This window comes from Suricata suricatta, chromosome 1, assembly GCF_006229205.1.
Source record: "Suricata suricatta isolate VVHF042 chromosome 1, meerkat_22Aug2017_6uvM2_HiC, whole genome shotgun sequence".
Lineage (NCBI taxonomy): Eukaryota > Metazoa > Chordata > Mammalia > Carnivora > Herpestidae > Suricata > Suricata suricatta.
In genome coordinates this window covers 41,380,636-41,441,583 of record NC_043700.1, presented here as the reverse complement: position 1 = coordinate 41,441,583, position 60,948 = coordinate 41,380,636, and the positions used below count along the sequence as shown (strand labels likewise).

General features: G+C 49.8%; 3 protein-coding genes and 1 long non-coding RNA gene across 5 annotated transcripts in view; 1 reads left to right on the top strand and 3 right to left on the bottom strand.

Moving 5' to 3' along the window:
- Positions 1-1,794: 1,794 nt before the first annotated feature.
- POLR3D (RNA polymerase III subunit D) lies at positions 1,795-7,050 on the bottom strand. The gene is made up of 9 exons (XM_029942410.1): positions 6,922-7,050; positions 6,546-6,715; positions 5,557-5,600; positions 4,788-4,939; positions 4,506-4,630; positions 4,152-4,320; positions 3,497-3,762; positions 2,688-2,840; positions 1,795-2,587 (listed from the first exon to the last, which is right to left on the bottom strand). The coding sequence occupies exons 2-9, from the start codon at positions 6,708-6,710 to the stop codon at positions 2,465-2,467; spliced, it is 1,197 nt and encodes a 398-aa protein (XP_029798270.1). The 5' UTR covers positions 6,711-6,715; positions 6,922-7,050; the 3' UTR covers positions 1,795-2,464.
- Positions 7,051-16,415: 9,365 nt separating this feature from the next.
- LOC115289812 lies at positions 16,416-21,362 on the bottom strand. 2 transcript variants are annotated; one of them, XR_003907817.1, is made up of 4 exons: positions 21,081-21,362; positions 20,486-20,540; positions 16,897-17,067; positions 16,416-16,571 (listed from the first exon to the last, which is right to left on the bottom strand). It is a non-coding gene; the product is annotated as an uncharacterized LOC115289812 (long non-coding RNA). The 2 variants fall into 2 exon arrangements; XR_003907815.1 differs by lacking the exons at positions 20,486-20,540; positions 21,081-21,362 and adding an exon at positions 17,214-17,366.
- PHYHIP (phytanoyl-CoA 2-hydroxylase interacting protein) lies at positions 17,500-28,565 on the top strand. Its single transcript, XM_029937341.1, has 5 exons — positions 17,500-17,583; positions 21,246-21,439; positions 22,646-22,820; positions 24,665-24,782; positions 26,427-28,565. Exons 2-5 carry the CDS (start codon positions 21,275-21,277, stop codon positions 26,959-26,961), a joined length of 993 nt encoding a protein of 330 aa, XP_029793201.1. The 5' UTR covers positions 17,500-17,583; positions 21,246-21,274; the 3' UTR covers positions 26,962-28,565.
- Positions 28,566-33,624: 5,059 nt separating this feature from the next.
- Positions 33,625-60,948, bottom strand: part of BMP1 (bone morphogenetic protein 1) — a gene marked incomplete at its 5' end in the record, with an annotated part of 44,387 nt that continues 17,063 nt past the window's right edge. The window contains 12 exons of the mRNA XM_029950332.1: positions 33,625-34,375; positions 36,306-36,556; positions 38,178-38,391; positions 38,789-38,916; positions 42,076-42,201; positions 46,153-46,333; positions 46,721-46,881; positions 47,553-47,678; positions 50,714-50,909; positions 51,009-51,154; positions 51,380-51,496; positions 54,870-54,972. Coding sequence (XP_029806192.1) covers positions 34,241-34,375; positions 36,306-36,556; positions 38,178-38,391; positions 38,789-38,916; positions 42,076-42,201; positions 46,153-46,333; positions 46,721-46,881; positions 47,553-47,678; positions 50,714-50,909; positions 51,009-51,154; positions 51,380-51,496; positions 54,870-54,972 — 1,884 coding nt within the window. The remainder of the gene's footprint in view (positions 34,376-36,305; positions 36,557-38,177; positions 38,392-38,788; positions 38,917-42,075; positions 42,202-46,152; positions 46,334-46,720; positions 46,882-47,552; positions 47,679-50,713; positions 50,910-51,008; positions 51,155-51,379; positions 51,497-54,869; positions 54,973-60,948) is intronic.

The following is a 60,948-nucleotide window of genomic DNA, read 5'->3' as shown; positions in this document are numbered from 1 at the left end:
CCACATTTTCACGGATGACCTCCAATCTGTGTATCAGGGATATAGAGACTGGTCACGGGAACTCTCCTGCAGGATCACAATATTCAATCCCCAAGATACTTGACATGGAGAATCTGAGAGTGGTACACGCTCTTCCTCAAGCTTTTCTAGAAGTCAAAGAGCTAAAGACTATAAGATACCAAACAGCTAAGGAGGCAGGGCCTTTGAGTTAGCCGAGAAAAGCAGAAGACTGTTTTTGAACCAAAGAACAGAATAGAAACAGAGGATTTCAATAGAGGCCCACTGGCAGTGCATTAGCTATCTAAAAGAAGGCAGCACTGAAGCCCAGAGAACAAAAACTGACCATTAGACAAAACAGAACTTCCATAGTACATACCTCCACAGGATACTTCTATCCCTTATAATGAGGAGAGACCAGAATAACACTACCAACAGAGCTCATGTGACTTCTTAGCTACAGAAGGGGAAATGTTCAATCACCCCTCATAGCTGCTGGCTAGGCAGTTTGAGGGGCTCAGTACAGGAAACCCCCAACTGTCATTAATAAAAAAGACTTGAGGGACAGAAAGGTGAGACCAAAGGAAGGCATATCCATCCAGCCTCTGGGGTCACATAAACATCAGGAGGACACACTCTATGAGCCTGTGTGGACCACTGCTGTTCCAGAGGTGGTTGGCTAAGCTCACAATCTGGGACCACAATGTCACCCAAAGGTAAGTGCACGGTGTTAGGAGGAGTCTCTGACTTTACCTCTGGTAGAACTGATAGCTAGCACCTCACCACAGTGAACAGGGAGCTGTGACATCAGCATCTAACAACCACAGACACTGCTGCCTTCCCTAACTCCAAAGATGTCTCCTACCACTGAACCAGGGAAAAAACCCAGCCCTGTTGACAATAGACAAGGGAAGAGAAGCAGCTCCTCCAAGAACTACACACTCGAATGATCAAGAATGTGATAACTGGGGTGCCTGGGTGGCTCAGTCGGTTAAGCCTCCGGCTTCGGCTCAGGTCAGATCTCACGTTTGTGGGTTCGAGCCCCGCATCAGGCTCTGTGCTGACAGCTAGCTCAGAGCCTGGAGCCTGCTTCTGGTTCTGTGTCTCCTTCTCTCTCTGCCCCTCCCCCTCTCATGCTCTGTCTCTCTCTATCAAAAATGAAAAAAAAAAAAAAGAATGTGATAACCTGGTAAAAGAACAAGATCACAGACCAAGGAACTTAAAGGCCATTGTGGCCAGCTGGGATTGAGATGCACACCTGGTGATGGTAAGACAGGAGGTAGAGGAGGGCCTCTCAAATTCAAAGCTTTGAAGTGGGAGGTCATCTGTCACATGTCAAAGATGCGGCTCTTCAATAAATCCCTAATTTCTGTCTTATCAGAAGTTTTTCAGCAGCATTTGAGTGTGGTTATAATTCTCTGAATGGTCACAGGATTCTGTTGGGAAATATTTAAATGGAAGTGGGAGTACTGCTACTTACTGGAGGAGTTGGGGGGAGACAGGGGAGGAGTCCCAGGATCACAATGTCACCCAAAGGCAAGCATAGGGTGCTGGGAAGAGTCTCTGACTTCACCTCTGGTGGAACTTACAGCTCACACCTCACCATAGCAAAAAGGCAGCATGTGACTAAGTATGCAGGAGAAAATGGGCAGAGAAGGTTTGGAACCTATACCTTCAGAGCATCACACCCAGGGGGACAGGAGGTGCAGCCAGAAGGCAGGACACAGTGGCTCTATTCACTGCTCTCAAGAGATTCCTGGAACCTCTATTTTGTTTGAAAACAGACTCAGGCAAAGGGAAGGGAAACTAACATTTATTGGATGCCTACTGTGTATATCTGGCCTTGTGCAAGGAATTTTCATCTACGACATTCCATTTAATCCTCACACCAACCCTGTGAGGTAGGTATTATCCTCATTTTTGTTCCATGAGGAATATGAGGCTCAGAAAGGTTAGGTAGTTTGTCCAATGTCACACAGCTAGTAACTGATGGAGTTGGGACTGAGCACTGAGTCCTAGACTCAAAAATTCCCTGCTCTCTCTCCAACACTGCTTCTTGGGAAGGAGGAGGGAGCAAAAGCAGCAGCAGTCTTTATGCTTCCTACCCTGAGAACAAGACAGTCAGCAAGAGAAGAAGCTTGGACTTTCCCACAGACCGTCTCCTCTCTACCTGGGGAGGGTACAGTCATTTGAAGATATAAAACATAAATATAAAAATAAATAGAAGAGACAACCCCCAGCAGCGAGGATGTGCAGGATCCATGCTGTGGGAAGGCCACTGTGCCATTCACAGCTGCTGTGGGAGGGAGCCACGTGGGCCCTGTGGGGAAAACTGGGACAATGGCCGCCAAAGGCTGGAGTGGGTGGGCTAAACAGGACCCTTCTGGGTCGCACAGATTTGAGAACAAAACGTCTGGAGCAGGCAGCAGCCGTGGGCACAGTCACCATCATCCTCCATATGCTCATTTTACCGGTGTTTGTGATCCAAGAGGGACTCAAAATCGGGGGAACATACAAGTTTGTGCTTTATGTGTCCCAGGACTGTCATCTCACCAGTCCTGCTGTCTCCAAGGCCCACAGACACCAGCTCCTGCCAACCAACAGAAACAGTGAGGAGAAACAAACCAAAAAGCTCATTACTCAGTGCTATGAGTCTCATGTGATAATCCCCAAACCCTACAGGTTCTCACCTGCAGAAAGGAGCAGGTGGTTCCCATCGTTACATCTAGCGTCACTTTGCCCAGGAGGAGCTGCACCTTCCCTGACTTGCGGATGAGCAGCTTACCAACCTGACCCTCCGTCAGGTCAGCCAGGGTACAAGCATTCTCTGCTAGCCGGGCTTCCTGTGGAGAGAATTGGGAGAAGGACACCGGGTAAGGAGCTGCCTCCTCCATTCTTCATGGATGAAACCTTTTCCAAGGGAAGGCAGCAACAGGGAAGGTTAGAATGAGTCCTCAAGAGGGCCTTTTCAGGGCACCTGGGTGGCTCAGCTGGTTAAGTGTCTGACCTTGGCTCAGGTCACGATCTCAATGTCCATGGGTCCGAGCCCCGCGTTGGGCTTTGTGCTGCCAGCTTAGAGCCTGGAGCCAGCTTCAGATTCTGTGTGTCTCTCTGCCCTTCCCCCGCTCACTCTGTGTCTCTCTCTCTCTCTCTCTCTCAAAATAAAGACATAAAAAAAAAGGCCTTTTCCCAAGGCTGCCTGCCATTGGCTGAACGATAAAACCCAAAGCAGATTAAAAAAATGGACAAAATATTAATAATTCTGACATTTTCTCATTTGTATATGTTTAAAATATTTCATTATAAAAAGTAAACACATGTTATTGGGGTTGAAGTAAAAAGCCCCAAGACCCTCATGGGTAGAAAGAACAAATGTGTATTATTTTGGCATTTCAGCTTAGGTGGCACACTTTTGCTTCCCCAACAGGTCACTGTTTCCCTTCTTGCCCCCCTGCCCCCCCCCACTCCACATTTTCACAGAACTCATTCCTGAGCATACCCGGTCTTTCTCCTGCTTTATCACCACCATCTGTCCATCCTCGCTCTGCACCTCGGTCTTGACAGGCTTGATGTCCTGAGTAGGCGGCTGGCCAGGGAGTGTGTCTGGCAGCTGAAGAAACAGCAACTCTTCATCCTGGGTGAGGCTCAGCTCCCTGAGCAGCTCTGCCACAGATACGTCCTTTGGAAGGCTCGGGGTCTTTCTGGCTGTTCTGGGGGGAGCCTTCATCTTGGCCTCCTCCTCTTCATCCCGGGGCTCCTCTTTCACTGCCCAAGATAACAAATGGAAGAGCTATCAAGTGGCCACCCTGTGTCATCTCTCTATACCCATCCCTTCATCCTTATCTGCTTCACTGTCACTCAGCTAGGAAGCTGGAGGGAATCACTGGTTATGAAGAAGGGTGCAGGAGCTGTATGACTTACCTCAAAAGGATTATCTGAGGCTGACCCACAGATCCATGGCAGCACGAACCCTCTGAGAGTGAGAACTTACAGTTTCTGTTCAGTTCATGTATCTTACAACTAGAATGTGGGGAAGGGGGCGCTGCTTATTAGTCTGGGAGATTGATTCCTAGGGAGAATTCAGGTAGGCAGGGCAGGGTTGGGGTGGGGTGGGGATCGCAGGAAAAGAGATGAGACGTAAATGGACAGAGTACCTTTCACAGCAGCTACATCCACCTCCATGTCCTCTTCCTTGGGGCCACCCAGCCAAGGTTTAACATCTGGTTCTTCATTCTCTTCCTTGAAAAGCCATCCTGAGTGAGCCAGCGGCAGCTGAACAGGCATGTTTCGAGTGTCATTCCTTAGCCCAGGGTCATCAATGAACTACCAGAGAAGACACAGGGGGTCACATGGTCTGGCTAGCATACACACAGGTGGACTGCAGCCCACCTCAGCCTTTTCTAACTGAAGATCACTGCTGCTCACAGGCTTCCAGGACATCACAGAGTTCTTCTGCCTCCAAGCCCGGCTCCCTGGAAGCCCATTCCTCCCAGCCTGCCGGTACCTACATCATCCTTCTCCAGCATGCGGAGGATCTGTTTCGTTTCTTCATCTGTCTCCCTCTTCTCTTTTTTGATGTTGATGATATGAGAGGGCCCCATGTCTGACACATCCACTGTCTTATCCCAGTTCCCTGTGGAAAACCACTCAGTTCACCAAGGGTATGGAAGAGCAAGAGCAAGGAAAACTAAACTGGGAGCAAGGGTATTTTACTGCCCTTGCCCTTCTCTCAGGAAGTCTGAACTGAAATCCATGGATTCCTTCCTCCCGGAACCCCAGTAGCTTGGTACCCTTTTTCTTCATCATTTCAGCTGGACCCTGCTCAAAGATGGAGTGGGACTGGATCACTTCTGGGCGGCCTCGTCCCCGTCCATGCCCATCTCGCTGCCGGTCTCTATCTCTGTCACGCTTTTCCTTCTTGATGGTTATTTCTTCCTTGGGCCTGGAAAAGAATATGGATTAATGAAAATCGTTCACTCACTCCGCCTCAAAGAACTAATCTTACTCTCCCACACTCTTCCACCTGAGTGGAGAAGTAATGAACCAATAACTATATCAGAAGCAGAACCCAATCCTAAGTCTGGCACCTTTTCTACTTTCTTGATGGGGCAGCAATCTTTCAGTTTGCTTTGCTTTGCCTTCTTGTTTGAGAAGAACCGTATTAGAACTGTAACTCAAAAGTTGAATTACAGAGATTGCCCCCAATGTGGACCTTTTTAGTATTGCCTAAAAGCAAAAGGTTCTGATACAAAAGAATATAAGTGAAAACCTGATATATCTTTGTCTAAACTAATGGTTCTCAACTCTGGCTATAAAAGATAATGACTGCTTCATTGCAAAAAAGTTAAATCACCATTTCTAGAGGCGGACTTCTGGGCATCAGTATTTTTTTTTAACCTGCACATTAGAAATACCTGGAAGCCAGCAATGAAAATCACCACTGAAAAAAATGAATACGCACATTTAGATGTCTGAGTCACATACTTAGTTACTTCCCAAAAGTCCAAAATTCAGAGCAAGTAAATAAGGGGAAAGTTTTTGAAAGGCCCAACTACTTACTCTTCCTTGATTTTCCGACTGATGATATTTGGGGTGAAGGTTTTCTGAAAGTAAAATATGGGAGTCACTGATTTGGTTAAGTTCTGATCCCAAAGTACAGAGAAAAAGAAAAATTCTCAAAGGGCATATTGTATGGACCAAGACTATCACTCTACATTCCATGCTGTTGCCAGTGACTTACAGAGACAGATGTGTGCTTTAAGAGGGAGGAACATCTTAAAGTGAGCTTACAGAGCAGAGTACCCAAAACCATTACGCTGGCAGCCTCCTCTTCTGCCCTCTGAAAAGAGAGCCTTCAGGATTTCTAAAACTTATTTATCTAATCTCACTTCTTGTCCTCAAACAGCGATAGAAACCACTGAGTATCACAGGAAAGAGGTCTCGAAGCAAGGCTCAAGTAGTTAGTACACCAGCACTCAGAAACAGATGATGAGTTAGACTGCCACCAGCATTTCCCAATGCAAACAAATCTTCAAAAACTGGCTGATTTATGCTTGTTATCTCCCCGGCAATTTCTGGGGTATCCCTATATCTACAGTCATAAACACAACAGAAAAGGTCACAGACCCTCTAATGCTGTGCCTAGGATTTACTCTTGATCAAAGTTCACCCATTTGGATCCACGGCAAACTCAGAACTCTAAAACTGCAGGGAAAATTTATGCCTGCTGGCTTTCATGGATTTCCTAAAGGTGTCTAAAACATAAAAAAAAAAAAAAGGTAAATAACCAATGCTCAAGTTGCTTGGGAACTAATTAGTATTCTCAGCCCTTCAGCCACCTCTGAGAACCACGTCAACATCTTGTACCCAGTATCTAGACTTAAAGGTAGGGCAGGCTCCCTAGAATTTGTTGGCCAAAGTCTGGGGACAAGGTTTGTTAGACCCAAAGCAATGCCTGGCACACGGTAGGCCCTACGTGAAGATCGGTCGAACCCCAGGTCCTGGAATTCAAGGTAGTTGGGTTTCTTTAGAAGCTTGCCTTCGGGTACCTTCTTAACTCCTCCGAGGGTGAGGTCCCTGGAGCGGATGGAAGGAAGACGACCAGGAGTAAGTGGAGGCGCCGGCCTCCGCCCGATAAGCCCCCGGGCCCCAGAGAGGAGGGGTCGGGGCCCACCCGGACCACTCGGCTCGCCCGCGGCGTTTCCTTGCGACATGTTGCCTGGGAGAAAAAGAGGAAAGGGGCAGCAAAGTCACTAGAGGCGGCGGACACGCGGACCCTGGGCGGAACCCCGCCCACGTGGTCTCCCGCTTCCTAGTCAGTGCGTCCCTCCCTTTCCACGTGGCAAGACTCCCCTGACCACCCACTTAAAACGCTTGGCTAGCCCTCTGCCCAGGACCCCGGTCAGGCACGAGGCAGAGACGCACCCCAGCGCCCCCGTGCTGTGGCTCCACACCAGGCGCGTCCCGACTTCACCTCCGACGCGGCCCGCAGCCGGCCCTCGGTCTCTCCGCCCGGCGGAAGTCTGCGTGGCAGGACCCGTGCACCGCCATCTTGCCGCGGGGCGGAAGTGAGGTCGATGGGCGGTGCCGCGCCACAGTATTTATCCGGCGGCGCCTCGCTCCCCTCCGCCTTCTCTTCCCGGTTCTTCCCGGAGTCGGGAAAAGCTGGGTTGAGAGGGCGAAAAAGGAAAAGGGGTCTAGGTTACCGTGCGGTGCAGCGCTCGGGGGGGGGGGGGGGGTCTTGGCTCGGGCGAGTGGGTAGAGGCGTCCAGCTAGGGGTTCGGGGGTCTTGGCACCGTCACGACCTGATATAGGGATTCGCCGTGGTGGAGCTTCTGGGAGTAGTGGGGTCGCGGCTCCAGACCGGGCAAGGGGCCAAGAGCGAGATCCGGACTCAGAGTAGGGGATCCCTGGGTCGGGGCGAGTTGCGGCTGCGGGCTCGATAATGACCTTGGAGTGGTCATTGTACTGTGGGCTGCGGCCTCGCCCTCGCTCGCGGGTCCCTTCTCTGGACACCTGGTGGGGTCCTGTGGTGGGGCTGTGGGCGCAGCCCTTGAGCAACTGTGGCGGACTCTTGTTCCAAGCCCAGAAACTGAAAAACGAAGTTTGATCGACTGGGAGGCAAGAATTTAAATAACTTTTATGACTCTGACATCTGTATTTTAACATTAAAAAATGCCTTTACTGTTCTCCCCACCCACAAACTATGTAAAAATCACTTAATATTGGGGAAAGTTTGATGGAAGGAAAACATTTCTGCTACAATTCCACATAGAATACTACTATTAAAACTTCTGTAAAATATTACAATCCTTTTCGTAGAGCTGTCATATTGTACTAAAATTTTGAATCCTCCCTTTTGAAATAACATTTCTTTGTTGCTATATCAAATAACATAATTTTCAATGGCTATGCCATGATTTGCCTATTTTCCTATTTGGACACTTAGTTTGTCACCCCCACCCTCATCCCCACCCCCGTTATAAATAATGCTGTAGTGAACATCTGGTGCATCTGTTTTTTTCTTCTCTTGGATTATATCCCTAGGACAACTTTTTTTTTTTAAATGATTATTTATTTATTTTGAGAGGAAGAGAGAGCAGGGGAGAGGGAGAGAGAGGGAATCCCAGCCAGGCCCTGTGCTGTCAGTGCAGAGCTGGAAGCAAACGGCTGGACCTCACTGACCCTGAGATCATGACCTGAGCTGAAATCAAGAGTCCTTTGCTTAACCAACTGAGCCATCCAGGTACCCTTCCCTAGGACAACTTTTCAGACTTGTAATAACTGGCCAAAAGAAGACATACTCTTTTTTTTTTTATTTTTAATTTTATTTTTGTAATGTTTAACTTTTAATCTTTATTTTTGAGAGAGAGGCAGACAGAGTGTGAGCAGGGGAGGAGCAGAGAGAAAGGGAGACACAGAATCTGAAGCAGGCTCCAGGCTCTGAGCTGTCAGCACAGAGCCCAATGTGGGGCTCAAACTCACAAATCATGAGATAATGACCTGAGCTAAAATCAGACACCTAACCGACTGAACCACCCAGTTATCCCTGTACTCTTTTTTTTTTAAGTAAATTTAGAAAATAGGTATACAGAGATCTCCCCCAATAGAAACATATCACAAAATTATTGTATAATATCACAACCAGAATATTGACATTGATAGATACAGTGGAAATGTAAAACATTTCCATCACTCCAAGGAGCCCTATTTATTGCATTTTTATAGCCACACCTCCCTTTTTCCGCTCACACTAATCTGTTCTTCACTTTTATACTTTTGTTATTTCAAAAGTGGAACTCATTCAAAAATGGAATCATATAGTATGTGACTTCTGGAGATGGCTTTTTTTCACTTATTCATTGTAGCATAATTCCCTGGAGATTACCCAAATTGTCACATGTATTAGTAGTTCGTTCCTTTCTATTGCTGAGCATACAGAGTTTGTTGGTTAATTTGCTCTTTTTTTAAATTTTATTTTTTATTTTTGAGAGAGAAAGAATGTGGATGGGGGAGGGGCAGAGAAAGAGGGAGCCAGAATGCATGAAGCAGTCTCCAGGCTCTGAGCCTGATGTGGGGCTTGAACCCACTAACCATAAGATCATGACCTGATCTGAAGTCAGATGCTTAACTGACTGAGTCACCCAGGCACCCTAACCATTTGCTCTTTAAAGATATCTGGTTGTTTCCAGTTTTTGGCTATTACAAATAAAGCTGCTATGAACACACATGTATAGGTTTTTGTATAAACGTACGTTAAAAAAAAAACCAACATTAAGGGGCACCTGGGTGGCTCAGCCAGTTGAGTGTCAGACTTCAGCCCAGGGCACGGCCTCACGGTTCATGGCTTCAAGCCCCACCTTGGGCTTACTGCTGTCAGTGCAGAGCCAACTTCAGATCCTCTGTCTCTGGCTCTCTCTGCCCCTTTCTGGGTGGCTCAGTCCGTTGAGTGTTTGGCTTCGGCTCAGGTCATGATCTCGTGGTTCATGGGTTCGAGCCCTGCATCAGGCTCTGTGCTGACAGCTAGCTCAGAGCCTTGAGCCTATTTCAGATTCTGTATCTCCTTCTCTCTCTGACCTTCCCCTGCACGTGCTGTCTCTCTCTGTCTCTCAAAAATAAATAAAAAACATTAAAAATTTTTAAAAATAATAAAGTTCTCATTTCTCTGAGATAAATGCCCATGAGTGCAAATGTTTCATTGAATGGTAATTGTATGCTTAGTTTTATAAGAAACTGCCAAACTATTTTCACAATGGCTATACCATTTTTAACATTGTACATTTTATAGTTCTTCATCTATGTTGCAAAATTGTTTTCAAAAAGGGTCATGCTAATATGCATCACCACTAGGGATATATGTAGTACATAAAATATATATATTGCCACATCATTTTTTAATGTTTTATTTATTTTTTTGAGAAAGAGAGCACAAACTGGTAGAGGCGGGGGTGGGGGGTGGGACAGAGGATCCAAAGCGGGCTCTGCTCTAACAGGCTGATTGATAGCAGTAAGCCCGATGCAGGGCTTGAATTCATGAACCTGAGCCTAAGTGGATGCTCAGTCAACTGATCCACCCAGGCGCCCGCATCATTTTGAGTATGGGCTCTTAAGATTTTAAACTTTTTTGCCAATTTTTCAATATATTAATATTTTTTATGTCAGTTTCTAACCAGACTTTTTTCAACTTCTTTTCTCCATATTGGCTTTATGATAACCAAACCCAACCAAAGTAAAACTCTCCCTGTCCCCTACAGAGCTATACACAGTAGCCCTTACCTTCTGACTGGAGCACTAGGTGAAACTGCTTTGATTTCTCTGGGCTCTGAGGTCAGAGACCTTTTGGTATCTCCTAGGTTTTTGTTTCTTGTTTTTTTTTTTACAAAGATATTTATTCATTGTGAAAATTTGTAAAATTTTAACAAGCACCCAGAAGAAAATGAAAGTCATCTGTTACATACTTGAAGTATTAAAACAAGTATTTATTACTTGTAGTAATAAAACAACGTGAAGTTGTTTTTCTATGCATGTGGATTTTAAAAAATGTTTTTATTATTATTTTATATTAGAGAGAAAGAAAACTTGTGGGGGGGGCAGAGAGAGAGGATCTGAAATGGGCACTTTGCTGAGAGCAGAGGGCCCAATGTGGGGCTTGAACGCACAAACCGTGAGATCATGACCTGAGCTGGTTGGACACCAAACTGACCCAGCCACCGAAGCACCTCTATGCATGTAGATTTTTAAAAATTGAGGTGTTTTACATTTGGTTCTAAAAGCTGATTTTTTCCATCTTAACAATATGCTATAAAGATGTTTTGAGTTATTGAATATTCTTCTAAATTATGATATTTTTTATTTTAGGGGGGGAGAGAGAGAGAGAGAGAGAGAGAGAGAGAGAGAGAGAGACTGACTCTCAAGTAGGCTCCACGTTCAGTGGAGAGCCCAACGTGGGGCTTGATCCCATGACCCTGGGATCATGACCTGAGCTGGAATCAAGAGTTGTACACTCAATGGACTGAACACCTAACGCCCCTAACTTATACTTTTTAATAGCTAAATAGTATTCCACATTGGTATTTGCACCATAATTTATTTAACCAGTTTCCTTCCTATAGTGCTGATTGGATTTCCACAGGACAAGAGAAGAAAGCCTTCTGTCTTTAATATTTTGGGGCTTGCTTCCTAACAACAGTTACTGTAATTTCCCATTAAGAATATTTTCCAGTGTTCCCTCTAATTAGATGAATATACTTTCAGCATCATTCTCCTTTTTTTATTTGCTCTAACACCTCCATCTCCATTTTCTTCTGAAGAGTGTACATTCTTTCATCTAGGCTCAAAAGAAACTTGTAAACCATTTCTAGCTGAACCTCATGCCATTGCATCTGTCACTCTAGCAGATCTTGTTATTAATAAGATTTTATGTTTACATATTTCATAGTAAAGGCAATAATCTCATTCTTGTCTGATAACTTAATGAAATTAATAATCAAACTCAAGGGGTGCCTGGGTGGCTCAGTCAGTTGAGCATCCAGCTTTGGCTCTGGTCATGATTTCACAGTTTGTGGGTTTGAGCCCCTCATCAAGCTCTGTGCTGACAGCTCAGAGCCTGGGTCCTGCTTCAGATTCTGTGTCTCCTTCTCTCTCTGACCCTCCCCTGCTCATGCTGTCTCTTTCTCTCTCAAAAATAAATAATAAAACATTTTTAAAAATAATCAAACAAAAGCAAATATAGCTTTTTTTTGGTCTCAGTGTAGAATTCATAAGGTATAAGCAGATTCTATCAGAACCTATTTCTGTGAACTCTTGCTGGGCATTGGAAATACTAAATGAATAAGGAACTGTTTTGGATATGTATCCATAGAATGAAAGGAGTGTGTGGTATGAAAATGCTATCCAAGTTCAAGCCATTGAATGTTTTCTATGAGTAATTTATCCTAATTCATTTGCATAATTTTGCAGACCATTATTTGCTGGTCCATCCTCATCATTTTGACCTCTATGACAGAGATGGAGAGAGAGAGAGAGGCAGAGGATCTGAAGCAGGTTCTACAGGAAAGTCCAATGCAGGGCTCAAACTCATGAGCGGTGAGATCATGACCTGAGCCAAAGTCAGACTGCTTAACCAACTAAGCTACACAGATGCACCTGTGGTGATCATTTTCATAGCTTCCTAACTGACCTCCCTGATTCCACCTGGGTCCCTTCTGTATAGTCTCAATGTAGCATAATTAACATATTTCACATCAGGCCACATCTCTGCTCTAAACTTCCCAGCCGGCTTCCCATATCAGAGTAAAAACTAAAGAATTTAGACGGGCCTACATAGCCCTACATAGGCTGTCCCTCCACTCACCATCTCTCTGTCCTTAACTCCTATCACACCCCCCTCACTCACTCTGCTCCAGTTGCACTGGTCCCCTTGCTGTATCTGAAACAATCTGGCATGCTTCCTCTTCGGGGCTTCTGCACCTGCTACCTAGAATGCTCTTTCCCCACATAATTCTGCATAGCTCCTCTCCTCTCTTCCTTCAGTCAGGTTTTTTTTTAATCCCAGGTTCACTTTTTCAAGGAAGCCTTCCTCTGATAGCATTATTAAATATTATAACCTCCCCCACAACATTCTCTTTCCCTATTTACTGACTTCTTCTTCTCTAATATATTTAATATATTTCTTCTAATGGACTATAGAGTTTGTCTGTCCATCTTCCCCCCCAACCAGAAAGTAAGCCCCATAAACACAGATATTTCCCCCCCACTACAGTATACTCATTGCCTGAAACAGTGTCTGACACAGACTAAGAACTCAATAAAAATTTTAAATATTTTATTTATTTTTGAGAGAGAGAGAGAGTGTGTCGGGGAGAGACAGAGAGAGAAGGAGACACAGAATCCATTAAGCCGGCTCCATGCTCTTAGCTGTCAGTCCAGAGCCTGATGTGGGGCTCAAACCCGGGAACCACAAGAAGTTGAGCCGAAGTTGGACACTTAACCAACTGAGCCACCCAGGCACCCCCAATAAATTTTGTTAAATGAATGAATGAATTTGTTTGTGTTGAGACCAAGTAAGAAATCTGGACATGCACTGGAGAAATAAAGGTGGATTGAATCAGTGATTTAACTTTAGCACCATTGATGTAAAAGCTTCCTTTGCATTGCATTTCTATGTCTTCTCTATAGGTTCTCTGTATGCAAGTCCCTTAATAGAATAAGTAGGTAAGCAGCAAATAGTGAGTGAAGAGAAGCCTCTTCAGCATTGCAGCAGTTTCTGTACCTACTATGTCTAAGACTTGTCCCTGGTATCTTGCCAGGAAGTGCCCAGTGGTATTCCATAGCTTCTGCATTATGCTCATCCCCTTGGGTGTAACTCAGTGACTATTCCAGGACCATGGATTCATCATATTAGTCTTTCCACTTCTTATTTGGGCTGTGATTCGTTCTTCATTGTTCTTGGTCTTTGTCCCTTGAAGTTCCTTTTGCCCCTCTTAAATTTAATTAGTGTCTCTTTTATAGCTTTTTAGTGTCCTTAAATATAATTCAGCATTTTCCCCAATCTTAAAATTGTTAAGTATTTAAGTAAAAACCAGTTAAAGGACAGTAGTGAGGGTTGTAAGAGGTCTAAACATAATTTCAAAACAATAAAGTAAATAAGCACTGAGAAATCCACACAGATCTTATAAATAGTCACTGCCCACTCCTGTCATTGCCAACACATGTCGTGAACAAAGTGGTTTTTATGAGCTATCTGGATGTATTTGCATTCATTGGCCCTTGAGATCTCCACACTTAGTTCAACCGTGGGGAAATACATGTAAACATTTACAGTCTTTAAAAGGCACAAATAATATTCAGACTGGAGATCTTTTTTTCCCTAAAGCCTCTATCTATTGCCTCAGACTCTGTTTGCTCTGTGAAGAAACCAGCCTTTGTACTCAGACCTGAATTTAAATCTAGTTTTACTTTTTATGGACTGAGTCTCATTTTCCACCACCAACCATTTCAAGATAAGATTGAAAGAGCCACTTCTCAAGGTTGTTGTGACAATTCCATGCCTAGGGATTGGTGCTTAATAAATGCTTTTGTTATGATTAGAAACATACTTTAGATATACTATTAAATATGGAAACTTCCAAGCATGCACAAAAATGCCGAGAATAGTTTATTGGACCTCCAAGGACCCAACTTCAACAATTATCTACTGACAACAATCTTGTTTCATCTGTCCATCTTGTTTCCCCTTTCCCCCCTGATTATTTTGAAATAGGTCACAGATATCATGTCATTCATCCATAAACATTATAGTAGGTATCTCTGAAGGATATATTCTTTTTTTTTAAATGTTTATTTATTTTTGAGACAGAGTGTGAACAAAGGAGGGGCAGAGAGAGAGGGAGACACAGAATCTGAAACAGGCTCTAGGCTCTGAGCTGTCAGCACAGAGCCCAACGTGGGGCTCGAACCCACAAACCATGAGATCATGACCTGAGCTGAAGTCAGACTCAACCTACTGAGCCACCTAGGTGCCCCACATTCTTTTTTAAAATAACCACAAAATAACATTATCATTCCTAAAAACTTAGCAAATGCCCCCTTAGTATTCAAATTGCCCAATTGTCACACAGGGTTTGTTTTTGAACAGTTTAAGTCAGTATCCAAATAAAGTCTATGCCCTTTAATATTTTATTAGAAATATAATTAAGGTATGGGAAGAGTTTTGCTATAAGAATGTGCTTTGTAGTGTTGTTTAGAATGGATAAAAATAAAATAAGAAGAAGAGTAGGAGATTGGCTCCAAAAAAAGGGATGTGATCTTCTAATAGAGCATACACAACAATTTAAAGCAGTACTGCTGGGGCACCTGTGTGGCTCAGTCGGCTCAGGTTATGATCTCACAGTTCGTGAGTTCAAGCTCCATGTCAGGCTGACAGCTCAGAGCCTGGAGCTTGCTTCAGATTCTGCGTCTCCCTCTCTCTCTTCCCTTCTCCCATTTGCATTCTCTCTCTCTCTCTCTCTCTCTCTCTCTCTCTCTCTTTCAAAAATAGACATTTAAAAAATTTTACAAACGATACTGTAGAAAGACTATGTATTAAACAGAAAAGGTATTGGTGAGTGAAAAAGCCAGGTTATAAAACAGTATTTATACTTTCTATTTTTGTTAATAAAATATACATCTCATATGCCTACATCTGAATGGTGAGGAAATGAACAATTTTAATTCTCCCCTAAATTTTAGAATTAAAAATTTTCATCATTCTATAGTGATCATGTATTAGTGTAATAAAAAAGTTATTAAAAATAAAAATTAAACAAAAGTGCATCTCATTGGTTGCTTGGTTTCATACAGAGTTACTTATATTTGGCTTGCTAAGCTTCATTCTTACCATGTGTTTTCTCATGTGATCTGCAGAGAAGTCCTCAGAGGCAAGAAGCAGCAAAAGCCCTGAGAGGCTTTGTGCCTTCACCTGATGCCAGCACAGCTCCACAAAAGCGCATTCAGATGGCTATTGTTCACACGCTTGGAACACATGATCTCATGCAGTCTCCGAGTGCCATCCTGGGAAGGTGGGAGGCAGAGGTGTGCTGGGGCTCATCTTCCTTTTAAGGGGAGAACCGAGTCACAGAGAACCTGACTTTTCCTCACACCACCCCTCAGGTTAGTTGTAGGGCCAGGTTTGGGTCCAGATGTCTGATGCTGCCCATAACTATGAGAGTGCATTTTGCATCTCTTTGGAATTGCAACATTTCGGTGTAGGTGTACAAGGGGTGGGACCTTCTTCTGTTTGGCAAGGGAATGCTTAATCCTGTCTCAGTATAACACACCACACTGCATTCTGTGCTTCAGGATCTGACCCAACTTGCTCAGGTTCTCCACACCCATTTAGGGAAGGATTGGCTTCTGCTTGTCTTTGCTTTCTGTGAAATATTCATGTTCTGTCTGCTGTCACCTCCTCTAACCTTTACTGCCTGCAGATGTCTGCAGTCCCTGGGTCCTGTGCACTCAGTTTATATCTTCTGTGGCACTCTGAAGTCCTCAGCCGGGACCTGTGTGGTCTGTCTGCTGCCCTCCTCACCCCCACCATGCTCCTGCTTCCGTGGTCTCTTAGCCATGCTCCACCTGTACTCAAGCTGGTTCAGACTTCTTCTCTGAATCCTTATCTGTACCCTACAATTTAGTTGTATATTTCTTCTTCTCTATGTCATCCTTTTCCCCCTAAAAAACTGTGGGCTCCTTGCAGGCAGACATTGTCAATAACGATGGCAATGATAACAGTTCTGATAGCTGACTTCTGGTGTACCAGGCCCACAGGTTAGTGATTTACATGATTTCTCATTCAATAATGACAGTATTTATAATCTCACTTGACAGATGAAGAACTCGAAGCTCTGAGAGGTTGAGTAACTAGTCCAAGATCACCCAGCTAGAAAGTGAGAGAACAAGAATTTTAATGGTATCTGATTGTAAAGCCCATGCTTTCCCACCCTGCACACTTTGTCACTGTTGGTTGCTTGATTCAGAGTTCCTTGAGTGATCTTCACAGTGGCTTCTCTGGGGTTTTCCTTTGGTGGTAGAAAATCCTCCTGTCAATAAGAGAGCAGATAGTACTCTCCCTGGCCCAGATGACTCGCTGGGATGAAAACACTCCAGGCTCTCTGTGTGTTCTTCCCACCCCCTTTCTTGTCTCTGCATACCCTTCACTGCCCAACAACTCCTTTCTCTTGTCCCTTTCCCCAGGGACACCTAAGCAGCCAGAGGACGCTCCCTAGATGATTGGGGATCCCTGGGACTGTAGATCTAATATCTTTTGATTGAGTTGGTAAGAAAATGGAGGCATGGATCAGCCAAAGTCCCTGAGGAGAGAACCCAGACTGAAGACAGAACCAACCCCATCCCACCCCTACATACCTCATTTGGACCCTTTCCCTTCTCCCAATCAGAATCGCTGTTTAGGGGCTCCCAAGCCTTTGGGCTCAGCTCCACCCTTCTCCCAGCATCCTAAAGTTTGGGGGCTGCATTCAAGTGAGAGATTTCCAAGTACGGGTGTGTTAGAGGGACTTCTTCTGAGGGCAGCTTGTCCTGGAAAAACAAGGAAAAAGTGGCAGCCACCGCTGCTATCTCTGAGGACATCAGCGTAGCTTCCTGGGAGACCCTCTGCCCTTTCCCCTCCCACCAGCTCAGGAGAGCGAGCGGAGCGATCAGGGACCGAGCTTGCTTATCGTCACCTGACGCTGGGCAGCCACTGATCCCATTGGTGGAGCCAGATTCGGTCTGGCTCTCGTTCTTTCTCGCCTTCTCTGCCTCTCTCTCTCCTCCACGCTGCTTTGATTTCGCTCTTGCCTCTCCTTGCGCTCGGCTGGGAACATCGCCTCTCTGGGGGCAGCAGCAGGGCGCTGCGGAGCCAGGCAGGAGCTGCCTGCCGGGGCATGGAAGAAGCCTCTCTGGCAGCCTCAAGAGGAGCGAGAGGAGCTAGCGAGCGCCGCTGTCTGTGACCCAGGCGTCGCCGCTGCCCCTCTCCCTGGGGAGCACATCCACACAGAGGTCTCTCCCTTCTTTCTCTTCCAGGTCTTCCTCTGCAGAGCCCGGTGGAGCCAGGTGAGTGCCCTTTCTCCCCAGAGCATCCTGCTGTCAATTCTGAGAGGGACTCAGGTGGCAAGGGGCTAGGAACTGGGGGCACCAGGGGCCTGTCGCCACCTATGGTACCCACCTGGATCGCCAGGGCCAACGACCTTGTCCCCTGTTCCCCAGGGCCTTGGTAAAGAGGTTAACCCCCGGATCCAGTCCCCAGGGCACCATAGTTAGTCACCCCGTGACCATTCCGCTGCAGTCAGCGATGCCAACAGGGACAGTGGGGTGGGGAAAGATTTCTCTCTGGCTTGAGGGTGGCTTTTCTGGATGGGCATGGGCAAGGGGTATCCGTGTGTACGGCATGTATGCATGGTTTCGAGGAGCCTGGAGGTTTGCTTGCGTAGATAGTTCTGTGTGCACACACGTATGCACATGTGTGGGTTTCCACTGCTGAGTGACATGTTTAGGAACATATGTTTCTTGTACACGTGAGGTATGGGGGGGTCACTTATCTGAGTAGCCTCTGGGTTATGTGAGTAGGGGCAGTGTGAGGCAATATATTTATGGGGTGCACATATCACTTGTCATGTGTGTGGGAGTACATGTTGAAGGAGGGAATGCATACAACCAAAGCGTTTCTATGTGGGGAGGGGCAACTCCAGAGCATAAAGGGGTAGGTAGGTGGAGAGTGTGGGCAGAAGCCACTGTCTGTGGGCAGCCCCACATAGATGTGCAAACCTGTTGGCATGGGAAAGATCAGGGCTGGCAGAGTGTGGCCAGAGACAAACTACATTTCCAGAGTCGGGGTCTTTGAGCCTGGAGAAGACTTCAGACAGGATACAGAATATGGGCAGAGGTTGATATGCGTGTGAATACATATGTATGTGCAAGCAGGCATATGGGTTGCATGCCTACTGTGGAGGTAGCACGTGCCTGTGGCTTTCTTTTTCCCCCAAATATAGCTTGTGAGAATGTGTGCCTGTATATGTGTGTGTGTGTGAGCCGTGAACTCGAACATGTGTGAGTCTGTGTGGAGGTGACAGCTTATAGAGGGAAAACTATGGGACATTCTTAGAATGTGGAAGGTGGTGGAGGTACCCAAGTGCGTAGGTGAGTGCGTGGAACCAAGAATGTCTGAGGAGGTGTGTGCAGCCCGTGTGCAGCAGGTATGGGTGGGCACATTTGGTGCATGTGTACGTGGGTATATGTGTGCACGCACACATGTGCCTGTCTGTGTGTGGGTGTGTAATGCTTGTCTTGACAGTGTGGGTGTTTCTCAGGTCCTGTCTCAACCTGTCCCTTACGCCCTGACCTTCCTCAGTCACCTGGACTTGGAGAACTGGGGCTCACACCCAGCCTTGGTCCACTGTGGCTATGCTATTCTCCCGGGTGTCACTCACAAACACTCCCAAACTAGCATGGGGGAGTAATCTCAGCTTTTCTAGAACTGCAGAAAGGAAAGGATGAGCCAGGTCATGGAGAGACCCCCCTGCAAAGATGGCTGCCCCATCTCTGGGGGAGACTCTGTTGAGAGGAGTATTGAGGCAGGAGTAGGTGCCCATCCATGGAGTAGGCAGAGACTGAATCCCCTGAGGATGGGAGGTGGTGGCTCAGGCCCTTTCTAGGGTGGAAGTATGTCTGTGTTGGAGTGTTGCTGCATGTGTGTGCGCACATGTGAGTGCATGCGTGTGTCTCCCTGGAGAGATTTTCACAGGGAGCCCAGAGGATAGCAACTCCCCAAGTCTCCACATCTGTCCCCATGAATTGCAAACTGGTTTATTATCATCCAGTTGTTTACCAGTCCTATCCTGCTTTATTTTTGGGTGGACCTGGTAGCTCCCCCATGCTTGTTTACCATAGAATTCCCTGTGACAAGCCACCGGCATTTGGCTGGACTTCACAACCGGCAGGTTCACGCTTTAGGGTAGGAAGCTCAAATGGAACAAGGGGCCAGGGAACCCCTTGGAATAGGTAAAAGCCATCACCCATAGTCTTCACCGTTTGCCTGCCACTCAGGCAGCCCACAGATGAATTTAGAGGTACCAGGCTCCACAACAGGCTTAATTGACAGGAGAGTGTGGGTTGGATCTTTTGGAAGCTATAAATAGAAGTACCTGCTTTCGAAGGCACAAGGTACCCTCATCCTTAGTGCCTGGGCAAAGAGAAGAGAAGAAGTAGAAGGGGAGAAAAGGAAACCACATTCCAGAAAGCTGAGGTGTGCTTGGACGGGGCTTGAGAAAGAAGCAGGAAAGCATGAGCTCCACTGGGCGTTAAGCAAATGCCCCGGAGCAAGTCCAACCCACGTTTGTGTTCTTGTCTCAGAGACAGTCCCTCCCTTCTCCCTCCCCTTCCCCATCCTGTTCCCCAGACCTTGTGAGCCAGGCCTCAGTGAAGGACAGAGTCAGTTCTTCCTAGCAAAAGCAGAGGTGCGTGACCGTGCTATGGCCCTTTCATACCTGGAAGAGCAGCTGGGGTAGAAGAAGCAAAAGTGAGAGAAGAAGAAGATGAGAGAAAATGCAGTTACTTGAAAGGGAAGGATAGAAGGAAGGAAAAGAAATAGCAATACAACCATGTGCACCTATGCACATATACATGCCACGCATGTCACATACACACACCCACATACACACACACGTGAGAGGACACAACCTTGGCTTAATGTTAAAGAGTTTGAACTCTGGAATCAGACGTGAATTCAAATCATTTTCTAGGATGTGTGACTTTGGCAGCTTAGTACTCCTCCCCTCAGTTAACTCATCTGTAAAATGGGGATAGGGGCACCTAAGTGGCTCAGTCAGTTAAGTGTCCGGCTCTTTATCTCAGGGGTTTGAGTTCAAACCCCGCATTGGGCTCTGTGCTGGGTGTGAAGCCTACTTAAAAAATAAAATAAAATAAAATAAAATAAAATAGGGATAAAAAGAATACCTACCTATTGTGAGGTTTACATGAGATGATGCTTGTGCAGTTATTACCACATAGTCAGCCTGCAGTAAATGTCAGAGGTAAAACAAATTATTTTAACAAGTCAAGCAACAGAGGATCGGCTGAAAGGGAAGAGGAATAGCTGAGAAGTTACGGGTGGAAGAAGAGCTGTGGCCCATGTTGCCCCCTCTCGCCATCAGTGTATCTAAGTGCATCTGTGTGGCACTTGTCCTCTCAGCCCTGTGTCTTGATGACCCTCCCTAGACTCTTCCTAGAGAGGAAGGAGACCCAAACCAGAGCAACCTGGCACCCTTGGCCTCTCGGCTGCCAGTGCCCTCTGCCCGCCTCAACCCTTACACCAGTCTCCTCCGTGGGTGCTTCCTGTCTCTCCCACGCCTCATACAGCTCTCTCCACCCCCACCCCTTTCTCTTTTCACGCCTGCTGGCTGAGGGCCCCCCTCCTCGGCTCCATCTGCTGCAAATCTGTCCTGCCTGGCGTCTGTAGCATTCCCACTGCCTTTGCCACCTGTCAGGTGCCGTCTGCTCTGCAGACCCCTCTGAGAAGAGCCAAGAGCCCCCAAGCGAGGGACACCCCATCCCACCTTTGGTCTTACTCCATCTTCCCATGCAATCTTCCCATCAGATTAGATGAGGCAGGTGTAATCAGTAGATTCCCAAGGTCCCAATTTGCAAGAGATGCTGGGAGCAAGACATTCCAGAAAATTCGGTGGTGGGAAGGAAGGTGCTAATTCTTCCTCTCCCGTCAGTCCCCACTGGAGCCAAGCCACAGGGGAGCATGGAGCTGCTGTCCACACCCCACAGCATCGAGGTCAACAATATCACTTGCGACTCCTTCCGCATCTCCTGGGCCATGGAGAACAGTGACCTGGAAAGGGTCACCCATTACTTCATTGACCTTAACAAGAAGGAGAATAAGAACTCCAACAAGTTCAAGCACCGGGTGAGTGGAGGGTGTGCAGAGGGCCTCTTGTTTACACCCCTCCTTAAAGGAGGCAAGGTGATGGAACGCTTGTGGATGATCGTTGGGAATCAGAGAAGCCTGGTTCAGATTGCCTTGTGTAATCTTAGGAAAGATCTTTAGCCTCTCCAAGTCCCTTCACTGGTAAAAGGGGCATAATAATGCCAGCCCCCGCAGGTTTGTGAGAGGCTTTGGTGAGGGAATGTTTGCGTGGTGTCTGGCTTGGGGCCTGGCCACCATGAGCACCATTATTGGCATCATGAGTGGGCTTCAGACGGGTCAGAAAAACCTGGGGGGCCACAGATATCACACCTGGGGCTGGCGTCTCAGGGTCTGACAAAGCCCCCGACACAGGAAGCAGCTTTATTGTCGATTGGTTGGGTGACTGGGGCCATGGGCAGGGGTGGGGCACTTTGCTTGGTCCTTAGTGACGCCTCTTAGGCCCCTGTGATCCTCCCTGGCCCTGGCCCTCTGGCTTATTGGTGGCTGGATTTGGGAAAGGAACATGACAGAGTTCTCCACTGGCTGGAGTGTCCTTTCCCTGGGTCAGAGCAGTGTGGGGGTGGGCAGGAGGAAGGCTCCCACCTTCTCGAGCTGGCAGAGATGCAGGGAGAAGAATGAGGTGGGAAGGAGCCGGTTCCCACGGCGACTGTATCATGTGGGTTACTCACCCTCTCTCTCTTTGGAACTGGCTCTCCTGATCTGGGTGTCTTTTGGCAGGCCAGTTGCCACGGTGACGTGAATGTTCAACACCACCCCCTTAACCCTCCCCCCCAAAGAATAAGGATATTTTCCCTTCCTCCCTGGCTCTCAGCATTTGCCGTTGCCTTGGAGACGGCACTGCAGTGTGCAGAGCTCTCGAAGTCTCCCTCGAAAACAGAGGTCTCTCCGCCCTCAACTTTTCGGACTCCACCCCAGTGGCCTTTCTCCCTAGCTCCCAAGAGAATGGGCATCAGGGGACACTGAGGAGGGGTGGAGGCTGGAGGGGTATCTGTATGACCTTCTCAATGGCCACTGCTTGCTTCCTCAGGAAAATGGTGGCCAGGGCACCGAGCCATTGAATCTTGAAGAATTTGGCCCTCAGGCAGCACAGGGGCCATCTGGGGAGTATGAGGTCTGGCAGAATGCCAAGATTAGGCATGACCCCCAGTTTGACTCTTGGTTCTCCATCTGCATCCCATTTCTCAGGATGTCCCCACCAAGCTTGTGGCCAAGGCCGTGCCACTGCCCATGACAGTGAGAGGCCACTGGTTCCTGAGCCCCCGCACAGAGTACAGTGTGGCCGTGCAGACCGCCGTGAAGCAGAGTGATGGAGAGTACCTGGTGTCCGGCTGGAGTGAGACGGTCGAGTTCTGCACTGGGGGTGAGGCCCTGCTGTCCTGGTGCTTTGACACATCTGACTTGGTTATGATCCTGCCCCAGCACACACTTAGGAACGCCTACTGTATACAGGCACTATGCTCAGGCTGTCAGGGAGATACACATGGACAAGACTCATTCCGGCCCCCCACAAACCTGCATAGGAGGCAGATGTGAGCACTGCTAATCACATTGACAATACTACTTCCGTACAGGGATGGAGTTATTTTGCTGGCTTGGGGCAAGCATAGTTTTTTGAATTGTGGTAAAATACACATGAACACAAAACTTCCCATTTTAACCAATGTTAAATGTATAGCTCAGCAGTATTAAGTCCTTTCACACTGGTGTGCGGCCAACCTCCAGAACTTTTTCAACTTCCCAAACTGAAACTCTATCCCATTAAAGAGTAGCTCCCCCTTCTCTCCTCACTCCAGCTCCTGGCAACCACCATTCCACTTTCTGTCTCTGTAAATTTGACTACTGTTGGTACTACATGTGAGGGGAATCACACAGTATTTGTCTTTCTGTGACTGGCTTATTTTACTCAGCACAATGTCCATGTTGAGCATGTATCAGAATACCCTTCCTCTTTAAGGCTGAATAATAGTATGTATGGACCACATATTGTTTGTCTACCGTCGATAGATGGATACTCAGTTGGTAATCACATTTTCTCTTCTTGAGGCTCCACTTAGCCTGGGAAAATGACCTCTATTCAATAGTCCTGCACACCTCTTAGCAGAATTCAGTTGGCAAATTCCAGCATGAGCAAACAGCAGGCTTATGTGTACTTGGTTGTGGATGACCCATGATCTGCCCCACAATATTCCATTCCTTTGGTGTCCACAGTGAGAACTGCTCCAGATCTCTCTCTGTCACAAGGAAGGGGCAGGGAACATTCTTAGCCCCGGGCCTCTGAAGCTGCTGGCTCCATCCTCTGCCAAGACCTATGCCCCAAGTCTCCTTGACGTGCCATTCTCTTTTGAGTGGTGCTTTTTCTTAGCTCAGCTGCAAAACCCCACTCTCTGGAGGTGCTCCCACTCCTTGCGGGGAAAGCCTCTTGGTTTACCCCAAAGCTCCACATGTACTGGGAGTTTAATTCAAACCAGGGAGCCGGGGATGGCTGCAGTCCAGTCCGCGCTAACTCTCGCCAAACCCAGCACCCTGGCCAGGGCTGCATCAGCAAGGAGGAAAGGGCACCTTTTTCTAATTTGTACAAAGGCTCTGTCTTGGCTAGCAGCAGCCCTGCCTTGGCCCCAGGGCCCCAGACTCTGATCCTGGCCCTGGGAGGTGTCCAATCTTACCCTCCTGTTTCCACCCTTCCCTACTTTGCCTGGGATGCAGAAGCAGTCACTGCCTCAGTCCCTGGTCCTGCTAAACATTCACTTTAGTGCTCTGTGGTCTCATCATGAGCCTCCGCCTGTAATTTCCACTGGCTTCCACAGCCTCTTACTGGGTTTGAGTCCTCTCTAGAAGACCTCAGATTCTTCCCTCTCAAGCCTTCCTTTGCTTGCTGGTCCTCTTCCCTTGGGATGGCCAATGATTATAGCTCCTGGGGCCCCCAGCATGATTGTCTAACTGGGCAGCCCCTGCCCCTTTCTAACTCAGAGCCCTGAGCCTCTGACAATGAGGGTGCAGAGATGATGAGGACAAACATTATCCAGCTGTGCATCTTCCCAGCTGGGCCACCTGACCTGCTTCTATGTGGTCCAAGGTGTTGTGACTGTTTGGCATCTCCTGTTGCTCTGAGGACAGACGTGGGCTGGTGTTCAGTGTGCACGGTGGGAGTGTGGGAGGCTGCGATGCCCAGCCTGGCCCTGGGCTTACCAGCCTGGACTCTTGCAGATTATGCCAAGGAACACCTGGCCCAGCTGCAGGAGAAGGCCGAGCAGATCGCAGGCCGTATGCTCCGCTTCTCTGTCTTCTACCGCAACCACCACAAGGAGTACTTCCAGCACGCCAGGTACAGCATGGCCCTAGGAGGGCCTGGGTCTTTCCTTCCTCCCCTGGCTTTGCTTTGCCCACACAGCCCTGGCTGTCTGACATCACCTCCACTTTGTCATTGCCAGACACCAGAGTCCCCGGAGTCCCCAGGACATCTTATCACAGGCTGGCTCTGGGGGGAGATCTGGCTGTTTGGGATTGGGCTCCAGGGAAGGAAAGGGCTCTCCTTAGGATGGGGCTTCCTGGGGGCGTCATGCTAACTGGCCTGGGTGAACTAGATCTTCGGTTTGCTCCTCCATTGGGACAGTTCCTTTCATTGGGTTCTAATGCCAAGGGTCAGCCGTCTCTCCAGTTCAAGCCCTGGGTTCCAGGGGGAGGTGGTGAGGGCACAGAGTGACAGGTTTCCATGCATGAAGGGTCATAGTTTTCAAACTGTGCTGCAGAGCCTGGAGGCTCCAGGAAGCTATCTCGGGGCACTTTGGGGTGGGGGTGGGGTACTGATGGGTTGTTGAAGAAATCAGGCTGAGACTTGGTGGGCCCCACACCTATCATTCAGCTGGAGCAGCTTCAATTTTATGGCCTATGAACCACCTATGTATAATTTCCTTCGGGGAAGAAAGAGGAGCTCTGTAGTCCAAAAATATTCGATCCAATTGATGATCTGGTCCAGCCCACTTAGCCTACAGGTGGAGAGCCTGAAGCCCAGAGAACCAGGAAGTCACTAGTTACTTGAGACATCCAGGACCAGGCAAGGGTGAGGTTGGGTCTGGGGCTGCCCATCCCCCCCAAGCCTGCTGACAGTGCTCTAAGTCCATGTCCTTCTAAGGCTGGACTAGGGCAAACTGCTACTCTTACTGTCTTTGTCATTGCATTCAGCTGGGGTGGGCTGTTCTGACCCTACCCCAGGGCAGCAGGGAACAAGGAAGGTCTTTGGTGTTTGTACTAAAGAAGAGAGGCAGTGAGGTGTGTGGTGAGCTCACTGGCCCAGTTTGAGCTCCTCTTTCAGCAAGTAAGAGTCAGAAAGCACCCATATGTGCTAGGATATAAAGATGAATAAAGGCAGAGTTCCCCCCTCTTGAAAACCTCAGAGTCTATTGAGGGGACAGTACAGACAGAAGGAATGTAATGAGTATGTGTAATTATTGAGTGCTTGATGCTTCTGGAAGATTTTGGGGAGCAGGGGATACCTATACTGGGCCTTGATGGACCATTAGGAATTTGCCAGGCTAGGTGGAGGGAGGTGGGAAAGGCAGTCCAGGCAGAGGGAAGAGCACTGCAAAGGCACAAAGGCAGGAAAGTTGGGGTTCATATGTGGCCGCAAGATGTTACCTGTGGATGTGGGGGTGGTGGGAGGCAAGGTTAGAAAGGCCAGATTGAGATGGCCTTGCTTTTCATGAAAGCCCCATTAAAGGGTTTTAAACTGGGCAGTGGTAGGTTCAGATGTCTCCTCTGTGAAGGAGTGGGCTGCATCAGCCCATCTCCAGGGCTCTTCCTGATCTCACATTCTGGAATGTTCTATTTGTGACTGATGGAGGCGGCAGTGGGTGGGAGAGCTGGGTGCTGAGCTGGCTCCCTTCTCAACCACACACAGCAGCCAAGCCTCAGCCCAGCTAACCAGAAGCATTTTCTCTTCCCTTTGGCATTTTCCCCGGGGTGTGGGTAGGACCCACTGTGGGAACATGCTGCAGCCCTACCTGAAGGACAACAGCGGCAGCCATGGCTCCCCAACCAGCGGCATGCTCCACGGTGTCTTCTTCAGCTGCAACACAGAGTTCAACACAGGCCAACCGCCTCAGGACTCTCCCTACGGCCGCTGGCGCTTCCAGATCCCTGCCCAGCGCCTTTTCAACCCCAGCACCAACCTCTACTTTGCGGACTTCTACTGTATGTACACAGCTTACCACTATGCCATCCTGGTGCTGGCCCCCAAGGGCTCCCTGGGGGACCGCTTCTGCCGTGACCGCCTGCCCCTTCTGGACATTGCCTGCAACAAATTCCTGACCTGCAGCGTGGAGGATGGGGAGCTGATCTTCCGCCATGCCCAGGACCTCATCCTGGAGATCATCTATACTGAGCCCGTCGACCTGTCCCTGGGCACCCTAGGGGAGATCAGCGGGCACCAGCTCATGAGCCTGTCCACTGCTGACGCCAAGAAAGACCCCAGCTGCAAGACCTGCAACATCAGTGTGGGCCGCTAGGGACTCCTGGGGAGCTGGGGGGCTAGGGAGAGATGACAGGCAGGGTGGCGATGGGTGGCGTAGGTTCAGGGAGCTGGCTTTCTCTCCCCTGCCCCCCGCTCCCTCCACGCCACCGCCTCCCCCTTCCCCCACCCGCAGGCGTTTGAGGCAACAGAGGGTGGTCTCCTTGGTAGGCGTGGCCTAGTCAACTTCTGCCAGACTTGGAAAGGCTCCTTAGCCTGGGTAGGTTGGTGGAAGGAGGGTAGATTTCTGGAGATTTCCCCATTCTCGGTTTCCCCGTCCTGCTGTTTCTTGCTTCATTCTGACCACCACTTAACGAAGATTCGCAGCCTGGGGGCTTTCGCTGAGTAGCCCACCCTGGCCGAAGCCCACGTGTAGCTTGCCCGCCCCAAAAGGCGCAGCTGAGAGCTGCGGGGCGCTCCTCTTTAGCCCCGCCCATCCCACTCAGGGCCAACCACAGAATGCCCCTCCCCGCTCTGCTGGGCCGGAGACCTCCCACTCGAGGCCTGGCCCTCCCCTTTGATACGTGTAGTCTCTTGCACCGCTCTGCCTCCCAGCTGCTCCTTGATTCCCACCACCCTCTTCCTGCATGGGGAGAGCTGTCCCTTCCTTTCTCCACCTGTCCTCTAGAAAAGGACCCTCCCTTTCCTCTCGGCTTTGGGGGCTCCAGGCTATTGGGACTTTTCCTTTCTTACCTGGAGATGTTACATACCCCAGCATACCTTCTCCGTTGCTCAGAGCACTGAGGTCTGGTTCTCACAATGGCAGCCACTGGGGTTGAGGAGGGGGAAAGAGACCCCTGAGACCCAGAGGTACCCCTTTTGGTGGAGAGTGGGCGGCCTCACGCCCTGAGGGGACCCAGTGTGGAACTAGAATTGAGGGATTTCCCTAAGAGTCCTGGCACCCTGCCTGATTGTGCGCTTTGCTCGCTCTCTTTGCCATGGTGCTGTGACTGCACTGTGCCTGTGTGTGACCAGGACTGTGGCTTCCCTGCCACCGCACCTCACACCCAACCCACTGGCACTGTCTGTTCCCCACTGTGAGCACCTGTTGGCAGAGAGCACCTTCCATGGGGAGTTCTGGATGATATCTTCCTGGGCTTCCCAGCATTTTTGCCAATTTCCTACTTTTGTACGGGTCATGAGGGTGGTGAGGGTGGACCCCTGAGATAAGCGGACCAGGTTGGGGGGATGGTCGGGTAGAGGTGTGGATGGAGGCGGCTAGCTGTTTGGGGGCTGATGGAGGTGATGTCAGGTAGAAGACAACAGCCCCCACAGTGACAGCCAGATTTCTGTGATGACGTACAGAAGGGGCCAGCAGGCCAACAAGGCCATATCTCAGTAAGGGCACAGGTGGGACAGCTGGTCGCCTCTTGTGTAGCCACAGGGAGTGGTGTGGTCAGCTGTCTCTGTGGCGCAGAGCAGGTCTGGGGGCCCTGGGAGATGCATGGAGGAGAAGACATGGGCTCCCAGACCTCTTCTCCCTCTGCTGACAGCATTGCCGTGGGGGTGGCCCACTGCTCTCCCCTGGCCCTGTGTCTGCCCTGAGCTGGGGGCACACCCGCCTGTGTTGTGCTTGCATCAATAAACCACCATGACCTGAGAGCCCTGACTCTCTTTGGGCTCTGGGAGGGGTAGTTTTGGCTAGGCAAGTTGCACAAGCACAGAGGAACTCAAATGGGGATGCCCCCCGGGACAAGACATCTGGAACTATCTCCAAGGGTGTTCCAAATCTTGCTCTGGGAGGCAGAGCTCAGAAAGCAGAGCCATATCTCTAGCTTGGAAGGGACTTTGAAGGTCTTTTGGTTCTTACAAGCTTGCACTTTGCAGAAGGGAAAACTGAGGCTTCTTAGAGGAGAACCTGTAGCAGTCTGGAGACCTAACCAAGGTCCCCTGTTTGGAGCCCTTCCCAATGCAGCAGCCTGACACTGCATCAAGCCCAGATGCTACTGAATTTCCCTCCCCCAGAGCCCAAATGTCCCCTCCCCAGCAGGGCTCCTCATTTGCAGATCTGAGTCACCTCTGCGTCTATTATTATGGACTTATTAAAATGATCCTCTCCTGGAGTAGGAAAGCTCCAGAAAAATTAGAGTCACCTCCCTGACACTGCCTGGGCTCCGGGCCAATTGAACATATGTCATCCAGAGCTTGGGGCACAGTCTCCTTTGGCTAGGGGAAAGCTGAAGGGCAAACGACCACTTCCTGAGGGCCGATTATGGGCCAGGCATCTGGCCAGGTGCTTTCACACACATCAGCTCATGTTGTCTTCACAATGGCCCTCTGCTGTAGTATTCCCATTTAACAGATGAAGAAACCAAGGCACAAAGAAGTTAAAAGGCTTGCCAGGTAGGCGACAGTGCCTGGATTTGATTCAGAGGCTGGAATCTTCCCATTGTACTGTCCTGTCTTCCCTTGTGTATGCCAGGGGCCACCTGGGCAGTAAGACATGGGCAGGCCCATCTGAATACGTGGCCCTCTCAAGGGTCTCCTCCTGTCTTCTGGCTGACCAAGGCTGCGCCTCCATTCCGAATAACACCAGGGGGGGCTGTGGAGTCACAAATGTCAAGGAGCCTTCTTTTAAAGGAGTAGTGGGCAGAACCCCTGTCCAGAATTCCACAGATGGGGAGTGGCCCCCAAGGTCCATCCTTCCACCTCCAGTCTGGACACCCCCAGCCCATCCCAGAGGGGGTTTTGGAATCCTCCAAGAGGTGCAGGCTTTCATTTTCGTTTTGTGAACCCTCTGGGTTTCTTAGGGAAACCTTGGCTCCCAGTGTCCTCTTAGTGGGGGATGAAGGCAGCGAACTGGGGTGGGGGTGGGGCCACACGCAGGTTTCTCCAGAGAGCCTGCTTCTCCTTCCTCTCTCCAGATGGCCGATCTCTGGCACACTGCCAGCCCTCTGCTGCTCGAGGCACTCATCAGAGCTGGGTCAGGGCACTCGCTGGAATCTGCCCTGGGGTCCCTTCTGGCCTGTATCTCTCTAATCCGACCTGGTGGAGGGAAAAGAGGTCTACGTGCGAGCGGGCGCGCAATCTCACACACACACACAACACTTCCCTATGCTGGATTTAGAAGACACACTTGGCTGCTACTTAGAGCCACAAGGTGAGGAACTACCCTGGACTGTGGCTGCCACTGTCCAGCCCAGGGACCCCAAGTTAGCCCCGCTCCAGTACAGGCAGGGAGGGAAAATGAGGCAGTGGCCACCAAGGGGTGCCTTCAGGTTATAAGTGGCATGTTCTGCTGTGCTAGCACAAACATAGATACACTCAACACATACACATGGCCACATACACACTCATGCCTCCAAGTCTCTCTTTCTGCTTCCCCTGCCTATCCCTTCCCTTCTGAGCTAGCAACTTTCTTTTAATCTTGAATGGATTAAGTAGCAGAAGGGGAGGTGCCAGTTAAGGGACCCTCACAGTTTTGTATGGTTTGGGTATGTGTCTCTTCTCTGTGTTAGAAAAAAGAAGTGGCTGGGGTCCCAAGGAAAGCGATGAGGAGGGACCATTCCTCCAAATGAAGGGAGGCCTTCAGGAAGCTGAGCTGAGGTGATTGGCCATAAAACAGCTTGGCCACAGCATCTGGAGTAGATTGGAACCAGATGTTCCTGGGATGGGGGAGGGGAGGGTGTAGGGCTGAGAGGAGGCTGGAGCAGAAGCAGGCTGGTCAGTGAGAGGCTGGGTTGGGGGCCTCGAGGCTCTCTGGGGAAAACATCTGGCTGCCCTCTCCTCACTCCCCAAATCAGACACTACTATTTTTGCAAACTGGAGCAGCAAATCTTTTCACAGATTCTAGAATCAGACTGTGTGTAGGGACAGTCAAGCACAGGGTGTGACTTAGGTGCCCAGAAAAGCTACCAGCTAGCCAGAAATGTCTCCTGCTGCCCCACAAGCCCCTGCGGGCTAAGCACTGCCTTCTCTGGCAGGAGTACATCTGCCCTAAGCTCCTAATGCTCGGCTGGAAACTAGTATACCCAGAAGTTTCCTTTTTGCATAGAAAGAAAGTAGTCTAGGAACTGGAAAATTGTCTGGCAGAGGAAAGGAAAAGAAGGCCCATTTATGGAAAGCCTATTTGCTGGGATCTCTTCAAAGGGTATCTCATTCCTTCCTTGAAACCCTGTGAAGTGTTGTCATTCCATGTGTCTAGATGAAGAAACTGAGGCTCAGAGAGATCAAATGACTCACTGGGGGGCACACAGCCACAAATGGCAGAGCTTGTGTTCAAAATCAGCTATGTTTGCATGCAAGTTTATGACCTTTTCACGACAGAGAAGTATATGGGGTTAGGGTTAGGGGGAGGGAAGGGAAAAGGAGAAAAGAAACTGAAGCAGAGGTACAGGGCACGAGACTTTCCTTCTACTATAGATGAGCCAAACTTGGCCCTAGAAGGCCCCCACGTCCGACTCCCCGTGAGCAACCCTGCCCTCTGGCTGCTTGGAGACTAGATCCTGAGTCTTCTTGTCTGTCTCAGCAGTGGCAGGAGGGTTGCTAGGGAGAGGTGACAGGCTTGGGGAGTAGAGGCCCAGGGAGGAAACAGCTGGCCAGTGCTACTGGGCAAAGTATGGCACATCCAGGTCTCTTGAGTGCCAGGCGAATGCTTTTGGCCTGTCCTCTGAGGTCTACAAGGGTGCTCCCGGAAGGACAAGTTGGAAGCTACAGGGTATATGCTTATCTCGACCTGGAAGAAGTCTGGGGCAGATCCATCCCAGCTCTTCTGCTACTGGCCATGTACTCAGGACAAAGGGGGTCTTCAGGGGGCCCTCAGGGGCTTGGAGACAGCTGTGGGAGCAGGGGTACCTTCCCATGACATGGAGTCAGCTGAGCTTATGAGCACCCACAGTGGAGTTGGTCTAGTCTGGAACCCTGAAGCCAGCAGAAGGTGAGGGTCGGAAAGGCATTGAGAGCACATGAATTAAGTTCTGGAATATGTATTAATGGCCTGCACCCAGCTCCTGAGCAGCCTCTACCACCCAGAGGCAGCCTCTGAAGATAGGCCCTGAGAAGACAGGGAAGGCCCACCAGCATGGTTCCTAATTCTTAGAGGGATCTGGGTCTATGGTGGTGATGGATTCTTGGGACAGGCATCTGGCGTGGCTGCAGGAGTCATTCCTGAGCTGCCTCTGGCTGTAGCATTGCTGTTCACAGAACCGTTGTTTGGGGTGGAAAACTGGATACTTGCTGTGGGCTGAAGCTCACTCTCCACAGTTTGGAGGGGTTTCGGAGCCTGGCTCCTTCTGGGCATGTGGCTTGTGAACTGGGAGTAGGGCGGCTGGTGAGGAGAGTTGTGACCACTGACTACAAATTCTGCTGTGGAGGAGCAGATGCCAAGGGGGTTGGCAAAGTGTCTGGGTGAGATGCCCAAGCAACTCCAATGATTTTCAGGCCTTTCCATTCTACTCAGGGTCTCCCAGGCTGTCCTGAACACCAAGGTCAGAGGAGGTGGAGGCAGAGACGGGTGGTCACAGCCTGTGACCTCACTGGAGCAACAGGCAGGAGCCCCTCAGGCCATCACCCCCACCATTGCAGGACCTCAAGGCCTGCACCCTGACAGTCGGAGTAGGCTGGCTTCCTGGAAGGAGAGGGTCCTGCATACACATCAGATGCCAACAATGTGTCTGGTTTCCACTACTGCTTTCTGCTTAAAGGGCCCATCTGGGGTGTGCCATGCCATACTGCTGCCTGGGGGTAGGTCCCCTCCCACAGTCTAGAGAGAGCATCTGGCACAACATGTGCTTCTGCAATACGGAGGAGCTTGAGGCCAGTAAAAGACTTACAGACCCATTGAAGGATCTTAGGGAGCCCTGGGGGTTGGAGCAGGATGCCTGGGTCGGTCTGAAATCTGGAAGAGGCTAGCCCAAGCAGAAATCATACCCTCTGGGAGAGAGAACCTGGGTCCTCTCTCTGCTTTCTTTCCCTTTGAGATCCATGCAGAGAAAGGAGAGAGGGTCCTCTGAATGGAAGGAGCAGGTATGTGGCTTCTCTCCTCCTTGTCTCTGGGAAACAGGTCTGTGCCTCACTGCTGTCTGGAGAAGAAGGGGGCAATGGCGGGAAGGAGGAGGCCAGACAAGACACACAGCCTTGGGAGAAGGGGCCAGAGCTGGAATGTTTGCTCAGTGGCTGCCTAGTGTCTGGCTCTTGTTTCCATGAGAAGGACCCGCAGGGGACCAGCACCGGGTGTTTGACCTTCAGGAAGGCAGAGTTTCAGGGCCAGTTAGTGGATCTGTTCAGGCTGATGCCAGTTTTCTGGCTTCTGGTGAGCTCCCCTGGGACACCCTCCAGCCCACCCACCCCTTTCCTAGTCAGAGACAGAAGACATGGATGGACACCAGCTGGACAGACACATGCCTATCCCCTTTTACATACCTCCCTCTTCCCCCTGCCCCCAAACAGCTTCTTTACAGAATGTTCCACTCCTCTCGAGTGGGAGGGCTATGAGCAGTGCATGTATGTGGTACGCCTGCAAGCTGGAGTGTGCAAGGTGGCTGTGTTTGTGTGTGCCCAAGAGTGAAATCACACCCTCCGGAATCCTGGAATCGAGGGAAGGAAGGGTAGCCAGCAGGGGCCAGGTGTCCTGGCTGTGGGCTGGTCCCAGACACAGCAAGCCTGCACATCTGGAATGAGAGCCCCCACCCCCCATGTCCCAGACAGCATCTGGCACAAGATACTGGCTGTAACACTTTCAGTTTATTGGCTGGGGTGCCCTGGTGTGGCTGACCAGCCTCTGGGCCTGAGAGAAGCCCCGTCTTGTTTCCCCAACTCCTCTCCTGCAGCCCCCCACAGTGCAGCCTGTGGGACTCCTATGGAAACTCACACCCCAGGAAGTGGGGAAATAGGGGCTCGAAAAAACCATTTGGAGGTTGCTGAAGGGGTGGGAAACGTACATTACAATGAAGATATGCCACCGGCTATACACAATACAGCGCAGTTAGAGAGGGCAGGGAAGATGGGAGGGACTGCTGAGAGCCGCTCTCCCCCGACCAGGCCAGGCCCCCAGAGAAGAATGGCCACTTCAAGTGTCTCAGTGAAAGCTCTGGCTCCCTGGTCCTGGCCCCTTGCTCTGGTGGGTGCAAGGAGGAAGGGATCATGGGGAAGGGGCTCACGAGGGAGTCCAGTTCCCCTGCCTCCTGAGGACAGCTTCACCTGGACCATCGGCCTGCAGGTCCTGGTGCCTGGGGGGCAGGGACGGGGTGCCCACCTCCTACCCACCTCCCACTGTCCAGTCCAGGTGACTGAGGGCAGTACGCCCCCCTCCCGTCCCTGCCCCCACATGAGGGCAGTGGTCATTTCCTGCTGTGCAGTGTGTCCTGGAACTTGGTGCTGGTGTACCGCAGGTGGAAGCCTTTTTTGGTGATGGTGTCATCTGAGTGGAATTTCACCAGGACAGAATCTCCAGCTGAGTACACCTCCTCAGGAGGCTGACGGAGGAAAGGGACAGGCATGAGTCTGAGGCTGCTGTTTTTCCTCCCCAAGATCCTCTGCTCTAAGGAAGGTGGGCGGCTCCCAGACATTCACCAGATTCCCCCAGCCTCTTGAAGCAGGAGGAAGACTATTGCTGGCAAGAGTTTAAGGGGGTGCCTGGAGGAGGGGGAAAAGCAGGGGATAGACGAGCTTGTCTTAAGTTCAAAGTCACACTTCATTCTAAACCCAGCACTGCTATTAATGCTGTTATTAACGAGTTAGTTGGGAAGTCTTAGACAAGGCATTGCCCTGCTCTGGGCCTAGCTTTCCTCAAGGGCAAGCAGGAGTGAATGCCCGCCCTCCCCTAGCCCTCTTTTCAAACTCAGAAGGGCTGTTGGGGGTTGTGGGAGGGAGCAAACGAGAGCATGGTTGTGAACGGATTTTGCAAAGGGAGTGGGTTCTTTGAGAGGCTGCCTTCTCACTGTCTCAGCTGCCTCTTGGAGAAGATGGGATAGCTGGGTCCCCCAGAGATAGCTGCAGCCATTCCCCTCCGTCCTCCTGCTCCCCCCTTCCTGCCCCATTCTGGCTAAGGTCCACTGCAGGCAATGTTCCTGCCTAGCTCCTGCAGGCCCCTCCTCACCTCTGGGTGCAGGCCCTCAGAATGATGCCTGCAGAGCCTCAGCACACAGATGCCCTGGCTCTCAGGGCACAGAAAGCGTTGTTTCTGAGAACCTTGGGGACATTTCCAGCAACCTTGCCAAGAAGCCCTGACAGGACTGAGTTCCTTCCCCAGGTTCCCTCCCGTTGGCTCCAGCCTGGTGGAAGTCTCTGGAAGAAGCCACCTGGGGACACCCAATTTGGTGTGTGGAATGTGCCAGATCAAGGGAGTTACAAAGGGCAAAGTGGGGAGGGGGTGCTGGCTTGATAGCCAGGGGATTCCAGAGTGGTGAGCCAGGGAGGCGAGGGGCCTGTGTGCTCTGCTCCTGCCCCACCCCCACCTCTACACGCTGTCCCAGCCCTACAAAGCCCAAAGCTCTGTCCTAAGGGCACATTCAGCTGGCCAGTGCTGGGCCCAGCAGATACTGCAACTCCAGGATGGAAGTTTAACACTTCCTAGGGTGCCCAGGTTACACTGGAGCACAGCCATGAGAGAGGTGAGGGACCAGGGAGGTGAGGGGCAGGAGGGTGTGTGTGTGTGTGTGTGTGTGTGTGTGTGTGCACGTGCGCGCATGCATGGGTATGTAATAGAGAGAAGAAGACGGGCCTTCTGTGAAAGGGGGAAGGATTCACAAAAACAAAAGAAGCCACAGCTCTGACTGAGAGGAAAAGAAATCCACCTTTATGGTTTTCCTGTGGCTTCGGTTAAAATCAAGCAAACTTTTGCCCACTGCCTCTGAAAGTGCCATTTTATGGACCCAGAACCAATGTTCAGCGTCTGCTTGGACAGTAGCACCAAGGGCTGTGGGAACAGCTGGCCTCCTACTAAGGGAAACTGGCAGTGGGAGATCAATGAGGGCATTTTTATGGCTCAGCCAGATGACTAGTTAGCACAGTTCAGCTCAGGTCCTAGGTCCCTGGCTCCTGCCTCAACCTCTGCCCCTGACCCTGGGCCCTGCTGCTTTGGGACTGGACCAAAGGCTGATGGGGGCAGAGGGAACTCCATCGGCCTCCCCAAATGCAAGCTACCCTGTAGGTCCAAACAAACTGGTGTTGAGCAGGCTCAGGTCAGGGCAGGGCATGTCCCAGAGGCTGCAGAAATCACAGTGTTGGCCAAAAAAGGACAGAGTTTCCTGGGTGGGGATGGCCCTGGGCAGGGTGGCCTCTGTGAGCAGCCACCCACCAGGCAGGGTCTCCCAGCTCCTGCAAACGGCCAGGCATGTGCTAGCACCCATACGAGCACCCTATACCCGCAGAGACATGGGCACTGGGTGGGGGACGGGGTCTCACCCCTGAGCCGCAGTAGCGCCCCAGTCTGGGGGCTGTGCTGTCATAGCCATCGAAGAGCTCCATGTAGTCGTAGCCACAGTCTGTCTCCTCCTCCACCTCGAAGGTCTGGAAGACCAGCTCCACGCCATAGCCTTCCTCTGCCACGATGACCCATTCGCAGTCCACCCCCCCAGGGTAGTTGTTGTCTCCAAACTGGGCGTGGGAGTAAAGATCCTTCGACTTCACCTCTGCCCGAACCTGGCCTCCACACTCTGTGGGAGGAACAACAAGATTGGCCACTACTTCCCAAGTGTGGCCAGGGACAGGGCAACATGCCTCACCGTGCTGAGCCCTCATGGCTAGCTGGAGAGAGGGCCACATGGCTAGTGGTGAGTGGGTTTGGACATGGCCCGGGACATGGCCCAGTAGAAGTGCTCTTATGCTCCACCTCTGGATAGATGCCCACAAGCCCTGGGACACACCAGGCTGTTAGGCAACTCTGAGCTGAGGCCCTGGGGAGGGCACGCTTGTCAAAAGAGGACACTGCTAATTTCCTCCAGCTGATGGCTGTCATGGGAGAATGTGGGCCTTGCTTTGCCAGGGCTTCCATTCTTAAGACAGAAGAACTACATCTGGATTTTCTGCGAAAACTCTTGATTTTTCAATATTGGCTCACATTTTTTAAAAAACACAGTGTGGGCCAAACAGAGCAGCTGCGATGGCCTGATTGAGTTCTGGGGCTCCAGTCTGGGACCCTCTGCTAGGAGGGGCAGATGAGAGCATATGGGACTGGGTCCTCAGCATCCACCCTCCGCCCAAGCCCTCTGGCCTCTAGGATACCTGGTGCTTATGTCTCCCTGGAGGGGTTAAGAGCGGTGGGACAGGGCTTGGGTCAGGGACTGAGCTACAAGGAAGGACGGGAGGCTCTGGACCCAGCAGTCCTGGGGATTTCCCAGCAAGCAGCTCAAGACCCACAGAGCCTGTGAAGCCCCCATCTGACACCCTTGGTCTGATGTTCCTGGCCTCCCATGCCTGGGCTCCAGCCTTTCTCTGCTGCTGCACTGCTTTCACTTCACTGCTGTCCTGTCTTTCATACCCATTGCTCAGGCCAAACGAAATGACCTGTGGTCACCTGTACATGCCCAGAGCTGTCCCGGAACTGTGGCTATGCCTGGGCTCCTCCCCCTGCTGGAATGACCCCACCAACTCCTGCTCAGAGCTACAGCTTATCACATTTTGTCTCACGCTATAACTATCTGTGCACGTCTCATCTAACCTCTGGACCATGAGTTCCTGGTGTGTGGGAGTGAAGGGCTCACGCCTGATTCATCTCCATGGGCCCCTCCAAGTCTTGCACAGAGCCAGAGTTCAGTAAATGGTTGTTAGGTAAATGGACAAATGATCGCTAAGTGAGCCCCTCAAGGGCTGAGATGTTTGTCTGCTTCATTTTTGTGGCCTGCACTGAGCACTGCCCAATCATACATGATATGTGTTAATAAAGATCTCTAGACGAGTGACTTTCAGGGTTGGAATGTGGGTGGGCTGCTGCACAGTCAGAAGTCCTACCACTGGGGACTGTGGGGCTTCCCTCCCCATGCCTGGATTCCCCACCCACTGGCGTCACTGCCCTCTGTTTTTTCCGGCAACTTAGCGGCCCCTAATCAGGACCTCTCCCACTCTCCCTTTAGTGCTCACTCTCTGCTCCCCTGCCCGGCCCTCAGAACATAGTCTCTGTCCACCCAGGCCACAGCTCTGTCCATCTGTGCCTTCACACGCTCTTCCTAATCCCCCTGTGAAACTCCCCAGCCTAGGCCTGCCTGTGAGAGCAGGATCCGCAGAGGCTCGCAGAACAAAACAGCATGAGGACGTTGGGCTGGCCTGAGGTGGTCTCACCTGTGGAGTGGGACGCCTGGAAGCCCTTCCTCTGGACCGAGTTGTCGGAGTAGAAGCGCAGGAACATACGGCTGCCCGTGGCCAGAACGGGCTCTGGCTTCTTGCTCCCACAGAAACGGCCCAGGACAGGGGCCTTGGCATCACGGCCATCATACACCTCCAGGTGGTCATAGGCACACTCGGGCTGGGACTCAATATCCATCTCCATGAAGGTCTGGAGGCCAGGAGGGAGGACAGCAAGTTCAGAATGTGTCTAGGGGGCAGCAAGTGGCCCCAAATCTAGGCCTCCACACCCCAGTTGATGGAGACCAGGGACATGGCCACTGCCAGGGGCACTGCTGGTAGCAGTGAGGGAGGACCCAGGAATGACCAATGGTAGACATACCCCTAGGGTGTACTGGAATTGTGCCTCTGTCCAGACCAGACTTGGGGCTCACAAGGATCCTCAAAGGGATGCCAGCCCTGTGGGCTCAGCCAGGCCACCAGCCTGCAGTCTGCATCACTCTGGTCAGGACCTCTGAACTACTCAGAGCTTTGGAACTGATAGGAAACAGGTGGCAGCCCGATGGCATGGAGGACCAGGGGTGCAGGCTGGGGTGTGGGTACCTTACCAGCTTGACCCGGTGGCCAGGGGTGCTAGAGATAGCCCAGGTGCACTCCTTCTTGCTGGGATATTTGTCAGGCCAGTTGGGGCTGGTGATAGTGCCGCTGGTGGATGTCACCTTGTGGTCACAGCCGGCTGTGGGACAGTGAGGGTAAGGGGATCAGCAAGGACCTCGGTGCTCCAATGTCCCCTGTCAGGAAAGGAAAAATCCCTTCCCTCCTGCCCTCCTTGCTTCTTTCTCTTGTCCCCCACCTACAAACTGCGGCTTACATTACTTCTTTTCTGTTCAGTTACTCATGGCTGGGGAAATCTAGCTGCTGGCTTCCAAGTGAGGCCTGCTTGGCAGCATCCATGAAAGCCACCCTCACAGGCTCCCCATGCAGATCCCTGGACCTCTGAGGCCTCTGGCCACAACCCCTCTGCCCTCCACGATGCTGTCATCCTCTTGTCTCCTGCCACACTTCCACATTCACAGAAGACTTTGGCACCTGACTCAGTTCTCTACCCACTCCTGGTGCTATTTTAGGTGATATCAGCAAACCCTAGCCTCTCTGTCCCTGATTTCAGCTCTATGGGCACTTATCTTCTTCCTCTCAAGCCGGGCTTGCTCGTGACTTTAACCTAGGCCTTGCCTGATGCTCCAAACACATCACCTCTCTGTGACCACTTCCTGTTCTTCCAGGGTGCTCAGGCCCTCACTGTACTTCCACCACTTCTTCAGCTTTAGAGAGCCCTCCGTGGCCTCGATCCTTCTGGTTTCTCCCAACATTTCCTCCTTGGTTGACTTAACTTGCTTCCCTCTCTGGCTGGACCACATGGCTGATCACCTCAGTTGCTCATCCACATACTGTCCTTCTACTATGCCCTCTTGGAAAACCCCATTTTTGGCCTCAACCACTGAACCCAAACCACTTGATACTCTTGGATCTGTCCTTGATCACCTCCACCCTTCACCTCCTCAACAATGGCTCCAAGTCTTCAGCCCTCTCAACTCCCACCCCTTCCCTCTCAGAAGATCACCTCACCTCCTGCCTCCCTGAAAAAAAATCAGGGCCTCAGATATAAAGAACTTCAACTTCCCAGCCCCTCCCTGCAAACTCACCTTTCCCCTTCCTAGTCTCCAAAAAGAAGTCCCTCTTTCTGTGGGTTGGAGCTCATTGCCACCCACCACCTGGGTACCCTTGTATCACAAATTGTCCACCCTCACTCTCTGTGCCATCTCTGCCAGCCTGTGGACCTTCCTGAGCTTCCCGCCACCCTGAAATAGCTCCCCCACGTCCCTACATTCCCCTCCAGCTGCCGCCCATTCTCTGTCCTGTTCTTCTCAGTTGACCTTCAAGAAAACTTGTTATTACCCCGTTCTCACTGTTTTTGGCTCCTTGATCCATTGCAATCTGCCTTCCCACCTCTGAAAGCGTGGCCTCACAAACAAATTTAAACACTGATGCTCATTATTTATTATTATCCAATCTGACAGGTTCCTTGGGGGAAAAACGGGTAGCCAGGGCACTGCGGGCCATAGAGGAGAAAGGGGTGGCTAGGTGCCTAGGGTCAGTGGCTCACCCAATGAACGCACAGCCATGAGGCCCTGAGAGCAGTGTGCAGGCGGCTCAGAGGCCCTGTGGAGGCAGGCAGAGCTCCTGGCTCTCCACAGTGGACCGTGGGCTGTGTCCATCATCCTTTAGTGGTTTCCCAAGGCCATGTTCACTGCCCTCCTCCATCTGTACACAGGTCTTCAGAGCCCTCTAACTTCTCTGTGCATGCCCTCTTCTCCCCCAACTAGACTGCAATCTCCTTGGGGGCAGAGAGATTGCCCCCGCCTTTTTATTAGTGAGTCCTATGCCCAATGTGGGGCTCAAATTGATGACCCTGAGATCAAGAGTTGCATATGCTACCAACAGAGCCAACCAGGAACCCCAGAGGGACACCCCTCTTGATGCTCCTGCTGAACTTTGCACAGCCTCTGCAGGGAGGGGTCAGGAAATACTGATTTGTAATTCACCTATCATTTGAGTGAGGAATGATGACGTGCTTCTAAAATGACTCAGAGCTACACACAGGCCGTCCATCCTGGAAGTGTAAAGCCTCTCGCAGCTATCTAGTTGATGCCAGTGTACTCTTTTTCACACAGTACAGAGAGAGAGAGAGACAACCACAGAATAAGGCCCCCTCCAGCTAAAAGATGTGGAGGCCCTGTGAGTCGAGAACTCCATACTCGGGGAGACTGAAGTGATTGGGTTGGAAACTCTTGAGTGTCTGTTGGGTCATTATTGAGTGCTTCAATTCTGTTTATTTTAGCCCAGAGTTTATTTGTTTATACCTTGGTTGTCCATTTAAGAACACTGAGAAGAGGCATTTGCCAGGCACTCTGCTAAGTGCTCAGGCGAGATCTGTAAACCTTAGTACGTTGCAAGGCAGATACCATTGTTAGTCATCTCATGGGTGAGGAACCTGAAGCTCAGAGAGGTGCAGTGATTCACCCAAAGTCATAGAGACATTCAGTGGCAGAGCCAAGTCTGTGTTGTACTGCTGAGATAGTATGTCACCAGCAGGCAGGGGAACACAATGGAATTAGTGACTTGGAACAAGCCAGTGTTGTAGCATGTCCAAAGAGGTATCAGATGATGTTAGGGATGACATGAGAGCTGTTTTCAAATATCTGAAGGGCTTCAGTGTCCAGGAGGTGGTTACTCTGTTCTAAAATTCCCCAGGGGTCAGAAGTATGACCAATAATGGTTGACATACATGACTGTGCTTGCTCTGAGCTCTGCACTGCTCGGAGCACTTCAGAGAGCCCCGTGCCCTGATGAGGTAGGTCTATTACTACCTAAGTGTCACCAAGGAACAAACAGAAGTGCTCAAGGGCGTGCAGCTGCAGCTGGCTAAGTGGCAAGGCTGGATCAGGCAGCCTGGCTGCAGACTGTGCTCTCAACCACTGTGCCATCTCAGCTCTCTGCCACAGGAAGGTCGTTATGAAGACAAGGACTTGCACATGGATTTTAAGAAGCAGTAAGGTCAGTCTAAAAATGGAGCCTGGGGATGAGTGTGAGCCCCTCCTCTCCTAACATGCACAAGGAGACACGGAAGTGTGTGTGACTTGGATATTTTGAGGACGGAAGAATCTGTAGACCAGGTGGGAGCAAAACAAGGTAACCTTAGGGAGCACTTGTGAGCTTCAGTCCCTACTGAGCCAGATGGAGATGGCACCCATGTCTTCGTGTCCCCCAGCCCCCAGTCCTTGGAGCCCACTTGACCTGCCCTGGGGGATCCGGGCACTGCCCTGGCAGTGCTTACCTTCCTTGCAGTCGTGTTTGTTGTCATGTAGGACGAAGCCGCTGCGACACTGGCACTCGTAGCTGCCGAAGGTGTTGACACAGTCTTGCTGGCAGCCACCGTTATCCTTGGAGCACTCGTCCTTGTCTGCAGGGGAGCAAACAAGGCAGGCCCAGGTCTGTGCAGGGCTGAGGTCGGGTTGGTCACCCCAGGGGAAGCGGGAGGCTGGCTGGGCTTCCTCCCCCCGGGGGGCCAAGGCCATGGTGGGGTCCAGGGCAGTGCAATCCAGCAGAGCCAGCTGAGTGGCCCAGCTGTTGGGAGAGAAAGTAGAAGTGGGGTGGAGGGAGGGCTGGGGGCTGGAGCTGACCAACATGGGCACCCTCTACCATTACCTGCTTACTGGACAGACGGACAAGTGGAAAAACAGACACACGGACAAGCAGACTGCAAGAGAAAGGAGCAGGACGCGGGGGTCCCTCTTTTACTTCACAACAGGAAATGTCACAGACACCATCAAAATGGGAGGGGGTGGGGGCAGGGAAGGTCCCCTGTCCATGGGAGTGGGGGACAAGGGGAGAGGAGAGCACCAGTTCTGTCCGGCCAGAAGGAGGCAGGCCGGAATGGCAGAGCGGAGGTGGGGGGTGGTCGGGCACTGAAGCCCCCATCCCATTCCGTCCAAGGTGAGGTTCCTGAGTAACAAAGGGTCCGGGAGGCCTGGCAGGCCTCATTGGGGGGTCCGGTTTCTTTTCTGCACTCGGAATTTGAGCTGGTGGGGGCGTCCCCGAGGGGGCTGTAGAGCAGGCCTCTTTTCTGAAACGAGAGAGAGAAGGAGAAAAGGGACCAAGGGGTGGGGGTGGAGGGCAGGGACCAGGGAGGGAGAGCAGTGAAAAACAGCCCAGGGGGCCTCAAAGGCAGATTCACAGGGCGGTGCGGGAGGGCGGCAGGACACACATGCAGGACGGCCATGTCCGGCGCAGCCAGGTCAAAGAGGAAGAGCAGGTGGGAAGAGGCACAGCGACAGGGACAGATAGGGAGAGAGCCTGTGGCAGGAAGAAGACCCGGAGGGGTAGGCACGAGGCCCGCACACTGTGGAGGGAGAGAAACAGTCTCTGGTAGAGGGGAGCAGCCCATGGAAAGGGTGGGCCTGGCTGGGAGGTCGAGCTCTCACTCTGGCTGCTGCAGCTGTCAGGTGTATTTAGACACACTCCCCCTCACCAGCACGCCCACAGACACACGATCCCCTCGGGATGTACTGCTGTCCCACCGTGGCAGCACAGATACTGACCCATGGTACACGCACACACACGCACAGGACACACAGTCAGACATAGATACCACATGCACACACATCACTGGCCAGCCACCCACCTGTGTGCATGTGTACATGGGACACACACTACCTCCTCCCACATGTGTGGGAGGAAGCGTGCGCAGATACAAATACAGAGCTACAGATGCATATGCAGGTTCTTGGGCCAGTCCACGGGTACAAAGACACACAAACACAGAGACCATAGCTCATCAGCAGACCTGTGGACTCAAGTGTGCTGACACATGCAGCTGCTCAAGTTCAGGTTAATCCACACACACACTCTCCCATAAGCACACACACACAGAGAAACACACGGTTACAGGCATGTGTTTGTCACTCCCATATATGCTCCAGTCTGTCTGTGGTCATTCTGGGGACTGTGTGCTTGGCACAGAGGCAGGCATTTAGAGAAGGTGTGTAGATTGAATGGACACCCAGATTTCCAGAAAGGAATCATGAAGCAGAAAGATGCCCACTGGTGTTCAAATGGGCAGGTGGGGTGTATGACAAAAGGGGACCCTATTCCTGGTCTCCATCAGTTAGAGAGGCCTGAGCACCGGCTGCCAGAAGGTCCTGCTTCTCCACTCCATTCTCAGGTGGGTCAGACCCCTCAAGGCCTGCAGGAACTCAGGGTCAAGAGGTGGGGTCTCCAAGTCCCTCCCCAGGTCTCCTTATTATAGCCTCACAGGGGATCCTCACTGAGGGCCCTACAGAAGCTGCCAGCCCTCCAGGAAGGTGGGGGTGAGGAGCACCCAGGAACTCACCTATGACTACACTGGGAACTTTAGGGGTCCCAGCTTGCAAACGCAGCAAAGATATCCCTGAAATGTTTTGAGCCCCATACCTTCCCCAGAGTCGTACCCTAAATACCTAGTATAGTGCCTGGCATGTGGGGGGCAGTAAAAGAAATGCCTGCCCAGTGAATGAACGAGTGCATGGGCAAGTGGGTGGCTGAATGAATGAGTGAGAGAAAAGTGAGTCCTGAGGAAGGCCTGCTGTAGCATCCTAGGGCAGGGCTCTGGCATGGGTGGGGGTGAGAGTTGGCAGCCTCACAGCCTCACCTCGGAGCCAGGGAGCAGCTTGCAGGAGGGGCAGGAGCAGGGAGGGTGGACATGGGCCCAGACAAGGAGATGGCACTCACCCTCCAGTGCCAAATGCCCCGAAAGGTGGCTGGGGTCAGACTGAAGGTCTTCAGGCTCTTTCTTCTCCTTCTTGGCTTAGGGTCTCCTCGCTGGGTGTCCCAAAAGTCCACAGAGCCCCCCTCCTGGGGGGCCAGAGTCAGATGCCCCATGCCCTGAGGGCTGAACCTTCATGCCCACTGGTGAGGGGCCTCTTCAGGTTTCTTAGGCAGCAGGGCACTGCATGTGTGTGCGTGTGCGGCTGTGCACGTGTGTGTGTGCATCTCTGTGCAGGGCCAAGGGGGCAGGAGGCCCCATGTCAGGCAGGGGCAGGGCAGTACCCAGGGGTGGAGAGACCTCGGCTCTATTCTGACAGATATGTCGGTCCCCCTCCCACCTCTGAGAGTGGAGCAACAGAAGGGCAGAAAGAGACAAGAGTAAGCAGGTAATGGTTTCCCCAGGGCCGAGCCCACCCCTGAGTAGGTGTTACATCCCCTCTGCCTGCTGGTGAGCCCCACAAAGGAGTTCCAAGTGGGCGTAGGGAAGAAAAGGATTCGCATTGCAAGGGGAAGGGTCTCAGCAAGCAGAGGGGCAGGGGCTGTGGGGCACATTAAGCAGAGCAGGATGACTGGCAGTGACAAGCAGGGAACCAGTGCACAGGGGCAGGGCATGGCATCCAGGTGGGGCAGGCAGGGGTGCAGGAAGGCAACAGGGAGCTTGAGGATGCAGGACCCTGGGCAAAGGAGGGGGAAAGGAAGGCAGCATGGACTAAGCCATGGGCTTCCTGCCTTCCTGCTACCCCATGCCCGGCCCACCAGGCCAGCTGGGGATCAGGATCCCTGGGCCACTCCCATATAAAACCAGCTGCTCTAACCACTCTCTCTACCTCCTGCTCCCCCCACTCAAGTTCATGGAGTTCCCACCCCACGCTATCAATGTCCCAAGTCTAAGTGCCTCTGAAAAACCACCAGCTTTGCCCCAAAATGAAGGTCTAAGGGAAGACTAAAGCAGGGGACAGGTCTTCTGGGGCCCCTGGAGGCCCAGCTCAGAGAGGCTGACTACATTTTCAGCCTCCCAAGAATGGGTCCATCAAAGGGACTTGATCCCAAGCTTTACATGGGGCAGCTCTCAATAAATACATGCTGGTTGCATCTGAGTTTCCCACCCGTGGCCTGAGAGCGACTAGGAAGGCTTTGGTGTCGAAAAGAGGGAGGCTCCTCATCTCTGAAGGCCCCCACATGAGCCCAGTTGGCACATGTAGGGTCTGATTAGAGATATGGCCGCTGCGGATAACCTGCCCCACACAGTTCAAGGCGAACACCCTCCTCCTGTGCATGCACCCCATGTTCCCTGGCCATGCTGAACTCCCGATTTCCAGGGCCTGCCCTCTCTGGGGCCTCAGCATGATGGCTCCTGAAACCTGGAAAGCCCTCTCCTTTCATTTCTTCATGCCTATGCTCTGCCCATCTTCAGCCTGGTTCCAATACAGCCCAGAGGGTTCAGGAGTAATGGGGTTCAGGAGCAGCCGGGCTGGCCTGGTGGTGGAGGGCCAATGGGGGGAGCAGGGGACAGACACTGCTGGCCTGGCAACAGGGAGGGCCAGAAAGTGCAGGGGTAGAGTGGCAGGGAGGAGGGGCGGTGGGCTCACAGCTGGAAAGTCCAGGTTACCTGAGAAGAAGTGGGCCTTAAAGCCCTTTTTAGAGACGGTGTTGTCAGACTTGAACTCCACGCGCATGTTGTTATACTGGGAGGTGATGACCTCAGGCTTCTCGGAGCCACAGAACTTGCCATGTAGCTTGGAGTCAGCTGTGAGCCCGCTGCGCACTTCCACGAAGTCATACTTGCACACCTGCAGGGCAGCGCAGCTCCAGGCCTGCCTCCTCCAGGAAGCCTCTCCTGACCACCCCCACCTCTGGGAAGGCTCTCATTTGTCCTTTTGTCTTTAGTCACCCATCTTACATAATCTAACAACTCAAAAAGGTGCCAAGCCACCCCCGCTGGATCCTCTTGTGCTCCCCACATAAGCCCTGATTGAGTCTTGCCTTGCTCCACATTCCCACACATGCTCCCTGACCTTCAAGCCCTCCTCCCCGACCCTCCCCAGCTTCCTGGAATTGGGAGCAGTCTCTCCTCCTCTACATTTCTTTGGGTATTTCATATGGAAGGAAGCAGGCACTGAGCCGAGCTCCCATGCCTCAGACCTTCCTGAGTCTCCTCAGCCCTGGTGGGCACTTACGTCATTGCCTTCGGTCTCAAAGAAGTCAAACTGCAAGGAGATGCGGTACTGGGTGGGGGCCACCAATTGCCAGATGCAGTTTTTGTTAGGGGGGTACTCCTTGGGCCAGCCCGGGCTGGTGATGGATCCATTAAGCTTGGTCAGGAATCCACCACAGGCAGCTGTGGGGACAAAGGAGGTGGCATCAGCTGCCAGGAGTTCCCACTCTAAGTAAGGGCCAGAGGTAAGGGTGCATTCAGGAGAAGATGGGGATAGGGTGTGAAGGAAGCAGGCAGGGTGAGGGGGGTACCTTCAGAGTATAAGGAATTGGGGAGTCATATGCATGAGCACTCTCTACTTTCTCAGGGCCCCTACTGAGAGGGAGGAGGGGAGTGAGGGGCTCAGGGAAGGCTGGGCCTATGGGCACTGAGGACTGGAGGCAGGGAGAAGAAGGTGGGCAGAGAAAAGCTGCACAGCAAACCCAGGCTGAGCCAGAAGCAGCTGGCAGGGAATGCTCTCACCTCGGGGGCAGGTATAGGGAGAGGCTGAAAAATCACTGCCTGTCTGGGAATAGTGGTTTCCAAACTGGGGATCATGACCTTCAGAAGGATGATGAAATCAATCAGCAGGTCATGATCAGCATTTTAAGTGAATAAAAAAATGAAAAAAAAAAAAAAACCAGAGTGCATCACAGCTGTAAGTGTGTTCAAGGGGCTGCAGAGGTGCCTCCTTGTTGGTGAGGAGTGAAGACAGTGCTAGAGAATCCCGGCTTTTCCAGGAAGGGGTGTGTCCAAGGGCTTAAGAGATCCGGGCTAGAGGGTCCGGGCCCTGGGGCTGTGTGGGGGGCACTCACCCTCACAGCGGCGCTTGTCCGGGGCCAGCTCATACCCAGGGTCACAGCTGCACTTGTAGCTGCCCAAGGTGTTGAGGCACCGCTGCTCGCAGCCCCCGCGGTTGGGCCGCGAGCACTCGTCCACCTCTGCCAATTGGGAGGAAAAGGTGTCAATGACTGCCAGGCCAGGGCCTGCCTCCTGCACTCTGCTTGGGAGTCAAGTCCAGTGTCTCTCAGGCTTCCTGTGACCACCTCCAGCCCCACTGCAGGGGACAGGAGTCAGTTGTGGACCACTCAGCTTTGAGGCTACGGCCCTCCCTACCCTAGCCAGCCCCCCAACTCGGTCCCAGGGGTTCCTGTTCCCAAGATCCCAAAAGGGACAGGTAGTAACCTGAAGGAGAGGACAGATAGACCCCACAGAGCCTTTCTCTGTCCACAATGGCTTGGCTGGTGGCCATCACCATTTATTGGTGCCTCTTGTGTGCCATTCCCTGGCCTTTCTTCATTTATCCTTCAATCCTGACATGACTAATGATGGAGGAACTGTTACTATCCCCATTTTATGGATGAGGAAATGAGGTTCAGACAGATTACCTGCCCTCAGTCACACCAGTAAAAGAAATCCACGCTGCCTTGCTTCCTCCCTAAGCTTCTAAGGCACTTCCTTCCTCTATGCCTCCTTGGCATTTCTTCTACACACACTTTTGGACTTTAAGGCAACTCCTGAATTACTATTCAATTCACAGTTGAGCACCTACCACGTGTCAGCTACTTTTACATGTTTGTCATTTACTCAATGAGATATGCAGTTTTTCAGTGAAGTTGACCTCTCCTCCCCAGTTAGGCCATAAATTCAAGGACAGAGTACCAGGGTCTATGCATCCCTCATAGAATCTCTGTGTAGAATGTGTGAATAAAGAAGACATGGAGTCACCATAGTAGTATTCACAATAGCCAAGATGTAGAAACAGCCTAAATGGTTACCCACAGATGAGGATAAAGAAAATGTGCCACAGGATTGAAGAAGTAATACTGTTACAATGCTCATACTACCCAAAGCAATCTATAGATCCAGTGTAATCCCAATCAAAATATCATTTTGCACAGAACTATAACACATAATCCTTAAATGTGTATGGAACCACAAAAGATCCCAACCAGCCAAAGCAATCTTGACAAAGAACGAAGCTGAGGGGCATGCTCCCATATTCCAAACTGTAGTGCAAAGCTATGAGCAAAAACATATAAGTCAAAACAGTATGGTACTGGTACTAAAATAGACAGATAGATCAATGGAAGAGAATAGAGAGTCCAGAAAAAAAACCCTCATGATTATAAATACTCAATTATTCTATGACAAAAGAGACAACAATATACAATGGGGAAAAGACAGCCTCTTTAATAAATGGACAGATCAGACAGCTACATGCAAAAGAATGCAACTGGACCACATACTTACACAATACACTAACAGAAACTCAAAATTGGTTAAAGACTTAAATATAAGACCCGAAACCATGAAACTCTGAGAAGAAAACGGAGGCAATAAGCTCTCTGGCATTGGTCTTACTGATATTTTCTTTGGCTCTGTCTCTCAGGCAAGGACAACAAAAGCAAAATAAGCAAATGGGACTATGTCAAACTAAAAAGCTTTTGCCCAGTGAAGGAAACCATCTACAAAACAAAAAGGCAACTTAATGGGAGAAGATATTCACAAATCTTATATGAAATAAGTGGTTGACATCAAAATATAAAAATAACTCATAAAACTCAATATAAAACAATAACTATTGATTAAAAATGGACAGAGGACGTGAATAGACATTTTGCTAAAGAAGACATACAGATGGCCAACAGAAACATGAAAAGATGCTCAGCATCACTCATCATCAGGGAAAATGCAAATCAAAACCACATTGAGATATCACTTCACAACTGTCGGAATGGAGAGTATCAAAAAGATAAGAATAACAAGTGTTGGTGGAAGATGTGGAGAAAATAGAACCCTTCTGCATGTTGGTGGGAATGTAAATTGGTGCAGCCACTCTGGGAAACAGTATGGAGATTCCTCAAAAAATTAAAAACAGAACTACCATATGATCCAGCAATTCCACTTTTGGGCTTTTATCTGAAGAAAATGAAAACACCAATTTGAAGAGATGTGTATAACCCCATGTTCACTGAAGCATTATTTACAACAGCCAAGATATGGAAGCAATTAAAGTGTCCATCAATAGATGAATGGATAAAGTAGATGTGGTATATACAAACAGTGGAATATTACTCAGCCACAGAAAAGAATGAAATCTTACCATTTGTGACACCATGATGGACCTAGAAGGTATGAGGCTAAGTGAAAGAAGCTAGACAAAGACAAATACTGTAAGATTTCACTTATATGTTAAATATAAAAACAAAACAAATGAACAAACAAAACAAAACAGAAACAGACTCATAGATACAGAGAACAAACGGATGGGTGCCAGAGGAGGGGGAAGGAGGGATGAACAAAACAGGTGACGGGAATTAAGACATGTACTTTTCCAGTTATAAAAATAAAACAAGACATGGGGTGTAATGTACAGCATAGGGAATATAGTCAACAGGGTTGTAACAACTTTGTAAGGTGACGGATGGTAACTAGGCTCACCGTGGTGACCACTTTTTAATGTACATAAATGTTGAATCACTATGCTGTACCCTTGAAACTAATAGGATATTGTATATCAATTACCCTTCACTTTAAAAAATGTATTATATGCACACAGTGGAATAAAAATGGATGAATCTTATGGACATTATGTCCAGAAAATAAGCTAGTTACAGAAAGACAAATACTGCAGGACTCCACTTACATGAGCTATCTAAAATAGAGTCAATCAATCAATCAATCAATCAATCAATGATGGTTGCCAGGGGTTGGGGGAGGGGGAATGGGGATCTGGTAATCAATAGGCATAAAGTTTCCATCAAGCAGGATGAATAAGCCCTGGAGCTCTGCTGTACGGCGTGTTGCCTTCAGTCAGCAGCATGGTATAGTACACTTACAAATGCATTCAGAGGACAGATCTTAAGCTGAGTGTTCTTACCACAACAAAATACAATTTTAAAAATTAGAGGAAGGAATGGAAGAGATGGATTGGCCACGGGGGTGGGCAGAGTGGGGAACGGGGAAGGAGCACCTTTGAAAAAGTTGACAGCAAAGCCAGCTTTGTTAATGGATCCGTCAGAGACGAATTTGAGCCAGAGGCGGCTGGAAGTGCTCTTGATGTCATCTGGCTTCTCGTAGCCGCAGTAGCGCCCGATGAGGGTGCTGCTCTCACTGTGCCCATCACGCACCTCCAGGTAGTCGTAGGCACAACTGTCATGGCGCTCGATCTGAGGGTCGGGGGCTGGATCAGCTAAAGCAGCCCTGGTGGTCAGGGCCCAACACTGGGAAACCCACAGACAGGTGGAATGAAAGGATCTCCGACCTACCTCAAAGGACTGAAAGGTGAGGCCCACGTGGAAGCCCTCAGACACCTGGATCCGCCAGATGCAGACTTTGCTGGGCCGGTAATCGTCAGGGTAATTGGGTGACTGGATGTGGCCATTGTCCTTCTTCACATCCCCCCCACAGATGGCTTTGGGAACACAGGGTGAGGTCAGTTAGAATGCTCAAAAGCCCCTCTCTCCTCTCCTTCAGTCTCTCCTATGTCCCCCCACCTTCTTAGCACCCCCAGACCTGGCCAATCCCACTGGGGTCTCTGCCTCCTCCCTCATGCACCCTCAACCTTGCCCCTAGGGTGCCAGGAGCAAGAGTTTGATCTCCAGGGACCCCCACATCTTTCGTCACTCTTTCTCAGTACCTTCATAGACGGCAAAGAAGCCCTTCCCGACCCAGTTGCTGCTGCTCCGAAATTCCACCCAGAGACGGCTGTCAGTGGAGACAATAGGCTCGGGGAGTTTGCCCCCACAGAAGCGTCCTGTGCAGACAGTGTGAACAGAGGGCAGTGAGGCCTAAAGCGGGTCTCTCTCCCCTCCCTGCTCCAGGGCTGTCCCTCCAGGAAGCCCGCTCCACCACTCCAGGGGCTCAGAGGCTCTGGCCTTGATCTGCACTTGGCACACAATTTAAAAACCTTCCAGTTGGCCTGAGTCTGGTCTAAGGTCTAGCGTGGTCTTGAAGAGCCAGAGACTCTTCTGTAGACTTCTACAGGATTTTATGCACTTGAGGGGTAGAATATGAGTTCTGGGAGAAAAGAGGACTTCTCAGAATAACAAACTGTATCTGTGTTTTATTTACCTTTTTTTTTTTTTTTAAGTAGGCTTCATGCCCAGCACAGAGCCCAACACAAGGCTTGAACTCACAACCCTGTTAAGACCTGAGCTGAGATAGAGTCAAACACCTAACCAAATGAGCCACACAGGTGCCTTCTATTTACTTTTTTGAAAGAGCTCATTATCATTATTACTTTTCCTATCTGATCTTCATGCAAACAAGTAATAAACAAGAATGAACTCAGCTTTCTTTGTACATTACGAAAATTTTCATTTGACCAAACACAAGAGATGCCAGAGGACCCCAAATAAATCCTAGAATCTAGGGACTGGGTCAGAAAACATCCCCTTTGAACTAAAACCTGACAAGAATCTGTGTAAGCAGATGAGGCTGCCCATTTGTGGAATTCTTCATAGTGGAGAATCAACTAGGGATGGTTTGTGGTTCCAAGTAAGTTTGGGTGTTTCCCAACCTTCAGCAAGGGACAGAGGGTGCTGACGCAGGAATGTAAGTTATGAAAAAGAAACTGTAATCTTGGAAATGCTAACACGTCTGCAGGAGGAAATGTTGTAATGACAGCTGCTTTGGGTGACTAATAAGAAATATTCAAATATCAGAAACCGGGGGAAAGAGATGGTTAGTAACAATTTGTCATCCTGCTTCAGGCACAGGCTTTGGAGCAAAGGCTCTAGTGCAAATGAGTAGTCCTAGACTACTTAGGGTTATGTCCAGAATGGAGAAGGAGAATTCACAGAGCTCCTCAGGCTCGATGCAAAAGCCTCTCTGAGCCCTTAGTTCTATGTCCACTAAAATACCTTCTGTCCTATGGTTCTGACTACTCATCCCCCACTTACTCACCACCCCCTACCACCAAGGGACAAAGTATCCCGTGAAAACAAGTTTGTGCCAGGTATGTAGCCTCTGTGGTGTGCCAGGCTGCATTGTGGGTACCCTTAAGCCAGACCTTGCAGATAGAGAAAACAGAGCCTCTGAAATTGCCCAGAGGAGGAGAACCTGGAACTGTGGAGATGTGCCTGTGTGTCTCCCTCCATCAACTTGTATGCCTTCTTCCCCGACCCACACCCTGAGGATCACCTCTGAGGGAGGCCCAGAAGCCCACACCAAAGACCCTGAGGTCCAGACTGGGGAAAGGATTTACCCAAAGTTATACACTTAGTGATGGAGTTAGCGGGCACTAACTCTACCAGGACTCCTGATTCCCACACCTGGTCATCCTTGGCCAAGCTTTGGGTTTCAGGGGAGGATGAAGAGAATATAATATGAGTAGGCGTAAGAAGGAATTAGCCACATCAAACTGAAAAGCATTCGCATAGTGAGGGAAACTGTCAACAAAATCAACAAGCAATTTACTGAATGGGAGAAGATGTTTGCAAATCATACATTGGATAAGGGATTAATATCCAAAATATATAAAGAATTTACAAAACTTAATATCAAAAAAAACAACCCAATTAAAAAACGGATAGAGGACTTAAGTAGACATTTCTTCAAAGAAGACATACAGATGGCCAACAGACACACGAAAAGATGCTCAATGTCACTCATCATCAGGAAATGAAAATCACCACCACAATGAGATATCACCTCATGCCTGTCAGAATGGCTAGTATCAGGAAGACAAGTTAAAAAAAAAAAAAAAAAGGCTGGGTGTGTCAGGATGGCTCAGTCAGTTGAGCATCCAGCTCTTGATTTCAGCTCAGGTCATGATCCCAGGGTCATGGAATCAAACCCTGAACCAGGCTTCATGCTGAGTGTAGAGCTTGGTTAAATAAGACAACTGATAACAGGTTTGAGGAAGTGGTGATAAGGGAAACGTTGTACACTGTTGATAGAAATGCAGCCACTCTGGAAAACAGAATGGATATTTCTCAAAAATTAAAAATAGAACTAGCAGGGCGCATGGGTGGCTCAGTCAGTTAAGTGTCGGGCTCTCTCTCTTTTTTAATGTTTATTTATTTTTTTATAGAAAGAGAGAGCGTGCGCATGAACATCAGCATGGGGAGGGCAGAGAGAGGGGGAGACAGAATCCAAAGCAGGCTCTAGGCTCTGAGCAGTCAGCACAGAGCCCAATGTGGAGCTCGAACCCACAAAATGTGAGATCACGATTGAGCCACCTAGGCACCCCTAAGCATCAAACTCTTGATTTTGACTTGGGTCATGACCTCATGGTTTGTGAGATTGAGCTGTGCATCAGGCTCTGTACTGACAGTGTGGAGCCTGCTTGGGATTCTCTCGGTCTGTCGTTCTCTGCCCTGAACCCAGCTCAAAATGAATAAATAAACTTAAAAAAAAAAAGAATATCTAAAAAAACATAACTACAGCAATTCCATTTTTGGGTATTTATCAAAAGAAAATGAAAACACCAATTCAAAGAGGTATGTGCACCCTCATTTTCATTGCAATATTATTTACAACTGCCAAGAGATAGAAGCAACCACAGTGTCCCACAGTAGATGAACAGATAAGTAAGACGGGGATATATACACAATGAAATAATTATTCAGCCGTAGAAAAGAATGAGATTTTGCAATTTTTGACAGCATGGATAGACCTAGAGGGTATGATGCTAAGTAAAACAGACAAAGAAAAATACCATATGATATCACTTATACATGTAATCTAAAAACAACACAAATGAACAAACAAAGCAAAACAGAAACAGATTCATAGATACAGAGAACACACTGATGGATGCCAGAGGGGAGGCGGTAGGAGGTAGACAAAATAGGTGAAAGAGATTAAGAGACACAAGCTTCCAGTTGTACACTTGATCTTAGCCAGAAGGCCGGGAAATGATACAAGCTTTCAGTTATAAAATAAATCAGGCATGGGGATGTAATATACAGCATGGAGAATATAAGCAATAATATTGTGATAATGTCGTATGGCGACAGATGATAACTACCCTTATCAAGGGGATGGATCATTTAGTAATGTATGAAAATATTCGATCACCATGATGCACACCTGAAACTAAAGGGGTACTGCATGTCAGTCAGACCTCAATTTAAAAAAAAGTAGGCTCCACAGAGGAGGCAGGGGGCAGGCTAGTGCCTTACCTCGGAGGGGTGCCTTCCTCCAGAAGCCGTCTCGGACTTCCACGTAGTCATACCAGCACAGGCGGCTGCGATACAGGTCCATGGACGTGAAGTTCAGAATGATCTAGGGGAAATGGGAGGAGAAGAGGGTTACGCAGCTCCCCGTCAACCCTGTCTGCCGGCCGCATGGCCACTGCCGGCCTTACTCTACGTAAATAGTGAAGGGGCTCGGAAAAGGAGCTCTTGGCACGGAGACAACACTCCTCTTTCCAGGTGTCTGCTGATGACAGCCAGCTTTCTCAGATAACTTAGTCCTCATTTAACATGCATGGCCTGCTGAATATCCGTATAAGACCAGAGGTCTCATTTTGCTGATCCCCTTTAGTGAGGGGCCACTGATTTGTGTTAAACAAACCCATCTCTCCTCCTGGTCACCAATCATGGCACCATTAGAGGGATGAGGTCTCGATGACAGGAAGGGCCCAGGGTAGCATGTGGGTACCAGGGGCTCTGAAATGGGAATGAAGGGTCCAGAGAGGAGAGGCAGAGAGATGGGCTGAGTTGCTCATCATCACATATTCATCGAATGCGGATTCCAGGCAAGGGGTCATGCTAGCTGCTGAGGGGAATACGAGATCTGAATCCTTCCTGTGAGTGGGTTTAAGGTCCATCCCTGTCAAGGGGCTTAGGGTTCAGAAGGATAAGAAATACACATGACTAAAAATAAGTAAATAAATAAATAAATAAAAAACAGAAATACCCATGACTTAAAAGGATAAGAAATAAACATGAAAAGCTCACTGAGTGAACCTCAGACCCACCCACACGGGCCTGGGTTAGAATGTCACCTCTGCATTTCCCACTGTGAGTCCTTGGGTAAATCACCCAACTTCTCTGACCTCAACTGCCATGAACATAAAATGAGGAAAGAGCACCTACTCTGCAGTAGCACCTCATAGGTACAACCACTGCCTTAAATGGCTCCTGTGCATGAACTCAGTTCAGCCTTTGAACTCATCAAATGGTTATATAATACTAGAAGAACGTTTGGCACCTTGGTAAGTACCAACTCTCCCCAGCAGGTGGGCATATTAACAGGTAGAGAGGTATTTTTCCAAGAGGAAAATTGCTTTAGTAGTTTCCAGAATGTGCCCCAAAGCCTCTTTTGTATTTAGAGTCCAACAAGCAGGAACGGTTCACAGTGACCTGAGGTGTATACTGTGGACACACAAATGGCCTAGGGGCCCACTTGTTAGGTCTACCTGGCTTCTCTGCTGGAGGAAAAGGGGACAAGAAGGTCTGTCTCCCCTTCGGCTCACTGCAGTTAGAGGCAGAGTGGAGGGGAGAATGAAGAAGATCCCAAAGCAACCATTGGCAGCTGCAGTCTGTAGCCCATGGCAGTGCTCTGATGTGCAATGGTCAGAAAAGAACTCTGGCTCTCAGTCACTCCCTGACACTAACCCCTTCAGAATTCTTGGTGATTTCAATAGCCACCTACACGACCCTTCCCACTTCCAGGCCTCTCCATTCCATAACTTCCTCTCTCCACCTCTTCTCAGCCACACATGGCATGGCATGGCCTAGACCTTGTTATCATCAATAATTGTGCAACCCCCATAAGCTCAAGTTCAAGCACCCCACTGTCCATCCACATTCCCCCATCCCTCCTCGTTCACCTGCTCTATACACCCAGTCCAACAATCCTTCCAATTCACCATGACCTTCAACCTTCTGAGCCTATGGGGTTTTCCTGCCTTTGATCTCCATGTACTCACATCGGTCCTTGCCTGGCTTGGAACCCATGGCCCATCCTGCTTCTTTTCTTTCTTTCTTTTTTTTTTTTTTAATTTTTAATGTTTATTCAATATTGAGACAGAGAGAAACAGAGCATGAGTTGGGGAGGGGCAGAGAGAGAGGGAGACACAGAATCTGAAGCAGGCTCCAGGCACAGAGCCTGGCGTGGGGCTCAAACCGACAAACTGTGAGATCATGACCTCAGCCAAAGTTGGATGCTTAACTGACTGAGCCACCCAGGCGCCCCAACCTCTTTTCTTTTTATTTGTACACGAGTTGAAGTGTGTTGTGTTTGGGGAAGTGTTTATGAGTTGTGGCACTCTGAGATGAAATCGAGCCAGACCAGGTTTTGAAAACTGTGCCATAGTACTCTTGATGATTATTATGAGTCATCATTGAGCGTTAGTCTTATTATTATAAAGATACAAGCCCTGGTATTTTGAAAAACTGAAGTTGAAAATCTGTCCTGGCTCTTGCTCTGAGGACAGGCAATGTGTCCATATCCAATATTTCATCTTTCTAGAAAATGGCCAAAGTAGGACACCAACAAAGTGGCAAAGGCCTGGGGCAGTCACTTCACTTCAAAGCAAATCCATGGTCCATCTTTATCATCACCTCCTTGTGCAAGACCTCAACTCTGTTTTTCCTCTCTTCAATGTATTCACCTGAAAACCAAACCTCTGGTTAAATCCAACTTTCTACCTACTCTGTGCCTGTTCCCAGATGGCCGAAGTTATGGCTAGAGGAAATACAACCATGTTGATCGGCTCACTTGAAATTTGAGACCACTGACCTCGCCCAGATCCTTAGGGCTGCCAGGCACACCTTTCACATTCTCCACCCCTCTCCTCAAACCATCTGTTCCCCTTCTTGAACTCTCAGTCCTGGCCTTACCATTATCTTTTTCCAAGATTAGTTCAATAGTCCCTGCTCTTGATATTGCCTCACAGCAGAGCAGAGCTTTCAAGATATAATTGGATCATATCTCTCCACTGCTCAAAATCTTTTAATGCATGCTTCTCAGAGCAAAATCCAAAGTCCTTACTTACCATGTCCCCTAAGGCCATTTATGATCTAACCCCCTGCTATCTCTCTGACCCCTTCTCCAACCACTTTCCTCCTTGCTTACTTGGCTCTGGCCACGTGGACTCTGCTAGTCCTCAAACATACCAAGCCTGCTCCTGCCTCAGGGCCTTTGTACTTGCTGCCTAGAAGCTCTTCCCAGCTATCTGCCTAATGTGTTCCCTCACTTCCTGTCCATTTCTACTCCAACTCACCTGAGGTGAATGAGGCCTTCCCTGACCATCCCACATGCAACAGTAACCTTCACCTCATTCCTTTATCTCCTACTGCTGATTTCCTTCGTAACACTTATCACCATTTGACCTATCACATTTAGTTTCTATCTGCTTGTCTGTTTCCCCCCTACCCCTGACTCTGCCAAAAGGTAAACCCTATGAGGACAGCAATTTTATTTAATTTGGTGCGTGGCATATAGAGTTGCTTAATAAATATTTCTTGAATAGAATTTTTCTTTTAGGAGTCTACTTTACAGATATACTTGCTCAAGTATACAAAGATCTAAGTTTTGAGATATTTAATGCAGCATTTTTGGTAATAATAAAAACTTGGAAAAAAGTAAATGAAACACCAATCAATAGAGACCTACAGGGGATGGCTGAGAAATCGAGAGAAATGGGGATGATAGCATGTTAAGCCGCCATAAAAATGTCTGGGCTAGAACTTGATGTGCTAACATAGAACAATGACTATGATTTCCTTCTGAGTGAAAGGCAAGTTACATAAGGCCACATATCCATACACACATGCACACACACATACTTAGAAGAGTCTGGAAGGACATACCAAGTGTCACCAATGTTTAGCCACCTCTGGAGAGTGAGATTTGGAGGAGGATCCAGGGGAGAATATTAATATTAACTTCCTACTATATGAATTCCTATATTTTTCAAAATTCTTACAACATGGATATGTTATCTTTATGTCTGACAAACAACAAAAACATTTTAAGGAGTTGCTGGCTGGACGAAGAAATGCAGAGGGCCAAGTGAGGGCAGCCTGGCTCCTAAGCTTACACCCTTCACCACTGTTCCATGTGGCCTCCGATCAGTTTTGCTCAGCAGCTAATAAGAACAGCAGCATCCTTCCCTCCGTCCTCGGAAATATGCTGGCTGTGTCCAGTGCAGATGGAATCACAGCCCCCTGAAGAACCACGCCCACAGGCAGAACCCCAAAGGACCCACCCGAGACCGCCTATGGGGCAGGAAGAACCGGAGGTCACCTCACTCAGAAGGAAGAGACCTGTGCTGGCGGTTAAGGGCATCCTCCAGGAAGGCACACCAGGGCTATACTGAGACCAGAGATGTCTAATTAAGAGTTGTAACAGCTCTGTCATGTGGAAACAGCTGTTCTCTGGTGGCAGGGGCACTGCCCTTCGCCTAAGAAAACCTGGCTAGCTCTACCACTTCCTGGCTGGTGACTCGGCCCGTGGCTTGACTTCTTTGTGCCTTGCTGTCTCTGTCTGAAAAAACAGGGGTAATCATAAGAGCTGGGGGATTAAATGAGAAACAGGGTGCAGAGTGTCCACAAGTGCACCCCACATATGGGCAGCACCCCTCACATTTGCTGGATGCTTTCAGGGAGCAATTGGGACAATTTGCTGATCCCTGGGAACTCACAGTTTGGCTTCAGTCTGACTTTGCTGTATGACTTTAGGATCATCACTTAACGCCTTTATGCCTCCATTTCCATATTTATAAGATGGTAACGATAATAGTACCAACCTCATAGGACTTAGGGAATTAAGTTAATACATGAAAAGTTTATAACATTGACACATATGTGTCATACAAATGATTATACGTACATACCACCACACATACATAGTACTGTGTACGCCACTCAACAAGTTAATTTCACTGTTGGAGTTGAGTTTAAGATTTTGAAATTTGAAATGGTTCATACCAGAATCTGGAAGTAGAAGGAGGCAAGGGGGGGATCCCAGGAGGTTGACCAGGGATTACTCACTTAATAGCTTAAGACGACAGAATGATACCTGGATGGCTCAGTTGATCGAGCATCTGACTCTTGTTTTTTTTTTTTTTTTTAAGGCGCTTATACATTTTTGAGCGAGACAGAGCACAAATGGGAGAGTGGCAGAGAGAAAGGGAGACACAGAATCCAAAGCAGTCTCCAGGCTCTGAGCCGTCAGCAGAGAGCCTGATGTGGGGCTCAAACTCACAAAATGTGAAATCATGACCTGAGCCGACATCAGCCGCTTAATCGACTGAGCCATCCACGTGCTCCCCTCCCCGACTCTTGGTTTTGGCTCAGGTCATAATCTCACAGTTTCATGAGATCATGACCCCGGAGCTGTCAGCCCAGAGGCTGCTTAGGGTTCTCTCTCTCTTCCTCTCTTTCTGCCCTTCCCCTGTGTGCTCTCTCTCTCTCTCTCTCTTAAAGTAAACATAAAAATAAAACTATAGAATGATTGTAGCAGCTAACACTGATGGCATTCTTACCATGTGCTAGGCACTGTGCTAAACACTTTATGTGCATTAACTTGTTTAATCCTTCTATCAACCACATGGGGGGGTGCACAACCACCAGTCCCACTTTACGAATGGGGAAAACAAAGGCACAAAGTGGTTCAGCAACTTCCCCAAGATCATACATCTAGCAAATAGCATGGCTGGTAGTCAAATCCAGGCACTTGTGTTCTTAAACTTACACCCTTAAACTTATGCTCCACTCGGCCTCCCCAGGCCTGCCAATCAATTTTGCCTAACAGCGGCACAAAGAATGAGGGTCAACTTCTCCTTCACCCTCAAAGCCCCGCACCCTTCAGCACCAGGAAGCAGGGATGTCAGAGAGGGGTCCTCTCTGCCCAGCTGGAGGACTGGAGGTGAGGTCGGGGAAGGCATTACAGAGGAGTGGCATTTGGAACCTGAAGAATAGGCAGGGTATCACAAGGCAGGGATGGGAATGAGGGTGGACACTGCCAAATACAAAAGACATTTTAAGTTCTTATCTTTCTGGCTTATCTGCAACAATGGACCGTGATCTCCTGAAATCACTTTCCTGCTCCTAAGTGGCTAGGTTTGTTGCTTGGGAAATACTCTAAGTCTTCTTTGGAGCAGCTGCTAATGACGTGCAAGAGAGATATGGGGGTCCTACAAGAAGTCTCCCAAAGTGACTCTTTCTTGTTTGACATATCCCCGACTTGCATAATAGTATAAGATAACATTTCTGTATCACTCAGACTTCTGGCAATAAGCAGATAACT

What these genes read in the sequence shown, in the direction of transcription:
- PHYHIP (XM_029937341.1), top strand. Translation starts at nt 21,275, where the DNA reads ATGGAGCTGCTGTCCACACCCCACAGCATCGAGGTCAACAATATCACT. An exon ending in GGTCGAGTTCTGCACTGGGG is followed by an intron (nt 22,821 to 24,664) that starts GTGAGGCCCTGC and finishes GGACTCTTGCAG; the next exon opens with ATTATGCCAAGGAACACCTG. An exon ending in GAGTACTTCCAGCACGCCAG is followed by an intron (nt 24,783 to 26,426) that starts GTACAGCATGGC and finishes GGGTGTGGGTAG; the next exon opens with GACCCACTGTGGGAACATGC.
- POLR3D (XM_029942410.1), bottom strand. Translation starts at nt 6,710, where the DNA reads ATGTCGCAAGGAAACGCCGCGGGCGAGCCGAGTGGTCCGGGTGGGCCC. An exon ending in GGATGTAGCTGCTGTGAAAG is followed by an intron (nt 3,763 to 4,151) that starts GTACTCTGTCCA and finishes TATCTTGGGCAG; the next exon opens with TGAAAGAGGAGCCCCGGGAT. An exon ending in TAAAGCAGGAGAAAGACCGG is followed by an intron (nt 2,841 to 3,496) that starts GTATGCTCAGGA and finishes TTCTCTCCACAG; the next exon opens with GAAGCCCGGCTAGCAGAGAA.